Source organism: Telmatherina bonti, assembly GCF_933228915.1.
Source record: "Telmatherina bonti genome assembly, chromosome: 9".
Classification (NCBI taxonomy): domain Eukaryota; kingdom Metazoa; phylum Chordata; class Actinopteri; order Atheriniformes; family Telmatherinidae; genus Telmatherina; species Telmatherina bonti.
In genome coordinates, this window is record NC_136627.1 from 14,412,486 (window position 1) to 14,484,574 (window position 72,089).

General features: G+C 39.7%; 4 protein-coding genes across 4 annotated transcripts; 3 read left to right on the forward strand and 1 right to left on the reverse strand.

The window, feature by feature from the left end:
• Nucleotides 1-3,711: 3,711 nt before the first annotated feature.
• On the forward strand, nucleotides 3,712-9,838 carry mmp20b (matrix metallopeptidase 20b (enamelysin); the record flags this gene model as incomplete). The annotated part of the gene is made up of 10 exons (XM_079246539.1): nucleotides 3,712-3,846; nucleotides 4,424-4,662; nucleotides 5,253-5,401; nucleotides 5,678-5,803; nucleotides 5,897-6,055; nucleotides 8,022-8,181; nucleotides 8,340-8,473; nucleotides 8,564-8,720; nucleotides 8,989-9,092; nucleotides 9,738-9,838. 10 exons carry the CDS (start codon nucleotides 3,712-3,714, stop codon nucleotides 9,836-9,838), a joined length of 1,464 nt encoding a protein of 487 aa, XP_079102665.1.
• A 588-nt stretch (nucleotides 9,839-10,426) lies between these two features.
• mmp20a (matrix metallopeptidase 20a (enamelysin)) lies at nucleotides 10,427-16,178 on the forward strand (the record flags this gene model as incomplete). Its single annotated transcript, XM_079245860.1, has 10 exons — nucleotides 10,427-10,540; nucleotides 12,065-12,321; nucleotides 12,438-12,586; nucleotides 12,693-12,818; nucleotides 14,165-14,323; nucleotides 14,421-14,535; nucleotides 14,614-14,756; nucleotides 14,978-15,134; nucleotides 15,639-15,742; nucleotides 16,078-16,178. The coding sequence occupies 10 exons, from the start codon at nucleotides 10,427-10,429 to the stop codon at nucleotides 16,176-16,178; spliced, it is 1,425 nt and encodes a 474-aa protein (XP_079101986.1).
• A 4,231-nt stretch (nucleotides 16,179-20,409) lies between these two features.
• tbrg1 (transforming growth factor beta regulator 1) lies at nucleotides 20,410-25,326 on the forward strand. Its single transcript, XM_079246504.1, has 14 exons — nucleotides 20,410-20,531; nucleotides 20,652-20,709; nucleotides 20,823-20,905; nucleotides 21,035-21,071; nucleotides 21,391-21,453; nucleotides 21,973-22,209; nucleotides 22,318-22,388; nucleotides 22,550-22,788; nucleotides 22,861-22,997; nucleotides 23,110-23,256; nucleotides 23,519-23,616; nucleotides 24,004-24,114; nucleotides 24,552-24,697; nucleotides 25,090-25,326. Exons 1-14 carry the CDS (start codon nucleotides 20,413-20,415, stop codon nucleotides 25,176-25,178), a joined length of 1,635 nt encoding a protein of 544 aa, XP_079102630.1. The 5' UTR covers nucleotides 20,410-20,412; the 3' UTR covers nucleotides 25,179-25,326.
• Nucleotides 25,327-26,009: 683 nt separating this feature from the next.
• siae (sialic acid acetylesterase) lies at nucleotides 26,010-31,181 on the reverse strand (the record flags this gene model as incomplete). The annotated part of the gene is made up of 9 exons (XM_079245917.1): nucleotides 31,025-31,181; nucleotides 28,906-29,060; nucleotides 28,550-28,688; nucleotides 28,178-28,346; nucleotides 28,005-28,090; nucleotides 27,798-27,931; nucleotides 27,528-27,682; nucleotides 26,428-26,614; nucleotides 26,010-26,273 (listed from the first exon to the last, which is right to left on the reverse strand). The coding sequence occupies exons 1-9, from the start codon at nucleotides 31,146-31,148 to the stop codon at nucleotides 26,010-26,012; spliced, it is 1,413 nt and encodes a 470-aa protein (XP_079102043.1). The 5' UTR covers nucleotides 31,149-31,181.
• Nucleotides 31,182-72,089: the final 40,908 nt, after the last annotated feature.

Consider the following 72,089-nt stretch of genomic DNA (forward strand, 5'->3'; position numbering starts at 1 on the left):
TGACGAGCTAGATAAATATGCTTGTGTCACACACAGTGGATGAGGTGAGTAAGTGACAGAGGCTGTGAATGTAATCAAATTGAATTAATTATTTTTGCGTGACGCGAAAAACTTTGCAATTTACATCCCACTCTGTAATCCAGAGCAGGATCAGTGGCGGATTTGACTGTTCATTGTGACTGTTGGTGGAGTCGTGCAGGTGTCCTCTCTGCTCCTCTGACTGGCTGCAGCTGCAGCCGGAGTGACTGAGTGCTTTAGGACGGGGAGAGACTCTCGTTCTGACAATAACTTTACAATATGCGCTTTAAAGTCAATCGCCAAAACACCAGGAAAGTCTCCAATAACTCCAGTAAAAGTTGTTAGATTTGTTGCTAGTCGCTTTTCACAAAAAAATTCGCCATATTTAGCGAGAAAGTCGCCAAGTTGGCAACAGTGGCTACACGCTGCCTCTCATGACGTAGCACGTAGCTCACGTTATGTACGTAACTAGGTGCGCTTGCTTTAACTCTCTGTACAAAGCGGTGCAGAGTCGAGGAGGAGGGAGAAAACCACAGCTAAAAACAACAGGATACTCGAATATGACGAATATAGGCATTTTCTATATCGCACAGGGGACTAGCCACGATATCTCGAGTATATTCGATATATCACCGAGTCCTAGGATGCAGTATGACTCAGCCACATCCCACAGAAAAGGAGACAGAGCTTCGATTACACGGATACAGGCAAAATCAGAAACGACACACAGCCGAACAGATACTGAATTGTATTGTATGAACAATGTGGTTCTACAGTTAATATACTCCAAAATATCTTGACTGAACCTGTGGAGCAACAGCATTTACAGAAAAAATGCTGAACACCAAACCACAGTGACTGCTGAGGCATTTGGTGAGGCTCACTCAGCATCATTTTACTAATGATATATACTAACGGGTCAACACAGGAGGGCAGCAGAGACTCTGTTCAAGAGTTCTGGTGTTTGTTTGAAAGATTTAAAATGACTCATTGGGTTTAGCTGAATAGTCATTTTTACTCAGGAAGGATGCTAACTGAGTCAAATACCCCCAAAAATATCCAATAGTCACCAGGATAAGAGCTGCTTGGATTCTGCAGCTGCCAAATAAAGGAGTTTTTTTTTCAAGCTCTTTGAAACACTAAACCATCTTTTATCCCAACAGCTTGAACAGAAGGTAGCCAAATTTCTCTTCAGTTGTTGATGAGAAAGAGAGAAAAACAAGTCCAGGTGTCTTTAATTTAAGCTCCAAATGACCATGACCTGAATGATGAATGATGATGAACGCCAACAAGACACCCTTTATGAAATAAAGGAGATCATGCAGTCCCAGAATCCACTGTGACATCTAAATATACTTACCCAGGGGTGTGAACTGAGAGGTGTGTGGAAAAATACAAACGGTGGGTTAAATCTGAGCAGAATGTGATTTTTTTTATTTTTGTGCCTTTTTCTTGCCTGTTTAAATTACCAGCCTTGATAATGAAGTAATATTTCAGTATTATTATTTACCAGTATACCATTATGATGATACAGCCTCTATGTAAAAATGTTATATTACTTTTGTTGGCTGTTAATCAAATGTTTATAGACCCACGTCACAGCTTGATGTGTTGTCAGATTATTCCTTCGGTGCTGTAATCTTTTTCTCAGTAGTAATGAATCCTACAGCAAATCTTTTCTAAATCTCATGATGGTTTCAAAGTCCAGGAAAAAAAAAACAAAACAAAAAAAAACGAGTGTGTGTGGGAGTCATGGGTGGTTTTGCTCATGTGTTGTCATACTATCATGAAACAGACAGCATTTAAATGAATCATTACTCTAAAGTTTATACATTAGTACTGATGCCTCATCAAAAACAAAGAAGCTTTGGTTTCTTGACAAACACAACTTACCCTTTCTGTTTATTCTAGATGACTTTATGATGAGGATTTAGTCTGTCAACTAGAGACCTGGGAATCATTTTGATCAAGTAGGCTGTGCATCAGAGATCACTGGTGGTTTGAGTTTGGCTACACCAGACCAAATGCCAAAATGTTAAGGGCATTAAAAAAAAAAAAAGAAAACAACCAATTCCTAAAAGGTTGGGGTTACATGTAAACTGTCAACAAAAAGAAAAAGTGCAAATCTCAAAGATCTGTATTTCATTTTGGGATCTTAAACACTCACTTAGGTTGGTTTTTTTGTTTGATCACTTATCTAGGAAGTAAGATCAGATGAGAAAGTAAAGAATAATTTGTCCTGAGTAACAGGAAGTGATAGAGAGATGTGGACGCAACAGGAGTCTACATTTTAGTTACGGTACACATCTACTAAATCTAAACTAACTTGTCTAGCATTTCTAGTTGACACATTACCATTTGATGAATTGCAGTGAGTCCAAGCATTTCAGTCCATTTCAGACTTGTCAGAATGAAGCAGTTATACCTGGGAAGGGACTGAAGGTCTCATTAGACATAACTAGAGATAAGTGCTGCAAGGTCAGGCTTCACCATTATGTATTTACCACCATTATGATCTTAAAGCATTGAAACTCCCTTATATAGTGCATGTACAGACATTATGGTAATGGAAACTATCAAGTGTGAACTCCATTTTTATGTTTAGTGTTTGTTTGTGTTTTCTCTTGTTGCCTTCCACTGCTTTAATTACCTGGGTGGCTGGAAAGGTCTCTCCCTACTTGTATCCTGGCAGCTTTGCACTGCACTCTCGCTCACTACTCCTGCTTAAATTGAACTCATTACCTCGTCTGTACTCAGACCATAAAACCAAAGCAACACAAATTCTTAAAGTCTCGGAAAAGTCTGTTCAAACTTCCCTGCTGAGGAATGCTGTTGGTCCCATAAAGCTCCACAATGACCAATCAACTGTAATTGTAGTCTGATTTCACCGCAGCACCACCCTTGCCAGTCTTGGCGTCCTGGCTGGCAGCCATTTTATTTTGCGAAGGCCTTAAATCCAACCCCTGCAATTTCAGCTCCCGCTCTGTGAGCTCTCTCATTCAATGCTTTTAAGTGCATTTAAACTGGTGCAAGAATGGGTTTTTATAGGGTTATTTTGGGAGATGTTGCAGAATGCGTGGGACTGAGACGTGCCACTCAGGTCACTATGTTGCATCAGTCTGGAGGATGTTTTGTTGAGTTTCTTTCAAAGAAGAGGAAAACATCTACTAAGTATCAGAACTATGTGGGTTTCCCATAGTGTCCATTTAAAAAAAAGTTGATGCCAACCACGTTCAGAATGTCAGCAATAAATACATCTGAAGAGATTTATCTTGTTCTTCATGTGGTTTCACCAATTATCCAGGATTATGAATGAATCAGGATGATGAACCATCAAAGCTCCCATGATAAATATTGTCTTTGTCTGCACTCGTAACCCCCTAGTCAGATTTTTGTCATTTTATTGAAATAAAATGTAGAAGCTTAAACTTGCACTGAATAGTGTAACCATATAAACTGTTATTTTTGCAAGTATATCGCATGACAAGATGTTCGCATGACTTTTTTTTTTTATGCTGTCCTTCGCTCTCTGCAAACCCCTCCCTAATTCCATAGTACTGTATGAGGCTTTCCTTGGATTTGCAAGTGGTATGAGTCACAATGACCATTTAAAAGGCTTTCTCATTAACCAGATCTTCCATGTGCTTGAACTACAGTAGGTCACTGCAGTTCATGTTTTGCTGAGTCTGTGAAATGCATGTCATGCTGCTCCTTTGCTGGATCCTCGTCTTGTTTATGCCTGGCCCAGGTTTTACAGCACCTACATTTACGCCGGTGGAAGAGAGCACTACTTCACCAGAACCACAGGTTGACTTGAAGCTGGCCGCAGTAAGTGTAAAATTGAATGAACTGTGTTGCATTTGAGAGTGAACTGCATGTGACTGTTAATTTGTAAAACAAACTGTACCACCTCGAAAGTATTTCTCAAGAGGGATTCATCATGTATTAAGGATGCATTTTCATGTGCGTACACGTTAGGAATTACTTTTAACTGCATTAGTTTTTTGCATGGGTGGGATGCTGAGGCAAGTAACTGCTCTTCCCTCTGACTATTCGTTGCTGTAATATTGCATCCTTCAGCAGATTCTTACAGCAACCTTGCTTTTTTCTTTTGTCGTTTTGATTTCTTGTCACAAATCTGTAATTGTTGGGAACAGGCTGCATGCTAAGTGTTTATTTCAATTTATTACCATGAATAATCATGTGTTTTCAAAAGTGAAAGTATAGTTTAGGTTTAATGCTTGAAACATAAAAAAAAATTGCATTTATTTTTAAACAGATCTCACCATCACAGATTTATGATAAACTTTGTTTAATTGTTTTACATGAATTAAACAAGAAATAACTGACTTATGTGACTGGGTCCTATGTGAAAAATGTCATTGGATGTTTAATCTACTTGTAGGATTATCTTCAGCACTACTACAACCTGCAAAAAGATCCTTTGGGGCGCGTGAAACGAAGTGGGCCCTCATTTGTCTCCAAAGTGAAAGACATGCAGATTTTCTTTGGGCTCAATGCTACAGGTGTGCTAGACGCTGAGACCCTGGAGGTTATGAAAACCCCTCGATGTGGTGTTCCAGATGTGGAGGAGTACAGTCACATCCAGGGGACACGCTGGAATAAGAATGTCATCACATACAGGTCTTAAATCTGTCACTCTTTTTACTTTAAAAGCTGAGTCAAATCCCTGTTTCTCTGAATGCTATCACCATTAAAAAAAAACAAAAAAGAAACAGTCACCAGCAAATGCTGCCAATTCCTGAAACACATTTTGAGCCCACAAGCAATAAAAAAACTTTGGCAGGCACAGAAAGAAGCAGCTGTCACAATGAGTTTTGGCTTTGGATTCCTGCCTGGAAGACTTTTTGTGGGCTTGTTAGAGCGCCAAGTTGACCATACATGCTTGAAGTTATGTAACAATGTCCATTTCAATGCAAGCTGCTGTGTTTGAGGGATGGCAAGTGGATTAGACCCAGAACAAAAGCATAAATAAAGAAAACCAAAGACATCTACTGTCACTGTTTTAGAATTAACATCTAATTTAAATCTAAAGGGTTTATATAATCACATTATCTAAGATATGAACTCCATCAGATATGAGCTAAAGGTTGCTTCTACTTCTGAAAAAGTTTACAGGTTAGTATGATGTTGTGGTATCATTGACTTTCATTAGATTTCTGTCTGTGTTAACCCTGAATCAGCTAAATAACACATGCTTGTGGCTTCTGCAGCATCGGTAGATACACCAGAGATTTGCCTCGCAGCACCGTGGATTCTACGATTGACTCGGCTTTCAGTGTCTGGGCCAGAGCTAGTGGCCTGACGTTTGTCAGGTCAAACACCCACAATGCCGACATCATGGTGGAGTTTGTGACCTATGGTGAGTTTGACTTTTGTCTCACACTGAACGGCAATGTGAGATGACAGAAAAAAAGATTTCTGAGCAGCACTGTAATATGTAAACATAACAGCTCAGACTTGTGAAGCCTCAGTGGTAATTTAAGTGTTAACTCAGGCAGCGTCATCCTGCTCTGGCTGCTGAAGAGGACAGACTCATTCAGATGAGGCAAACCGAAACCTGTAATTTCTAATGGCATGAAAGAAAATGGTTTTCCCTGTGGTTTCTGTTTCATGTTCATCTCGGGTTACGTTGAAGCACATGGTGACATGTATCCATTTGACGGTCCCAGAGGCACGCTGGCTCATGCTTTTGGTCCGGGAATTGGCGTTGGAGGGGACACACACTTTGATGATGACGAGCACTGGACAGCAGGAGAAACAGGTGCTGGACAGAATCACACTGCTGAGGTTGCTGAAGTCAGTAACATCCTGGTTTTTTTTTTCTTTTCTTAATTTTATCTTTGTGGCATTTCAGGTTTTAATTTGCTTGTGGTAGCAGCTCATGAGTTTGGACATGCTTTGGGTCTCAAGCACTCCAACAACCCAGAGTCACTGATGTATCCGACCTACAAAACCTCCCGAACTGTCAAACTACTTTCCAGAGAAGATGTAGCCAATATTAATGCACTTTACAGTAAGATGTTTTATTTGTTAACATACTACTGTATATCTTCAGTCATGAGAAGTCTACCTTAATCTCATTCTGGATTTTTAATAATAAGCATATAATAAAATTACTTGTTCCACACCAAGTCATAGAAGTAAATAAATAAAATTAAGTTCTCTGCTTCTAAGAAATCAAGAGGGGGACTGCAGCCACCTTCTGATAAACAATGCATTTGATTAATGGGTCATCAGGAAGCATTACAACCCTTATAAATGTAGATGTTTGTTGCTGGTCTTGAGTGTAAATAACATAATGTCAAGGAGGCAAGATATTGGTAATGATATGAGAGAGTTGTTGTCAATCTGTTAAGTGTTAAAAATTCATTATACAAATACAGAGGTATAGATTTTCAGGAGGACAATACTTACGAGGTCATTGTCAATGTCTTCAAAAATGGGGTTTCAACAAGTTTACAAGACTGTGCAATAATGAAAGAAACTACAAACACGCCAAAAGCTCCAGCTCAGAATCTACAGACCTCTGTTAGTATGTTAAATGTTGAAAATGGTGAGAGTACAATTCTAATTTTAAAAAATGTATTGGCCTGTTTGGAGTGTATCCAATAGAAAATCTCTCACTAAGAGTGCATTCACATTGGGATAGCCCTCAGTATGATTGGGGATCCAGTTCATTTGGCGTGGAGTCCAGCTTTCATCCTGACTTTGTTTTTCAGTTCACACCACACTACTCGGACAAATCCAACCTTTCATATAATGTGTTTTGCTCTCAGCCAGAGGCAGGGCTAGATTAAGCCTTACTGAAAGAGAAGATGACAAAGATAAAAGTTTGTTGTTCTACTGGTTAATGCAGAACAACTTCTGATTCTCGTAGATAAAAGCATAATATGGAGACTTATCCGATTCTAATAGTCCTGGGTTGATCATATCGAGACCCATTTCTGCCGTCCAGAACCGCCTATTGCCCCATATGCATTTATGTTTTGTGTCTACCCACAATGAAGTGTGCTGAACCCAAAATTCACTTTGTCTTGAACCCCCCTTTCTGTTAATTCTCCAATCAAAGCTTACTTTCTGAACAAACAAACTAGCATTCAAATAAAAAAAGAGGCTGGTATGAATGCACCCTAGCAGGGACATGGCAGCACAAATTAGGTTTGTAAAGGTGCCCTTAAAAATATCAGAGGACTTCTAGGGCATAACCATGAGATGGGTGAGATGAAAATGCAAGTGTTTGGTTATAATGCACAGCAACATGTTTGGCAAACGGCAAACAAAGCAGGTAAACGCAAAAACCTTCCACCTCATTACTACTGGAAACCCTGGAGCGTTGACCATTAACTCCACTATTTACCAAAGTGTCAGACGTGAAACAATCTGTTTGACAGCTCAAACTAGGCTGAAACTGGATGATGCAACAGGTCAATAATCCCAAGCACAGAAATTACAACACAATGACTGATAAACAGAAGAATCAACAAATAAAAAGTTCAGACCTCAACCTGGCTGAAATGCTGTGGTAGGGCCTGGGCACAAACAAATTGCTCTAAACTTTGATGAAATGAAGCAACTCGGTAAAGAAAAGTGGGTCAAAGTGCTCCACAAGGCTGATAACATACAGATAAAGGATTATCTCAAGTTATTGCTGCTAAGTAGGGTTTGTAAGCCACTGAAGCATTACTTAGATCAGGGGTGCCCAAAGTCGGTCCTCAAGGGCCAATGTCCTGCAGGTTTAGATAGATAAATAGATCCAACAGCCAATGGAGTTCTGTACAGTGATTGATTAGTTTGATTCAGTTGAGTTGGAATAGGGATGCATGGAAAATCTACAGGATTAGGACCCTCGACCAGAGCTGGGTACTCCTGACTTAGATTTTCAGTTGTTGCATCATGTAATCATGTAATGATTCTGTTACACTGTAATATTTTCACATGCAGTGTTCTTTGGTTGATAAACTTCTCTTGATGTGTGTCAGGTCCTCTCAGGGTTCATCAAAATTATGCTTTGAGGAACTTACAGACCCCTTTGCTGTCGGGACGACTGTTCCCCAGACTCATGCACGACAGATGTGCGCCAGACCTAACCTTTGATGCAGTGTCAACTCTTGGGGATGCTACCTTCTTTTTCAGAGGAAGGCATGTTGATAATTGTTTTAAAAATGAATCAATAAATACAATAAAATAATATGGACCATATCTTCTTAGGAAGTACTTTGTCATAGCACTATTTAATTGGAAAGTTACTGTACAGTCATCATTGTGAAACTTTTTTTAATCTGTGCCCACCCCACAAGGTATCTTTGGATAAAGCATAATACACAGTCAGATATCAAAGAAGGTCCTATCACCAACTTTATGCCCAAGATTGAAACAAGTATTGATGCTGCTTTCTTGGTACCTCGCAGATCCACTGCTTACCTCATACATGGTAAGAATCTGAATACCAGGCTTTGATTGTAAGTTCATTTGTAACTGGCAACAAATAATCCATACTTTAATGGTACATTTCCATTGACAGAATCCATGTTCTGGACTGTGAAAGGTTCCCTTGTGAAAGGAAAGCCTAGACCACTCACCCACTTTGGATTTCCACCCTGGGTCCAAGATGTTGATGCAGCAGTGCACATCAACAAAATGGGACGCACCCTCTTCTTTATGCATGACATTTACTGGAGGTCAGACAACCATTAAACAAGTTGTATTCAGGAATAATCCTCAAGATATTTGCATAACTGCAGTCTTTGCTTTTCTCTACATGCAAATTTGAGAATTTGTGATTATTTAAGTCAACTGTTTTCCTCAGTGTTGCACCATACAATTATGATGTTTTTGCCTTAGGCTATCGCAAGGAAGTATGTGGAAGTGGAGCCAGTTCTCCTCGTAACACATATGTAGTTAATTAGAAATGTGACTTTTAAAGATGAGTGTGTCTGTCTTTTTCAGTTACAATGAAAACCGAAGGGTCATGGATTCCGGTTACCCAAAGTACATTAGCGAGGACTTTCCCGGGGTCAACACTACAATAGATGCTGCTTTCTATAAAGAGGGTGAGAATACATTACTTATTTGCACACAATATAAGTCAGGGATCCTTAACCCTGGTCCCTGAGGGCTGGGGTCCTGCTGGTTTTCCAAGTGTCCCTGCTGCAACACACTTGAATCAAACCAATGTGTGTTTAGCAGACATGCCGAGCTTGTCTGGGTCTGAGTCTGGGTCTTTGTGTTCCAGTAGGCAGTAGGCAGTTATCATGCAGGTTTTCCAGTTGGAAAACCTGCATGATATTAGTTTTTGGGGATCAGGATTACAGATACCTGGAATAAGATCTGTTATGTCATCAGTTTTGCCACCAAAAACCAGATAATGCACATATGAACAGATTTAGTTTGTAGTTTAGTTGTGTCTGTGGATTGAGGGACTTTTGCAAATGACTTTGTTCTTAGAAATGCAGGAATGCTAATTTAGAAATGCAGGAATGCACAGTTTTTACAGCCCATATGACTCAGTCCTTTATTTAAACAGTATAATTTACCACTTAGGGCCACACACTGTAATTTCAGCTGCAAAGGAAAGTAGATATTTGAGTTCAGACGACATTCATCATTGTAGTAATTTACAGTAGCGAGTAGTGAAATTCTTTGACGGCACATTAAAAGACAAAATACAGATCTTTTCTTTTTTTCTATTTTTTTAGATTTCATCCACTTCTTTGTGGGACCACAAGTCTACAAATTCGACTATATCCACAAGCATATCGTTGGAATCGAAACAGCAATTTCCTGGCTTGGCTGCTAAAATTACTGTATGAAATACACTTAGCAATAATATTTCCTGTAAACCTTGAGCAAAAACATGAAGAGAAACACACTGTAAGACTCAGTCTTGGTTGGAATTTATTAAATGAGACTCATGATTGATTCAAATAAAGGGTTACAACCTAAATTTGGTAATATATGTTTGTGGTTACTGGTTATGGAAAATAAAATGTTCTCAGCAGTTCTTGGCTGAGCAGCTGCTGTGGTTGGTGTCATATAAATCTTTGTTATCCATCAGTATGTGGTGCAGACTGTTATACAGACACAGCAGAGGGTAAACTAGATTTTCCTCATAAATAGCTGCAAGTTTGAACATGAATGAAGAAGAAAAGAAAAAAAAGTCGTCTTCCACACGACTAATTTCTATATCACAAAGTAGCTACACATGCTGTTTACCATGACAGACAGAAATCCTAGACATATGTGTTTAATGGAAGGTTTCAACCACAAAACCTTCAGGTGGAATCAGCTATAACTACCAGGACCGAGCCCCACGTGATTGCCCAACAACCTAAGGAATGCTCCAATATAAAGAATGTCATGCCTGGTGGAAATGAGCATTTCAAACATGGAGTTGTTGTGCATGTGGATACCCGTTTTGGGCTCTCTTATGTTTTTGGAAATATCCTGGACTCGACCCATTGAACAGCGCATAATGCCCGAGGACGTGAAGCTGGCTGAGGTTTGTGGAGGGATAACTGGTTAAAACGAAATATTTCATAACAGATTATTGCAAATAATGTCACATCTTTCTGATTTTAACTGTACAGCTTTTTACTGAAAAACCTTACTGTAACTGTTTCTTTGATAGTTTTAGTTTTGATTAAACTTGGAAGAGGTTTTCCTGATGTAATGCAGTTGTTTTTAACGTTTATAACACATATTTCAGCTAAGTCTTGGATAACTCGATTAACAAAAAAACTGAAGAACTATTTTGAATTAACTTGTTTTTGCTTGTATCGTCTTTGCATGAATACCTGTAGTAAACAAAATATTTGTTTTGGCATATAGTGCAACTTTTTAAATAAGACCACCAGCTTTAACCCCACATTTAACCCCCCCGCCCCCCACCACACACACACACACACACACACACACACACACACACAAAGAATTTCTCTTTGTAACAGTACAATAATGCCAGGAGATGGCAATTTTCTTATTTTACCTGAAGCGAAGTTCATTTTAACGATATGTTTCTATGTTCATACGAGAGAAATAAAATGTCTGCTCAAGGTGGATTTAGTAATTACTGCTGCCATTAATTTATTAAAAGACAATCTTATCAACAGAACAGCTTTCTGACCTGCAGATCCAAATGTTCTTACTAACGTTATGCAAGTAATTGGTGTTAACATAAGGTTCAGTAATAGTAATGAATTTGAAAAATATGGAACGCACAGCTCATTACTGAACAAAGCCGTTTTAGTGACTCATTAGTTTTACTCCAAAAGAATATCTCTGACTTTTTTTTCAAAATTCATACAATTTGATTTTATTACGTGTTTAAAAAACAAGTTCATATTTACTGAAAAACTGCTGTAAATACAGTATTGTCATACAGTCAGAAACTGAAAAATCCAAAGTGACTTAAGGAAATTGTTTTACAGAAAATATTACAGATTATGAAGGGGTTCACTTATTCAGTTCATGTCAATATAATATCTGTTTATTAAGCATTTTGCTTTAAATAATGCAAAATTTTAATGTATAGCTTCAATGCAATGACCCTCACTTATAATCATTCTGAAAATGTTTACTCGACTCAGACTTTATTTAATTAAGATGACAGTAAAAAGTTGTAAAAAGTTTGGACATATTTTCTCATTAAACCCAATAGAAAATGTCCCCAAACGTTTGAATGCTACTGGAAGCTTATAAACTAAACTTATAAATAAACTGAACTAAAATCAGCAAAAGTAGAGCACAAAACTGGACTGACAATAATATATTGGAATGGAACACTTTTGGTTAACACATTACTTATTGTTGGTTAACACATTACTTATTGTAGGAATAAGTGCTCTAATGGCAAAGTGAAAAGCCTTGATACACTTTATTAAACATATCCACATTATATATTTCTATTACTGCGATGAGTCCAACCCAATCAGGGCTTCACCAGTCTCATATGAGAGTAGATGCTTGAGAGAGACACCTAAGACATCCGAACTCTTCAGACCTAACTCCTCATAAATGTCAACAGGTTTATCTCCGAAGTTTCTACAGTCTGAAGCAAAATGACAGAAACAACCAAGGTGCGACGAGGAGAGTCAGGTCCGTGTCAGCCATGGAGGACAAGATCAGAGAAATGCAAAACTTCTTTGGTCTGGAAGAAACAGGAAACCTGGACTCTCACACACTGGATGTGATGAGGGAGCCGAGGTGTGGCGTCCCAGATGTGGACAATTTCAGTTTTTACCCCAACAGGCCGAAATGGAAGAACCACACAATCACATACATGTGAGACACTTTTATACAATAACATGCTAAAATAATGTTAATGTATAATTCTCTAGTAGTTTGTCAATTAAATAAATAAATTGTATTTTTCTTAAATTTTTGTCTCTGGGATGCAGGATAGCAAAATATACTCCAGACATGAGGAGAGAGGATGTGGAAAAGTCATTGTATTTGGCCCTGAAGATGTGGAGCAATGCAGCTCCACTGAGGTTTATCGAAGTCAACCATGGCAAAGCTGATATTGTTTTCACCTTTGCCCGGAGAAGTAAATATGAAAACAAACCTGAGGAGTTATTTGTGTTTTTTATTATCTTAAATCAAATATATAGAAATATTCTGATACAAATAAATATGTCTCTCTGCTGATGTAGTGCATGGAGATTTCTCTCCCTTTGACGGACCCCGGGGTGTGCTGGCTCATGCCTTCCAGCCAGGAGAGGGGTTGGGTGGAGACGTGCACTTTGATGAGGATGAGACATGGACAGCAGGGAAGCAAGGTATATCATCCAAAATCATTCATTCATTCATTTTCCGAACGGCTTATTCCAATTCAGGGTCGCGGGGAAGCTGGAGCCTATCCCAGCTGGCTTTGGGCGACAGGCAGGGTACACCCTGGACAGCTCGCCAGTCCATCGCAGATCATCCAAAATATGTTGGGAAATACAGATGACCACTCCAAGAAAGGAATTTCAAACCAATAAGGAAGCAATTATTTCCAGGTTTATCTGTTTCTTTTTTCATTTCTCAACTTTAATTCAAAACAAGATTGATCACTTCAGAATACCTGAGAACATCAATTCTGTTTAAATCCACATCAAACAAGTTTGCTATGGTACACCCTTCACCACGTGCTATAAAGTACACATTAAAGCTTTCCAACCCACAACAGCAGTTTGCAGTGTATTTTAGTTGTTAGCTCCACCAAAGTGGAGGTCATGACTAAGAATGTTATGGATGCATTTTCATGAAACTTTCAGGAAATTACAGAAATGGAATGAGGGATAAGTGAACTGCATTACTGCCTGGATCCTGGGATTTTTTGAAAGGATTATTTACTATGGGGTGATTGGGATAATTCTAACTAAAAAAAATAATGCCCACAATAATTAGCAAGACAAAAGAAAGAAAAATTACAATGGCTCGATGGAGGTCATTCTCTGAATGCTTTCAGTCTTAATAGTCTTTTGCCTTCTTATTTAACTGACCTGATCTTAAATAATAAGCCCTCGGAGACCCGACATCCTCTGGTACCAGCCTTTTAGTTGTGCCTAAAGTCATTACTGAAACATATGATGACACGTTTTTATCTGTGGAACAGCCTGTTTGAGAACCGCAGGGCTGCAGAGGCTGTCAAACGTGTCTTAGGACCATTTCTACCTTAGATTATAACCTGCCCTCATATAAGCCGTTCTTGTGGTGGCTCCTGGTGTAGACGGATCCCTGAGATAATGTTTCCTCACCTCATTGTCAAGCCAAATATTTTATTTTCAGAAGTTTTTCTTAATAAATGGTTTAATATTGAAGCTTCAGTAAAAGAGAGAAACTTGTCAGTTAGTGTTTCTGCAGATGGAGGTCGGAGTTGTAAAAGTCCATTGTTTAGGTGTGAGTCTGATGGTGTGTTACAAAGAGAGAATGATCAAGTGGGTTTACTCGAACTTAGATTTTTAACACAGCAGTTGAAAGTTTGTTTTGTTTTATGTTTTTATGTTAATTACTTACTGGGAGTACTGCTGTTGTGTTAAAATTGCTTTATGAATAAAGGTTGATTTGATTTGATTCAGTGTTCTTCCGAACACCTCTATAGTCTAATAAAGTTTTTTTGTGTCTATATTTTTTTTTTTAGGTTACAACTTGTTTGTTGTTGCAGCTCATGAGCTAGGCCACTCGCTGGGTCTGACTCACTCGAAAGACCCCTCTGCTATCATGTACCCCAGTTACAAGCATAGCAAAACACCACAGACTCTGTCAATAGATGACTTGCTTGGGATCCAAATGCTGTATGGTGAGTAAAAAATTAAACATTTACAAAAAAAGAAAAGATTGAGGTCTAACACTTTGTCATACAAAAGTTTGTTTGCTCTCTTTTTAATATTTCTCAGGCAAACCCAAAAGAAAGGTGGAAACTCAGCCAGTTGCTCCAAAAAAATGCGACCCCAGCTTTTCTTTTGATGCAGCGGCAGTGTTGGAAAATGAGATTATTTTCTTTAAAAGCTGGTACACCATGTTATTAATCATAACTGCATAACACTAAATATGCCTGAACTGCTGCTGACTCTTTTCATTTCTACCCAGGCACATGTGGATAAGAACAACAAGGCCGACTTATTGGAATCGCCTGAAAGAGGGCCACATCAGCACATATTTACCCGACATCACTTCTCCCATCGATGCTGCTTATGACATCCCTGCCAAAGGCGCTGCCTACATATTCACCGGTAAAGTAGCGGGCAGTCTAAAAAGTATCGCTTCGCTCTTGTCAGCATGACAAGACTGGATTTCCAGCAGGAAAACACAGGATTACTGCCAAATTACAGGCTTCTACAGTTTTAAGTGTTGCAATTCTTGTGACAAAACTTGTCAAGTGTGGCAGTGTTTGAAGTATGCTGCTGGTTTTCATTGTGTCCAAAAAAGCTGTTTCATAGCTGTGTATTTCCAGGTCATAAATACTGGGTGGTTCAACAGCTTAAGACGCGAAGTCGTGCTGGCTCCATCTACGAGTACGGCTTCCCCTCCAGAGTCAGGCAGATTGATGCTGCAGTTCATGTCAGCGAATATGGAAAAACTATGTTCTTCACAGGAGACTTTTATTACAGGTAACTTATTAAAGTTCCACGTTGCCTCACATTTGAAGGGATTCTTTGAAAGGAGACAAACTATGCTCAAAAAGCCTGCATTGTGCAATACAAAACCACTTTATTGGTAAAAACTTTCCATAATCTGTAAGTGTTGTCTTCATCTGTCTTCTTTAGTTTAATAACCAATCCCAAAGCCAGAAGCTGCTTTTCTGAACTTTAAGTTTATTGAAAAGTGATCAAATCTAAATTAAGATTGAAATAAAAAATATGAAATAACTGTCTGACATATAAGTCTCCAATAAAAGACATTAAATCATTTTATATAATCATTCAAATCTGAACAAGAGGGCATTAATGCCAAACGGTTGAACAGCATCAGCAGACAATGTTTATAGACGGATAAAAAAAACTTTATTTGTGGAAAAAAAAGCAGGATAAAAGTTCTATATACATGAAAAGCAAATACTACAATACCAACATTTTCATACTGAATGAAGGATTTATGGAATGATCTAACTTCAGGTATGATGAAAACAAGAAAAAGATGGATCCTGGATTCCCCAGACTAATCCAAACAGACTGGCAAGGACTGCAGAGAGGGGTTGATGCTGCATTCAAGCTGCACGGTAAAAACCACGTTGCTGTGTAATGTGGACCTGAGCAGAAAAATACAAACAGAACGCAACTGAAATAGAAGTTGTAATTTCTTGTTCCCCACATTTTGAGGTGGGATTTAGACACTGAAAGTACTATTTACCCCAGTTTCACAACAAACTCTTAGTTAAGGCAAAAATAGGACCACAGCTCAACTTTGCTGTCACAAAACCGTGCACTTTTTTTTCACTTTATATATAAAGACAACTGCAATACATAAATGTTTATGAAATACATTCTTATTGATGAATAATGACTTTTTAACCTGTGATAGTAACTGTGTTTTCTTATTGTTTGCATTTGACAGGAAGCTTATTTTTCCTCAGTGGGGCAAAATCCTACCAATATGACTACAAACAAAAACGGGTGGTGAAAATAATTGCAGGGAATTCTTGGCTGGGTTGCTGACTTCAGAAAACATCCCAGTTGAAAAGGTAACATCAGATATATATATGTAGGTGTTTAACTGAGATTAATATGTTGTATGACGTAAGTGGTAAAGTTTGGAGTTTATTATGCGTAACACTTCATTTTTAAAGTGAATTAAATGCAACCCTTTTGTTTTCCATCTGCAGAAACACTCATTTTTCTATGGAACTGGAATAACTTGGACAATGTTGTGAACTTGTTACTTTGTGTATGTATTTGTATTTGTATTTGAACCAGATGCATTTAGATAGATAATTGATAAATACTTTATTTATCCCCCGTAGGAGAAATTCAAGTGTCCAGCAGCTGTACATTCACACAAATTCACATTCAGTACAGGTTAAAAAGTTATACATTACTAGCAATAGTAATAAAAAGTGCACATGATCAGACTGAGCTGTTATACAGTCTTATAGCAGCAGGAACGAACGACTTCCTAGACCGTTCAGTTCTACACCGTAGGGAGAGAAGACGGTCACTGTGGTTGCTCTTCTGAGCAGACAGACATTGGTGTAGTGGGTGCCTGGTGTTACTCAGGATGCCCTGCATGAGAGACCTCATCCTTCTCTCCAGGATCTCTCCCACAGTGTCCACCCTCCTCCCCATCACAGAAACACATCTCCTGATGCAGTTTATCCAGCCTGTTCCTGTCCCTCAGGGTCATATTGCCCCCCCAACAGATGACCCCGAAAAACACTGCACTGGCTACAACAGACTGATAGAAAATAAATAGCATGTCTCTGCTGACATCAAAAGCCCTGAGCCTTCTCAGGAAATGGAGCCTGCTCTGTCCCTTCTTGTACAAAGTGTTTGCCTGCACAGACCAGTCCAGCTTGTTGTCGAGGTTGACTCCAAGGTACTTGTATGTTTTAACCACCTCGATTTTCTCTCCATCAATGGTGATTGGTTGATGTGAGGGCTTCCTGCTAAAGTCAATGATCATCCCCTTGGTCTTTGATGTGTTCAGGATGAGACCATCGCTCCTGCTCCGCTCTGTAAATGAAGAGATGACTCCTCTGTTAATTCAAACTAATTCAATAAAACATATTTGTATTCACTAATCTGATGGCTTTTGTATAGTATGGTGTTTAAACTTCTGCTTCAAAACAGAAGAAAGACTATCCACCCATTCATTTTGGATTCTCAACCAATGCTGAAGTGGCATTTCTGTGCATGTCAGAGCAGAGCAGATGGGAATCAGACCTTCCTCCTAACAATGCCAAGGAAGTCTGGAAAAACTTGCACATTTCTTGGAAAGCAACAGTTGGGAAAAACAGTAAATGTGAACAACATAGATTTGATGGTAAATTCTATGTATCTATATTCCTGCCAAGCTTAGCATGGAGCAATGAGTAGTGTTTGTTTTACAAGTTAATGATTATGACCTAAGTTAAGGACTTGGCTGTGTTGCCGAGAAGAAATTAATACTTCAAAAGACACTGTGAAATGTAAAACTATTTTTCTTAATTTACTTGTATAGTGCTTTCCCAGTCTTGTAGACCATTTACAATGCTTTACACTGCATGGCACATTCACCCATTCATACACACACACTTATGCCCTGATAAACACATTTGGAGGAAACATGGAGTTCAGTGTCTTGCTCAAGGACACTTAATACTCCTGACCTACAACTACTTGGAATAAAAGATTAAAATAAAAGAAAGAATAAGGTATATACATATACAGTATATAACCAAATAAAGTACCAAAATATATTAAAAAAAGAGGATTATAAAACCGGATTAAGAGTAATTGAGTTAAAGTTAAATTCGGCCTAGCTTATTTTTTATTTATATTTAGTATTTAGACTAAGGAGTGTTTGTAATTATGAAGCAGAGTGACCTGCACTGATCCTGGAACAAGTTGTTTGTCCAGCTGGCGTGTTAAGACAATCTAAACATTCCTACAGCCAGAAACAGTCGCTTTTGTGTGGCTAAAATGTACCTTCCGAAAGGGATGTGCACAATATGTCAAAAAGGGAAAATGCAAATATTGTGACACAGTGGATTACATCACAATAATTCTAATGCTGTTTACCTTGTTCTCGTATTTTTTTAATTAGATTCCAGTTAATCACAGAGACTTATGGTATCATATGCATAAACAAACTGCCAACAACTTGTGAATGTGACTGAAAGTGGTAACTTCACCATCCAAGCTATTTGCTTTTCTCAGCCTACCACTGCAAATATTTATAACACAAAAACAGCCAAAGCAATGACAACTTCTTTGCAACTAACAGTTTTAAAAACACACATCATAATGTCTTTCACATACAACATGCGTTCACTCTCCACCCTTTTGTCTCCAGCTTAATATTGTGGCAATAGACATCTAGCTTGAAAAAACAATATTTTAGGGATCAATTAATACCAGGAACCAGCCCACTCAAGATCACAGAACCATTAATGCCATTAATGGAAATAACCTACATTTCTGGTAGAGGTTCTGCATCATATCCAAAAGGCTGCACCGCAGGACCCCTGCTATCCAGACGAGGGTGATTCCCATGGCAGCAACTCTGCAGACTGAGCAGTCAAAGCCCCCAGCATACAGGAAAACGGCAGAGTTTAATAAATAAATGAATGACATTGGGCATACATGCATGGATGTATATGCATGTCAATGAAATTATACAATCAATACAGTTGTTTATATTGATACATCATTAATTTTATCAAGCAATTCATTCCATCTATTTTTTCAGTTTTTTGAGCAGTTTTCTTTGTTTTCGTCTATCATACGGGTCTTAAACAAAACTCTGCTTTTAGGCCGCAGGCCTTTCTTTGTTGCAAACACTTGATGTGGGTGACAGAGCAAAACAATAAAATAAAAACATTTAGAGTCATATGTTGTTCTCATAGATACCCTTCTTTAGCCTGGATGCTATTGATGCTTTTGCCTGTTGTATGGATGGACATATATTAATCTGTGAGTGAGACATCTGCTGCCCAACAAGTTGGAAGTGAATAGAATTTTAAGTTTTTCCTCAACTCCACATCAGTAGCATCACCTTTGTCCAATAAACCAGATAAACTCTAAAACGCTGTCAATGTTTCTAATTTGCAATATTACCCCAAAATAAAACTGTTAAAAGAAACATTTGTGAATTGTCCAGAGCTGCACCACAAAATAAATTCACTCTTGAAGAGACTGAAATCTAGGAAACATAGCAGATAAAACCACCATGTTTTTTTTCAGACACCACAAGCTATGAATGAGACATTTTTTGGTATTTGAGTTAACCAACCCTTCTTTCTGTTATTTGGCAGGAAATATTTGCTGCTTTAAAAAAAACAAAAACAAACAAAAGACCAGATTATTTTAACCAGAATTTTTAAAAAGCTAACAATTTAACTTCCTGCTGCCAAGTTGAAATGAAACTATTTCTTAGAAAAGAAATAAGGAAAATGAAAAGAAAGGAAAGGAAATAAAAGAAAAGACAAGGAAAAAAAATGGTGTGATGGTGAATTAAATAAATGTATTCTACCCAACGGTGAAATCAACAATTTAACATGTATAAATCATGTCAAGTTTGAACATATAGTCAGGTATGTATTTCAATAAACACTTATAATATGGTATTTCTCAGGTGCATACGTGTTCTAAATTATCCCCACCATTTATTTTAATTCATTTTATTTGATCACTTTTCCCATAGATATGTTTCTGGCTTTTTTTTTTTTTTTAATTTTTTTTTTTTTTAAATTCATTTATTTATTTTTAACAGCATTTTACTTTATTTGAAAACGCTTAACCGGATATCCGTTTGTCCTTCTGGTTTTAGTGTTCGGTACAAACATTACAATTTCTTTTCTGTGTTTGATTTCCAAGAAGACAAAACCTGGAAAGCAATTTTTAACTCAAACGTAAAATACCGGAGGAGGGAATATGTATATGGTTTATGGATGTATAATTTACTACTTTTCTGGTTATAAAAAATAAACAATGTTTCGAAGAAAACAAAGGTTCCGCTTGAGAATCAATTAGAAACACGGACTAAATTACTGGAGAACTGCGTGTATTTATTTTTCCTGCATCAAATTGAAGCGCTAATTCAACATTTTCTGCTGTTAGAGCAATACCTAGGTCCTACTTGTAAAACTTAACGTGTCCGTTTAAGCTGTATTTACAGTCTTTAGTCACGAGCTACGCGAGGGCCGACAGTCAGTGTCTCTTTTCAAGGTAGAGAGACTTCTTCCTGTCCTCCATGGAGTCCCTCAACGCGTTTGAGTCAGAGATGGAGCCTGATGGACAGGGGAACTACTCTCTTTTCCCTGCTTTGGACAGTATTGCAAGTCTTTCTGGGACTACAGAGACTCTGGAGAGGTTGTTCACAATTATGCGACCTCGTTACGGTGGTTGCAATCATTAAACATAATTGAGCATAGGAGGAAAATCTCAACATTTTTGGCTTTTTTTGTAAGTTCTTTTGTTTTCTTATTGCAGTGAACCTCCAAGTGAAATTGCAGAGAAACCGAACCTCACCTGGCTTGATGCTGCCCAGGTATCTGTTAAATATCCACAATACTAGGATGTATCAGTAGCACTGTGCACCACCTGCTACCTCAAAGATTTCTTGTTTAAAGCAATGTATTTGCTGTTGTTTTATTCGTATAGATTGTTTTGGAGGAAGCTGGACGCCCCATGCACATAAAGGAGATTAAACAGAGAATAATCGACAGAGGACTTGTTCAATCCAAGTACAGCTAAGAAAATAGGGTTTTTGTTCATATTTAACCAGTATAAAGTGATGACTCAGAATACTGTACCTATCATTTATTCCTTCATTATGAGTTATTGTTTCTTTTGTTTCTCTCTCTCTTCAACAGTGCAAAATCAAGCCTGGAGGCTGTTATGTACCGTGAGGTAAGGATGGTGTTTGAGGCTCAGGTCAGCCTCTGCTGTTCAGTAAAATTAGTGGTCATCTCATACATGTGACATCTGTATTTGTGTCTTTTTATTTCTCCAAGTTTTCCCATCTGGCTTCTTTGAGTTACTTTAGTTTTAAAAATGAGGCATACATCACTGAGCTGTGTTTGAATCAAAGCAAGCTCTGTGCTTAAAAGCCTTAAATTTCCTTTATTTAATATTGATTGATTTGATCTCATCTGACCCCCAGCTATAGACACAAAACTTAGTCTTTTCAGCGCTATGCATTTGGCCTCAGTATCACATTATGTTTCAGACACAAAAAGGCAGCAGGAGATTCAAGAGGATTGAAAACAGAAATGGAGTCTTTGCACTGCTGGTGAGTTACCTGGGATACTGATACACCTTTCATCTAAAACATACAGTAAATATTTTAATGGATTTAGAAAATTCTCTAGACAGATTATAAATGCTTAGATATAAACACACACTGTGTACTGTTGAGTATAGATGGATTTGCAATAATCCTCCAATAGCAGCATCTTTGCTGTGGAGATGAAATGCTCTGACTATTAGTCGTGTCCAGTAACTAAGTCAAGCGATGGACATCTTGCAAAGACTTTTTTGTTTTAATGGTTTTGTCTTGTGAAATCGGCATTAAAACACTCCTAAATTAATTCTGACTTAAATTCAAAGCATAAAAAGTTTTAATTCTCTGTTTTCAGTAACCTTTGTTGTTTGTCACATGACTCTGTCAGTGGAAACCTGCATCAGCGTTAGTGTTTCATTTGTTTTGTTTTTTTTTGTCTTCATCTCCACTTTCCCGAGGGTGACACAAGCGTCATCTTCAATTACTCTGAGCAAATTTGTCTTTGTCTCTCCTCCTGCTTCACCACAGACTGATGAGGAGCGGCAGCAGGCCCTGCAGGCCTTCACTGCACAAGCTTTCCTAAACTCACCGCCACAGAATACCATGTCCAGCTCTGGCTCTGGCACCTCTGCGCCTGTGTTCCCATCTCCCACCGCGGCCTCTGAGCACAAACCCAAGATGAAGAGGGGACCTCGAAAAAACCAGAATGAAAAGTACAGACTCAAATACGTCAGGCTGCGCAAAGCTGCTCGTGCCATGATATTTGTAAGTGTTCCATGCAGTCATTAAAAACCGGAAAAAAAAGTGATCACACATGGAATGACATTTAAGCATTTAGCATCAGCTTTGACCAGATTTCTGTTTTATGTTCAGGAGAACGCAGCTCTGTGTGATGAGGTTGCTCATTTAGAGGAGAAGTTTCTGAGGGCAAAAGAGGAGCGTAGGCAAGTTCTGGTGAAACTCTTTGTGTTCAAATTATACTAGTTTATTGCTGTGTTTTGCAGTGATACTAAGCTCCTGGAAATGTAATTTAAATGTTTTTCTTCTGTCAGTGTTTCACTTACATAAATTATATATTTAATGCATTTTATTATTTTATCTTCAGGTTCTTGCTTAAGTCGTTGCTGCAGTATCAATCTCTCTCAGAGGGGGAAGTACTACCTACACCCAGCTCAAGCACTTGTCCCCCTGTGCCATCCGTGGCATTAACATCAGGTCCTGCAGGGGCTTCAAGCCTGCCCACATCCCATAATCTGACAGCATCTGTATCAACAGAAGAGGGACTGCTTAAGAAGCCCAAGAAGGAAAGGAAAGAGCGAGGGAGGGAAAATGGGAAAGAAGAACGTAAGTAGAAATGTTGACACGAAGGTTTAGTGCGACTTGCTGTGGATAATTAATCTTTCATTGTGCTTTCAGTTCCAAAGAAGGTGTCTAAGAAGAAGAAGCTGCTTGACGGGTCCCGGAAGCTGGTGCAGCCCATCGCCCTGGACTCATCTGGTCGTCCCGTCTTTCCCATTGTGCTGGGAGGGTTAACCGTCTACAGCCTGGGGGAGGTCAGCAGCCATGCTTTGAATGAAAATAAGGCAAATTTATCTTTAAATACACTGAACTGGTGTCAAACATGAAATGCATCTTAGTCAGTTCAACTTTCTAATTACTCTCCAGATCATCACCGACAGAATGTTGTTCCACGATGAGTGTGCCATCTACCCTGTCGGCTTCTGCAGTACGCGTGTCTTTGCCAGTATGAAAAACCCCGAACAGCAGTGTCTCTACACCTGCCAGATCAAGGATAGGGGTGCAGGTCCACAGGTATACAAAAAGTACACACGGTTGCTGCTTTTAGCAGCCTTGAGAAATGTCTGTGCTCTTATTTTTGGACCACAGTACCATGGCAACTTCCACCTCAATCATGTATCAAGTTTTAGTTTTGTTTATTATGAATTTTGTATCAATGGAATAAAGTGGTTTTGAATTAATTTCATTGAGGTAGCTGGATTTAATGCAAAGGAATTTGGGTTTGCATGTTGCATTCATTTAAACTTTTTTTTTTTTTTTACTTGTCAATCCCCAGTTTGAGATTGTACCTGAAGAAGATCCTCAGAACGCCATCGTGGCCTCCTCTGCCCTGATGTGCCATTCAAATCTACTGAAAGCCATCGCATCCAACGGGTAACAGTGTTCATCTGCAACCTCCTGGACTGCTCAGTCTTATTTTGAAGTGCCATATGATGCACAAGCAGAAACAGGCGTCATTTATGAGTATCACGTCATTCAGACGCATGATTGAAATTTAAAGTCTTGATTATTATGAAATGTGTTGTTCTACCTATAGTCATCTAATGTAAAACGGAAAAAAGCAAGTGAAGGTCAGTTAATACTAAATATCTGTAAGCATTGGCTTGCTGTTTCCAATGACATAACATCGTAAAAACAGATATATTCTGTTACAACTGTTAATTAATCAGAATTGAATTTATTTGTAAGCTGTGATTAATCTGATTAGAATTGTTAATGATTTAACAGTCCTAATAATGGTATTTAAATGTTTTTTATTAGTTCCAAGTCTGCGGCACCAATCATGCCATCAGGAGCGGACTTCTTTGGGTTTTCTCATCCCACCATCCAGAATCTCATCCAGAGTTGTCCTGGAGCTCGCAAATGTAGCAAGTAGGTTCCTCCTGTATACTTAACTTCCATACGTGCACTGTGAATCATTTCATTTACAGATTGCTTCTCAAAATTTACAGAGTGGTATCATCTTGTACATATTTTACATAATAGTGTGACGTACGGAAGGAAAACTGTTTCCAATGTTTTAAAGAGTATGATTTACAGCTTGAAGTTGAAGATTTTTCTTTAAGTCAAAGACTGCAGGATGATTTAACAGATAATTAATTTTGTTTTATTCCCCAGAGGGCTGATGTGACTTACCTATTACCAGTTTTATGCAGTAGGCTCCGATCACAGCAGACTTGATATTTTCCATTCATGCTGCAAAATATTTAGTATAAAACTGTAAAAATACATCAGTAGTGTCCTGTGTTTGTAGGTCCAGCAATAGCATTCGCTAGACTTCATCATATCTTTTCTCCTTATTTATTCAGCTACAGATGGATTCGTTTTGAGGTGTGTCGTCACGGTGACGGCCAGGTCCCTCACAGCTTATCAGAGGACGACGCCTCCATCAACTTTGAAGCCTACCAGAGACACCAAAGCTTTGACGGGAACACCAAAACGGATCACATCACAGGTGCTCACAGCATTTTGTATTTCCAATTTACTACCAACAATTCTGTTTCTTCACTTCCATCAGTTACATTTAGTTCAGTGGTGCTTTTAATTATCATATTTGCAATTTTCTAAATGTATTTACTTATTTATAACCAATTGTTTTTCACTTCAGTGTAGAAGAAATTCATTGTTTGCTACTAGTTAGGAGGAATTTCCTGTCTATACTTTGGACAAGCTATAAGAAAGTCTTTGTATTTCATAGAAGAACTTATTTCCATTTAAGTAAAAGTCTTATAAAACTGTCTGTGATCATCAAACCTAAAGGGGGAGAATATAACTTTTAGGTCCAGCTCTGTTTACAGTTTAGCAGATGAGAACGTCAGCAAGACATTGACTTTTCTGTCTCCTCAGGTCTGACACCACAGTCTCCCAATTCCTCTCATCAGCACCACCTGACCTCGTCCACCATGAAGCCATCTACCTCTTATTTCAGCTCCTGAGATTCAGGTCTTGAGCTCTGAAATCAAGACCACATTGTAAATAATTATGCAACTATGTAAATAACTATAAATATTGGCAAAACAGGCAATTTTTTCTTCCCTTTTTGTCCCCAGCTGGACACCTAATAAAAGCAGAACATGTTTTCTAACACACATCTATTTAGCCTCTGTCAGTGAAGCAGACAGCTGTGGTGAGGATGGAGAGGTCACTTTCATTTCTGTGGATATTGTATATTCTTTATCACATTCAGACTTGTTCTCAAGATGTCAAATGAAAATAAACCCAACATGTTTTATGTTTAAAAATGTGTGCTTGATTGTAGAAATGAAACCCAGCCATTCATTCTGTCATTTAATGCTGAACTGTAGCAGGTTTTAGTGATGTAAATGCAGAATTTAATAGCTGTATTCACTGAGAAGCTTAATTTTTTTTATCCCTTTTATTGAAATTATGTTTATCTAAAAGGATTATCCGATAAACTAAAATATAACTAAATAACTAAACTAAAATAAAAACTAAACTATAACTAAAATAAAAAGGTTTTGTTACAGTTTGCCCTTCAAAAATACTGCAGTACAGATTGTATATAGAGTAAAAACAATTGTACTGCTGAATTTCCACAGCATTTCATTTGTCACATGAAAAAAAAACTTAATTTCTAAGGTTTATGCATCAGTTCACAGAAAAGAAAATGAAGAAGTTGGTCTTTGTTACAAGGCTCTATAAAACCAATGAGTTGTTAAAACCAGTCCAAACAATGCAAATTAAACAAATTAACCCTACAGAAACTCCAACACTTTTTTAACGTAAATTGTTTTTAGTTTTCAGGTTTAGTAGCTTCTCCAAGCGTTTCCTTCACCTGGATCTTTGTTGAAAAGAAAAGGAGGTGCTGGTAAAATCCTACTGGTGCTGTAGACAGGACAGGCTTTAAAGTCACAAGGCCAGTCTTTCCAGGCATATCTGAGAGCTGTGACTTCACCGGGAGGCTGACAAGTTGCAGATAACTGGACAGTTGTCAGATCCCAACTCACAATGGCAGCTGGAACCCAGTGGGACTCGACTTGGTTAGGACTTTTCGTTGTTGAGCAGCAGATCTTCATTTAAAAAAAAAAAAAAAAAGAAAAGAAACTAAGTTTATTTAATAGAAATTATGTTAACGAATATGGAGTCTCACAAACTATTTGTGCCAAAGTGTGAGGCTTCAGATACAAATATTTTCCAAGGTGACTTGTTTTTTGCAAGTCTTACCTCAAAGATGTTTTTGGATGGCGTGACGGACACAACCTGGTCGTAGGTAATTTTGATGAACATATCAGTAGACATGACTTGTTTGGGGAAAGGGCCAAGAAAAAGAACATCTTTTTCATCATAAGCCACTGCTCTGGCACCCAGTGTTAGTCTGTAAGCCACATCCTGCTTGTCTCGCGGATGGATCCTGAAAAAGGAGAAATAATCACATTCAAGAAACATATTCTCCAGGTGATTCATGACCAATCCAGTTTGGACAAAGAGCAGATTGATGCTTAATATCACTCAAACACACATGCATATGTGGAAAAGCAGGTCAAGTTTCCAACAACATAGTGCTGTTGCTTCATGCAGTTTTGCCAACAGAAAAGGAAAATGGCTCCATAAAATCGCTTTTTTTCCCCATTAATTCAAGATGAGAAACTACTTAATTTTTAAATGTTCATTCACTGCTTAGTTGAATTAAGGGTTATGGGAAAGCTGGAGCGTTTCCAAGCAATCATTGTGCGGGAAGTTCACCAGTACATCACAGACGTTGAACCAGTTATTTATTTAACTTAATTTTTTTTTTCAAATTCCAAAATATTTTGACTCATTTTTTGTCTGCACATTTTAATCCAATTTTAAGCAAAACTGGTAAAACTTTTGTTGCAACACTTGACTGTAATCAACAAACAATTATGACACTAGAACAATTGATTCGAGTAAAAGGCCATAATAATAATAATAAAAAAGCAGCCAAATTTAACAGGAAACATTTACATTTCAAAGCCATTTATAAGAAATCCAGCTCCACTTTCTAAATCAGGTGTAAGTAATAAAGAAAAAACATTTTATCTGATCTGCTTTCTTCACCAATATCTTTTCTTTTCATGAGTAATTTTTTATTAATTACTGTGCTTTGCCTTTCACTATTCACTTTTACCCTCACAATCATCTCATCAGTTGTAAGTAGCTATGGGAAGGACACTTTCTTGAATATTTGGTCATTTTTTAAGTGCCACCATGTGTCTATTTCATGCAGTGCATGTAAAAGAAAAAGGTTTATGTCTTTTCAGTAGATTCAACTTAGAATGAATGCCTGTAATCTGGATGCTTACGTGCCAAAGGGCGAAGTTTTATCAGGTAAATCGAACGTCACAGCCATAAACGTTCTCTTCATCATAGGATTTGGGACAAAGCCCACATCTGCTGTTTGGTGCCAACGGATGTCTGGAAAGCCGTCGTCAGTCGAGTTGATTCTGTAGGTGTCCAGCTGCACATACAATAACACTTTTTCTCAAATGTGTGCAATCACTCCAAATATGTAAAACAAAAATATTTCAGGAACTATATTGGAAAATTTTGTTCAACTTCTGTGCAGTACATACTTGGACAAATCCAAATGGGAAGTCGCGAGCTGTCTGCTGCTGTGAACCCTGGTGAAAAGCCATCCTCCAGTCATCAATCATAGCAGGGAAAGAACAGTTGTACTTGTCCCGATGATAGTCTGCATTTGCCTCTCCTGAAAGTGTAAAAAAAAAGTCCTAACAGATGTGCATTTCAGGAACATACACCATCTTTTCTCGCCAAGTTACCTTGATACCAGATGGCTCCATAGATGGTCATCTTGAGCAGGGGGTGGATCATTGCATTCCACAAAACTGAGTTTTTCTTTTCAGGGCTGAGAGATGGAAAGAAGCAGAAAACAGCAACAAGTCAAATGTAATTATCACTGCTGTCAAGTGAGATCTTATGTAAACGTCTTCACCTGTCCTTGCTTTGCTGTAGTCCACACTGCTGCAGGGCTCCTGAAGAAGACCAAGCTTCCACCGGTGTGCCTCCCCAACAGGACTCCACCAGTCCTATGGGGTACTTCAAGTGGTCATACATGTAACGTCCAAAGAGCCAGCATACTGCAGAAAACTCTGCAACCACACCTGGAAGGGCAAATATGGATCAAATTAACAGCACAATGGAAGCAAATACTGTTGCTGTTTAGGTAACTAATGATATTTGGTCTGAAAAATACAAAGTTTAACTTAGATTTATGAATGAAAAATTGATGATGTATCAGTTGCAGTGCAGTGTGTGACAGTGTTTCAAACAACTGTATGAATGGATAAAGAAAACATCGTCTTACTGGATGAGGGCACAGACCAGGGAAGCTCCACCTGGATTAGATCACTCAGCTCAGTTTCACTCGTTTTCAAAGCTGCCATAAAAGTCCTCACATGGCCATATTTTGTTGATATTGCCAGTTCTTCAGAAGCATTAAAAACCTATTTGAGAGTGCATAAACAAAAGGAAACCAAGAGTGCATGAAAACTCGCATTTCAAGTCGTAAGTTGTTTTTGTCTTAAATGCTTCTTGGCGATAAAGCCATGTGAAAAACCCGTCTGACAATCAGACGTAGCTTCACACTATTATGTCATTATTCCAGCTCAAGAGGAAAGACTGAAATGAATTCCTTTGTTTTGTTTCCTTGGCTCGCTGTACCTGAGATGTGATGAAGTACATGTTGCTCTGCCCTCCACACAGCCAAATGTCTCCAAACAGCACATCTGTCAGAATGACTGTGCTGTTCTGGGAGGCTGCAGTCACATTGTAGGGACCACCAGCAGCGACCGGGTCAAGGGTGACTTGCCAAATTCCTGCGCAAAGAATCGTTGATACGTGGAGTTTCACCAAAGTGACCAAATTCCATGTGTGTACTTTAGCGGTTTTGGATTAAATGTGGAAATTGGTCAAAGAGAAAATAAATCCTCACTTGTTTGTGTTTCTTTTAGAAGATGCAGAACTGAAATAAAGTGTCAACTTCTACTTGGATTGTAAAAAGTGCAAAGTCAAAATATTTCCAAGTGGCAGAAAAATCTATTTTCTTGTTTCTGACATAAAAAAAACTATTGAAAGACTTTACAAGATAAAATACATCAGGTGAGAAAAAATATTGCATTTATGTTATGTGTAAGGAACCAGTCGGTTCAGTGATGAATAACAGTGTTGCTGTCAACTTTGCTCTCCAGTACAGAAAGAACTAAATCACCAACAAAGATGGGTAGAAAGAGATGTGTTTCTTTCACATGTTAAAGAACTACCTGTATGTACTGGTTTCATGCCTAATGGTAAATAGTTTAAAAAGATGTAGCTCTTCTTTGAAAAATAAAAATATAATTTTTTCTAAATATGTTATTTCAAAGCTCTAAGCAAAGAAAAATGTTACATTGCTTGCTTGCATTGTACAGTGAAAATGTAAGTACATGCAGTTAAGCAATTTGCTGATGCAACAGACTAAGTCTTGCATAATAATTGCAAAAAGATAGATTAAACTATTAACAGGTAATTTGTAATTAAAGAAAATCTTCATCTTTGGGGTCCTGCAGGGGGCATGGAGGTTTGCCCAACCAGTCTATATGTGCTTTGTGGACCTGGAGAAGGCGTTCACGAGTGAGGGAAGGATGGAGCGCGAGATCGACAGACGGATCGGTGCGGCGTCTGCAGTAATGCGGACTCTGCGCCGGTCTGTCGTGGTGAAGAAGGAGCTGAGCCAGAAGGCGAAGCTCTCGATTTACCAGTCGATCTACGTTCCTACCCTCACCTATAGTCATGAGCTGTGGGTCGTGACCGAAAGAACGAGATCTCGTATACAGGCGGCTGAAATGGGTTCCCTCCGCAGAGTGGCTGGGCTCACCCTTAGAGATAGGGTAAGGAGCTCGGTCATCCGGGAGGGGCTCAGAGTAGAGCCGCTGCTCCTCCGCATTGAGAGGAAACAGTTGAGGTGGCTCGGGCATCTGGTTAGGATGCCTCCTGGACCTCCCTGGTGAGGTGTTCCAGGCACGTCCCTCTGGGAGGAGACCCCGGGGAAGACCCAGGACACGCTGGAGGGATTATATCTCTCGGCTGGCCTGGGAACGCCTCGGGATCCCCCCGCGGAGTTGGCAAATGTGGCTGGGTAGAGGGAAGTCTGGGCTTCCCTGCTTAGGCTGCTGCCCCCGCGACCCGACCCCGGATAAGTGGCACGAAGACGAGACGAGATGAGAAAATCTTCAGTAAAGATTTACACGTTTACTAATAAGTTGTTACTCCAATTACACTGCTTTTCCACTGTTTTTCCATGTAAAACCTGTTAAATATCAGATGCAAATAGTCTGTTTCAGCAATTTGACAGCATAATAAGTCATTAAAACAATCAAATCAAGCCTTAAACAAGAGATCACGATGAGTTACCACAAAATTATGAAAATAGAGTCCAGTTAAGAGTGGCATAATGATAACAGACAACACACATAGTAGTTCCTGCATAAAAATGACCTGCAGGACGTTTTGGCATCAAAGAATGTTGACTTTAGTGTTGACATTTACACTATGTTTAGGTTCAGACATTATATTTTTTATGGGTGCAATGTAATGATGGTATCACATACTGAAATGTGACCAAGATTATTCACCACCATTTGTATTTTTAATTTTTTTTTGGGGGGGGGCACATTTGTCTTTTTTCTCCAGGAGCTTTTTTTATTTAATGCTTTGTTGCATATCTATAGATCTTGTCATTTTATGTCTTACTAGATTACTAAAGATGACTGCATAATTTCTTTGAGCTGACAACTGTGTTCACCTTCGGTCACAGGGGCTGATGAGGTTTTCTGTGGCATTGGTCCTGACAAGGAAACGGTGACCTGGGCTCCATCAGTGCCATAACCCCACAGCACAGCTCTCTGTGGAGACTTCTGCAGCACCATGTGGTCTCCATAGTAGGAGGCAAAGCGCAGCTCCCCATCTGCTCATAAAAACAGTACTCAGTCATTAAATGTAAAATCCCTATTTGCAAGAATTAAAAAATACAAGTCTAAATAAAACATTAAAAAATAAAGCTCATATTTTGATACAGGCAGTGCATATGGGTTCTGTTATCTGTTTAACGAAGGTAGTTTTAAAGAAATAAAATGTTACATTAGCAGGTTCGAAATTGACAACGATTCAGAAAAACAACCTTTACTGAAACGGGACACACACTAAGTAAAACTGTACTCACCGCAGCCACGGAGAGTGACAAATATTATGGCAACGCAAATTACACTCATGGCGTGAAGACAACGCGCGAGGGAAAAGTCCTGTCAGCAAAAATCCCACACGCCACGTGACAAGCTGACGGACCTAATAGAGACGGAACAATAATTGACTTTGTCTGATTTGTTTTGAACCCTCAATTTTGACGTACCTGCACGTGACGTCACACAGCTGAAATAAAAAAAAGAAAAAAGAGTCGAACTTTCAAAACAAAAGTCTGGAATATCTATCTATCTATCTATGTTTGAAAATTTTTCACGTACATTAAGTTTATATTATAATTTACTGACTGCTGGCATTTGGTTTATTGTAGCCCTGATAAGTAGACTTCCCGTCTTGAGGCTGTTCGATTAAAACAGATTGAGAGTAAAAATTTACATCATTTAGAAAACAGATCTTACAATTAGGCTGAAGTTGCCCCGAGGGTGTAGTAGGCAAAGCTCTCCTTTAACTATTTCAGTTGAGCTATTTCTGTATTGTAACTTCGTTTTTGTGATGGTGATACGATGGCTGTGGTGTGGACTCTGCCCTGGCCCTATCTGAGTAGTTTCCACTGGTGGAAGCTTGTGGGTCATGAATGTGCTGGCTCCTAATATGCACAGATTCCCAAGGTACCGTTTCCACAGCAGAATCAAACCAGATATTAGCTCATCATTAATGTTAAGTTAAAGAGACAGAAGCTAGAGTTTGTGTGTGTGTGTGTGTGTGTGTGTGTGTGTGTGTGTGTGTGTGTGTGTGTGTGTGTGTGTGTGTATATATGCATGAGTGCATTTGAGAGAGAGAAATAAGATAGAGGGAGAAAAAGATTAATATTTAACACATGTTTAAATTGTAAGGCCACATATATGGGTGTGTGAAGACTTATTTGATGGTTCAAGATTGGTTTTACGGAAAGCACTTTGGGCCACTTTCTGTATTAAAAGTTCTTTACTCAAAAAAAAAAAAAAGATCCAGTGGTGACCTACCTCTCACACCAGCTGGGATAAGGCTCCAGCCACAGTGATCCTGCACTGGCATGAAGAACGTTACATACTCCACAAGAACAGCGAAATTTGTTGTTCTCCAAGTGAATACAAGAAAGTTTGGTTTGGGAGTTGTCAGAGCTACTTCTCCACATATTATCCAGGCAAATCTTTTTTTCTCATGTCTCCCAGAGTGATTGGTTGGAAATTTGAAATGAACATGGTTAATGTGGAAAACCATGAGAGAGGCTGTTTTACTTTCTGCTTTTCTTCTGATGCTTCTATATGCTAAGACATATAAAAACATGCCCTGCCAAAGACAAATTTTTTTGTGAAGTATGCACTAACCAGGCCAAATCAAACTTTGTCATTGTGCTCACCAACTCAACCAAACAAACACATTTTTCCTTTTTCAAATTATGTAACAGAAATCCAGGATATTGTATTCTTGTTCAATGACATGGTGGAGATCCTGCTAGGAGGCTCAGAAGATCTCAGTGCTCATCCGGTTTCAAATTTTAATTGATTGGCAAAATAGCATCTTAAACTGTCTTTATTCATACCTTAACCTGCTTTATCAATAGTCATAAAATCTGCTTCCATCTGACTTGTGAGGACATGAGAGAAAAGCCTTGAGTGGTATTTAGTGCTATACTACTTACTGACTGTGCTGATAATTCCTGGGCCTATTTCCAACTGATGGGAAAACAACACAAGGGTGCACACAGTAATTTACCCTGACAGAGTTGCATATGGGCAACAAGAATGGGCACAGCTAACTTTAATACTTATTAAGCAAATGTGAATTAATGCATACATGAAACCTTGAAATCAAGAGGGTATAATTATTCTGAGTCCTACTGTACCAGCAGTGCAACTGAAATCAATAAACTATTATAATTATTTCAGAAAGTGACAATTATCAAAAATGGTGGTGTGATACAGTCTATAGGGTATAAGCTTTGTTCATGATATTTAATGTCCACCTTGCATTACCTGTCTTTTAGTATCTGTCACAAAAAGGGTATCAGTCAGTTTAATCTTTGCAGGGAGTGAACCCCTGTAAAATGACAGATTTTCTTAATGTTCTGCAGTGGTTGAAACAGAGCACAAATATTATCTAGAACTAGGTTCATGTAAAATAAAAAAAAAAAGGGTTAGATGTTAGATCAACCTGTGCAGATAATGTAAAGCAAGGGTGAAAATGGTCCTGCAAACCATTTTAAAATTAGAATAAATAAAAAATAAAGTTCGGGCCTAATTACATAAAGCAAATGTACTCTCTTCAGGTAATCTATCTTCTCAAAGCATACGTTTTCCAATTTTCTGCCCAGTTTTAAGTGAATAAAACTTATTCTGCAAGAATTTCCAAATTATGGCTATGAGATCACCTCCCTCTCTAATGCTGGAAAGTGAACACCATCAATAAAAGAACCCAACAAACAAATTAAAGCAGTTCAATTTATTTTGTTTTTACAAACTTTCCTAGGAGGGTTTTTCCTCTATACATTATATTACTATTCAATTTATCTTTACACGCTCAGTTAATAAACAATTAGTGGGAAGCTATAGCTGCAGTAATTGCATAGTTTTTCAAATCTTCCCCTCAGATTCCCAAAGCAGCATGCTGCTGTGAGGTGAATCCTTATGAAGGCCAACGTAATTAACATCTAAAACAACAGCATGAAAAATGATGGCAGATGTAACATTAATTATCAAGCAGTTTACCAGCCAGGTGTTTATCTACCAAAGGATTTTAAATGTTGCCCGGCGGTGAAGAAAATTGAGTGTGGGTGTGCTTAAAACTTATAGATAATACTGTATGTGTGTGTGTGTGTGTGTGTGTGTGTGTGTGTGTGTGTGTGTGTGTGTGTGTGTGTGTATAAAAATACATTATAAATCTATCTATCTATCTATCTATCTATCTATCTATCTATCTATCTATCTATCTCTCTTTCTCTCTCTCTCTCTCTCTCTCTCTCTCTCTCAATATATATATATATATATATATATATGTATTCTATATCTATAGCTATAGATATATAGATATACAGATATAGATATAGATATCTATATGTTGGTTGTTGGTGTTGGTTGAAACAAAAAGCAATGACATAACTGTAAAATTTAGAGGTAAGGTGATTAGGAAGTATGGTTAGATTGGGGTTGCCTAATTTAATGCCAACATTCAAAGGCCATCAGTGTTCACCAGCCATGCTTGCTACAAATCTCCTAATAAGGAAGTTGTGCTACTTACAATTTAAACTGATCTTAATGTGAATCGTTTAGCCACCGCCTCACTGACTGTTGCTATCCTTAGCTAATGTGATGTATGTATGATGAAGGCTCACACTTAAAGGTTTAAATTTCATGGGTTTGCTGTTTGCTAATCCCCCATCTTCCAGACTGCTAATTGACACAATGGCCAAGTTCTACCGGATGCTTGTTTGAGCATCTATGAACCAACTTCTAATAGAGAAGCAGCTGGACATGTGGCAGTTCAGACATGACAAGGCAACAGGATTGTGTCTTTTTATTCACTAGCTGAGAAATATGTGTCTGAATGAGGCAATAGAAGAGATACAGCTTTAGTATTCACAAAAAAAACACGCAAACACCCTGTAAAAATGCTCTGTTTTCTCCACACACGAGTGCTGTGTTTATTTGTAGAGAAAAGCACCATATCATCCACCTTGTCAGTTTAAGCTTGCACATACTTGCCAGGTAAACAGTTAAGTCACAACAAACTTGCAACATGCACACTTCTTCACAAATACTAAATGGCATGTGAAGATAAAAAAAAAAAAAAAAAAAATTGAAATAAAATGAAAGTAGAAAGTCTTCCTGCACTGCTGATCTATAATTCACTCACCATGTTTCTGTACAATAAGACTACAGTATCAGACTAATGCAAGTGTGCATTCCTGTATGAGTAATGCTTCAATATTACCACTCCACTTCAGTCCAAGCCAGTGCTCAAATTAGATTACAGAAACTGGGTTGAAAATAGCTATCCCTCCTCCAGTGACCCATGGAATGGGCTGCGGTCTGTTCCGTCACATTTTACAGCTAATTTCGTGAGCTGAAATGAGAGATGCTAATATGTTTGTGGTTTCAAGCATGAACCAAGATTTATGACCGCTGTCCAAGACACTCATAGGTCTCTTAACACATCAGCTTCCATCCATCATGTGATAAATCCCTCAAATTATCACCTCCTCCCCTTTAAGTCACTCAGCAGCTATTAGGTGCATGAGTGGAGCCCAAGCATCATCTCAACAACCCACACTGCATTGTACCTTCACACTTTCCTAACCACTGACACCTAAATCTGTTTAAATACTGAACTGCCCTACATTATTTATGCCAAAACAACCTGCGGTAGAAAAGATTTTTTAGGCTTCTGGAAATGAATTTTTATTACCAACTCAAGAAATAGGCTACATCTTTCTTTGAAACCTTTTTCTCTCCAGTATGGGTCCCATCTCTCATATCTTTGGTATGCTTATATAAAAAGTAAACAAACAAGTAAAGAAACTAAAACTTGTTCTTTGTTTCTTTGATAATTTTGATACCCCTTCTGTCTATATGTGGACGCTGCCACCAGCTTAGTTTAGATAATGGAAACAAGGCTAGTTACCATTATTGCGAAGTTATACTTTTTATTCTAAAACATTTATTTTAAACCTAAATCTAAAACATCATGTTTTGGTTTCATGTTTTTGTTTGTGTTGTGAGAAATGGGCTATTAATGAAAACAAATAGAACAATCAAGAGAGTTTGGATTTTCCCAAATCTGGGTTGCAACATCGCAGCATGATTTCAAGCTAAAGCTGGGAAAAAGATTTAGTTGAAATGCCAGAAAAATTCTGCTCTGAACAATCAGAATGACACACTGAAGCAGAAATTTTTGTCCCATGTGACAGTGTGTCTGTCATAGTTGTGTTGAAAGAACATCGAATAAGAATTACACCACATCGTGTATTGCATTAAAATGAATAAAGCATTGAAGCACCTCATGGTTTTGAACACCTATTGCAACAACAGTAGCCACCATGTACCACTGATGAGTCCATCTCATCCAGCACTTTAGACGTGGTGTTACGGTCCCTGAACAAAACAAGGCTCAAAAAGGAAGGAACCATAACATATGAGAGAGCACAACCAAAGAGCAACATTTAAAAATAAGTTTATTAAATGAAACAAAGAAACAAAACAGAAGTGAGACCCAGCCAAAATAAACAAGAGGGGAGCAGTCCCAAACCAGCAATGAACCATAGGATGGGCCGCTTCCCAAAGCAAAAAGATCAAATCAAAGAGTCAAAATGGAAAACTGGACCAACTTAAATGATACAGAGAAGCAAAGTGCAGGCGTTGGGAGTGACCTCCCTCAGGCACTGGCCACTCTCAGCCTTTTATCTATTCCAGGGTTCCACTTCAGCATATCACTGCAGAGACAAAAAGACAAGAGAATGATACAGCTGATGGAGGTGAGATGAAACAGCTGACCAAAGTGAGCCTAACACCCGTTAAAGTTGGACTAAAAGCAGGTCGGAAGGCTTCATAAGCTGGCATTTACTGTGGAAAACAGCCAGCATTTACCTCAACTTTGAAAGCTGCTGAAACCATGTAAAAATGCATGTCTGTAACAAGCAACACTGATTACCAAAACTGAATGGAAAAAAAAAAGCTTTAGCCTAATTTAGTAACTTGAGCATCCCTTTTAAAATCTTTTCCTTTCTTTTCTCCTCCTTCCTCCCGGGGAGGACTAGCCCTATGTTGATCCTTGGTTTGGATGCCTTTTTTACTTTCATGGCAATGGTGAAAATGTCTCCTGCACACTCAAAAATAGAGGTACCATCTTGTACCTAAAAAGGTACGAATGCTTGTCGCTGGGGGTGTACTCTTTTGAGAGACATTTCTGTACCCTTCAGTTCTGGTCTATTTTTGTACCTTATCAAGTTCAACCTCACCTTATCAAGTTATGTTTTTTTTTTATGTTTTCACAGCATTAGGCCTGGTCCATGCAACTTAGCAATATTATCTTATCTTTAATCTAGAAATAATCTTCAAAAACCAAAATACTGACCAGCCATACACTTAGTTTGCAGCATCTGACCTTCATTGTCTGGTCTAGTAAATGACTGTTAAGTAGTACTACTGTCATCACTCAACTCTGCTCTAGTTTGTAACATTACAGCCATTAACATTACATTTTTCAATGCTGCAGGTACCCTTATGGTCGAAATGGTACAAATTTGTACTTTATGTCACTTTGAACCCTTTTTCATACTCTGAAGGTGTGCTTCTGGTCTCTTAAAGACCAGTATTGTACTTTTGAGAGAACATTTCTTTAAAATGTACCTATAGGTACAGAAATGTCCTTATCTTGTACCTCTATTTTTGAGAGTGTGTACTTCTGCTGCAAATGCACGATCTTGCATTTTTCCTCAGCCGGAATAGGGTGGATTGCCCTCTCCGGGTCGGGAGTGAGGTCCTGCCTCAAGTGGAGGAGTTTAAATATCTCGGGGTCTTGTTCATGAGTGAGGGAAGGATGGAGCGTGAGATCGACAGACGGATCGGTGCGGCGTCTGCAGTAATGCGGGCTCTGCGCCGGTCTGTCGGAGTGAAGAAGGAGCTGAGCCAGAAGGCGAAGCTCTCAATTTACCAGTCGATCTACGTTCCTACCCTCACCTATAGTCATGAGCTGTGGGTTGTGACCGAAAGAACGAGATCTCGTATACAGGCGGCTGAAATGGGTTTCCTCCGCAGGGTGGCTGGGCTCTCCCTTAGAGATAGAGTGAGGAGCTCTGTCATCCGGGAGGAGCTCAGAGTAGAGCCGCTGCTCCTCCGCATTGAGAGGAAACAGTTGAGGTGGCTTGGGCATCTGGTCAGGATGCCTCCTGGACGCCTCCCTGGTGAGGTTTTCCAGGCACGTCCCTCTGGGAGGAGACCCCGGGGAAGACCCAGGACACGCTGGAGGGATTATATCTCTCGGCTGGCCTCGGGATCCCCCCCGTAGAGTTGACAAATGTGGCTGGGGAGAGGGAAGTCTGGGCTTCCCTGCTTAGGCTGCTGCCCCCGGGAACCGACCCCAGATAAGCGGCAGAAGATGAGTGAGTGAGTGAGCATTTTTGTAAATGACAATTGAACCGATTTCCCAACTTGCTGGGGTAGAAAACCTCTCTTGCTGAGCTTCCCCTCTGGTGTCGCAATCTCTGTAGGCCGGCTTGCAAAAAAAAAAACAACCTAATTCTTATTTTGCGTTGGTGCCATTTGTCCCTTACTGCCTGCTGTAGCTTCAAGATAACAGACTGCCATAGTTCTTCTCCGCTGACTTACCCATTATATGTATAACCAAATTTAAAAATTCTTTGCTTACAAAAATGGTTCACATTATTAGCGAAGATAATATTATACACCAATAATAACACAATTATAAATGCAGACATCAATTTTGGCCAGTGAACAGCAGAAAATCTCTCACAATGTCCCTTTAAATATCAGAGTTTTTGAGCTAAAAGTTAAACCAAACACCAATAATAACAGCTCCCCAACATGGACATAAGAAATGTCAAATAAATGGCAAAGAAACTTTAAATACAGTCACTGGTACTGTTGTCAGCATACAACAATCTTCAAGCACCAAAATAACCTCCTTGTAGTATCACAGACAACATGAAGAACAAAATGAATATGACAGCGAAGTAAGTTGCAAACAGCACCATATTATTAATGACCTTGTCTTTTCCACTGACAAGCCATTAGATCATAAAGCAAAACCTGTAGTGATCCAAGCCCTGGAGGAACAATCTAGACAGAGCTTCAGTTTAATGAACAAGGGCAGCGGGTTCATCAGCTTTTGTGATTCTCTTGCTTTTCGACAATCACTTAAGTCAATACATCAGGTAAATATTAACAGTTTGATACCGCAGTGTCATGAATTACATATCGCAGCTTTGCATGCTGCCATGAAATGTACTATTCTTATACCTGTTCAGTTAATGATAATAAATGAACTCACAGGTAATGAGACAATATTCATAACTCACAATCATAATCTCTGCAATTCCTTCGTAAAAATATCAAGAACTTAAGTTTCAAGTTGTGATGTATATATATATATATATATATATATATATATATATATATATATATATATATATATATATATATATATATATATATATATGAAGTATACATATACTTTATATATATAAAGTTATTGATTCTCTCTTTGTTGTTACAGTACATGTTTATTACATCATCAAAAGTATCATCTCACATCACAACTTGAAACTTAAGTTCTTGATATTTTTATGAAGGAATTGCAGAGATTATGATATATATATATATATATATATATATATATATATATATATATATATATATATATATATATATATATATAAGTATACATATACTTTATATATAAACATATATATATATATATATATATATATACATGGTTACACTTTACATATATACATATATGTAATATATATATATATATATATATATATATATATATATATATATATATATATATATATATATATATATATATATGTATATGTATACTTACTTTGATGGTCTTTTTTTCGCTTTATATCCTGTGTTGCCAAGGAACTGGCCCTCCTCTCTTCATGAAAACAAGACTGCCAGATGATGAACAAACACTACACACAACTACAATCATTTAATGATGCATTTAGCTTTATGTAAGTTATTATTTTCTCTTACAGACCTGTTGTTTCATTATCTGACAACACAAAATTATAACATTGTACAAAAAAAATGTGCTCTGTGTTTTTCATTTTGTTTTCTGGAATTTGTTTTATACAAGTGTCAAGATGATCATCCTGAGTTGTTCTTTTTTACTTCCACTTCCTTTTACATCCAGCTACATCTGTCTTCATGATCCTTTGCCTGTTATTGAAACTTAGTATCACAAATGTAGTGACAAAAAAGAAAGTCATTTTCAGTCCTCGTGTCCTTGGCTGTGTATAAATGTTGCTCCTGGTCCAGCAAGCATGGATCAGTTTTTCCTATAAAAATGGAATAATTCCACATGCTCATTTATCATTAACAGTCTGTATCGAAGACACTGGCAATTACACACTTAGTGCATTCAGCTGTGCCGATTCCTTTTAATATCACAATTTCCCCTCTTAGGATGATTAATAATAAACAGCCACCACATTTGGGGCATTATCATAATAAATTGTTGTAAAACCAGCTGAAGCTGCTGTTTACCTATAATGGTTTCTCTGCGCTTTCAATTTTGACATATTAGGCCATTATAGACATCAGATGGATGCGGAGCACGGCTCAGATCAGCAGGTGGCACTGTCATAACAGTTAAACAAACCTCCCGATTTTGACAAGACCTGATGATTATTTAGGTGGAGGAAGTGTGGCGCTCCAAGGCAGCTGATGTGTTTACCTTTCAGCTCATCTTGAGCCTTTTGGAGGATAAATCCAGTCACTGGGATTATAAGAATTGCTTTCCAAAAAGGAAGTCTTCTGACCATCATTGAGGGGATTTTTCCTTTTTCTTTTTTGCAGACAAATATCATGTAAAGTTTGATTTAGAGTCATGTGTTTAAGATTTGGGGTTGTAAATGTTGAATTTGGTTTATAATAGCTTGGGTCATGTACAACTGAAAGAAATCTTTCTACCACCGCTGATGCATGAAACAGGAAAAGCAGAGAAAAGTTTATTAAAATTTTCCTTTATTCCTTTAAACAATATTTTGATGAAAACATTCAACTGATTGCGTCACAGAACATCTCTTATTTTGCATTAAAACAATGTTTCCAAGGTAGCAACTATCAGATTTACCAGGATTTGAACCTTTTATTTCTAATTAAACAAAAGAATAATGTCTTTGCACATCCTTCTTATTGAAACTGCTTAGCCATTAAATGGATATTTATAGCCAAACTCATAGCTGCAGTCATTGCTGTTCCTTTTCTCTGTCACAATAAATATGAAGTGTGACTAAATTTATTGCTTTCAGCATCACCTGCATGCCTGAAAAGATTTACAAATTTGCATCTCTGTGTTGCACAGGTGAAGGAGGGAAGCTGGAGAAGCGTATCTTCTCCTTCATGGCTTATTGGCCTTTCAGGTGAGAAAGGTTTACAGAGAACTAAAGTGATGTAATTCTGAACATGCTTTTGTAGGCCTGCAAAGAACTGAGATCAGCAGAAGTAATTACCTTCCAGTCAAACCGTCGATGAATTAAAGGCAATAAAGCTGCAGAATGGCAAAGGTCATGTACCAAATTAAATCAAGAGTATTTCCAAGTTAACCTTAGACTTAAACCCTCTCTGTTAAGACTTAGGGTCATTTTTACTCCTGACCCCATTGCAGTTTCCTCATGTTTGAGTGCACCAAGCAGACCAATTTCTCTCATTTTCAATCAAAAAAGCAAAAAGCATCAACAAAGTTACAGGAAGAGCAAACAGTCTTCTGCTACCTTTGACATCTTACAAACAAATTACGCTTTTTTCAAAATGGAAAACTGTTTGCAAAGGGACTAAACTTTCATTTTGTTTAGTTACTTTCATGCGGAGTGGCATAGTTGCATGTAAAAATATCAGAAATCAGAAATTTTGAAAGTGATTTAAATTTCAAATAAATGAGCAGAGAGAGAGAGAGGTGCAAATTTGTGAGGCAGTCAACTGAAACTACCTCTCCTTTAATTACAAAGTGAAAGACAGATTCTTAGCATGCAGATATTTTTTACCACGGAACCATTGCAAGTGAGATGAAACAGGAGTGAGAGTCAGCAGGGGTACTTGCAGTTTCATCCAAGAGGCTTCTCACTTTAACAGGCCCATCTTATAAGAAAAAAAGAAGAAACTCTGACCAACTGGACTGCTTTTACTTACATTTTCAAATTTCATTTCAATAAGCTCTTGGCACACTTTGATTTCAAGCAGAACTGTCAGCGAGGAGGAAACAAATTCAGAAATGAGACTGAAGATAACTGGATGGAGAATCACCATGGCTGCTTGCTTGTGAGGTAATTATCTAGGCTATTGGGCTGATGGAATTTACCACTTGTCATAATTAGCAGATTAGTTTTTCATTTAGACCTGAATATAATTTTTCCCTCCCCCCAGTCTCAAAACTGGGCAGTGAGGCAAGAAAATAACATGATTTAGCTAAACATTTGGCATAACAATGGATATACCAGGAATACCAGGAATGAGTTTGACACTTCAATAAACAGTTGGGTTTAGTGAAAACATTAAAAAACTGAACACATTAAAAAAACAAAAACATAAAGAAACCAAAAAATAAATAATAAATAAATAAACTAAAATAAAATAAACTAAGAAAACATTATCACAGCATTTGTTGACGTAGTATAATAAAAACAGGATATAGATAGATAGATAGATAGATAGATAGATAGATAGATAGATAGATAGATAGATAGATAGATAGATAGATAGATAGATAGATAGATAGATAGATAGATAGATAGATAGATAGATAGATGCTGCTGAGGCTGCCACTTGCATCAGCGCTGACTTGATTGAGTTCGGAGGAGCAAAATCTCACTGTGATCAGCAACCAGAACTGGTGTTTGAAATTTAAATAACCTCTTCTACTTTCTATTTAAGATATCATCTTTTTCAGTGTCCTAAAATACTATTTTACAGGGAAAGGTTTATACATGCATGGAGACTGTCCTGGTTTCGGTGGTGCTGAGTTGAGTTTGTTCTCTCAGTCAAAGCATTCTGCAGATTGAAGGCAGTTTGATAAGAGAACTGCCATTTCCTAAGAAAATCTGAACTAATGATTATGTATTTATGTGCTGAACTATATTTAGTTTTAAAGTCACTGAACTTTCTGGAAAATCCATAAAAAAAGGTACTTGCTTGTTTGTGTGTTATTTGATCGGTGCATTTAGCATACTGAGTGCAAGATGTGTTACACCACAGTCACACTGTTTCAACAGATGTATATCAAACCTGAAGTGTCACTGGGACCTATACTTGGCTACACAGTGCTGGACGTTATTTTATTTATTTATTTTTTTTACTCCTCTTAGAGATGCTTCTGAGATGCAAAACAATGTAACCTTTAAAAAGAGAACAAGATAAATCTGTGCATTATTTCATAGAAACCACAAAAACAGAAAATATGAGCTCATATGATATAAGAACACATGGATGCATAAGGATTTTTGGCCCGTTTTGTTTCCTGCTTTGTAAATGTGTTCTTGGGAAATGTTTTCTTTATGCACAGTTGTCATTCTTTTCTTTCTGAATGATCTTTGTGTTGATAAGTTTTGCACTCCAGTGCAAGCATTAAACTTTATGTATTTTTAATTTTTTTTCTTTTTACCTTATTATTTATTTATTTTCTTGGGGGGGGGGGGTTCATTATTTTGGTTTACTTGTGCTCTTGTATAATTCTTTAGTTTTAGCGAGTTTAGTTTTTCTCTTTTTTATTTCATGCTCTACTTTTACTCATGATTTATTTCAGGTGTGAAACCTGGGGTGAATAAACGTCCACTTCGCTCATACTGACTGACAGTAGAGCATTACCTCACGTAATGCTAGAATCATTATAGCAAAATGGCCTGGAAGTCATGGACAAATCTTAAGATATGGGCTTTTTTATAGATTCCAGGTATAAGAAAAACACCAGAAAAAGCTGTGGGCAGTGAGAAAAAACATTCTGGAAAAGTACAAAAGAATATGGCAAAATTCTTTCTGCTACTCAGGACTACACAGGTTATTAAATACATAAAGAAAAGCCCGGTTTCTATAAGCAAGTTATTAACAGGCAGAGTTTGCATGTTTACACCGCCAGGTTTGGCTCATACCGTGCTCCACTCTGCCTTGTGATATCTGCAGGATTTCTGATTCGGATTGCTGCCTCTGCAGCATAATTTTGGTTGGTTTTATTTAAATGTATTTCTTTGCGTTACTTGGCTGCTTGTGGACCCTTACTCTGTGTTCAGGTCATTTTCTCTGCCATTTACACAACCTCAATATTAAATTTACAGCTCACTTAATTCTGCATAAGAGTTGAGAAGTTCTGTTCACATGTTCACAAACAGGACAGAAATTGTTTTAACGATTCGTAATTTATATACATACTGACCAGTCATGCAGTAGATTCCTTTTATCTGGGATGCCTGCAGGATGTAATATGATGAGGATAAAATGCATTGTAAATTGAAATTGTGGAGATCAGGGTTGTTGAGTGGAATTGAAAATTTTATTTTCTGATACACTGGGCCGTTTCTCAACCAGAGATTAATTTAGTTTCCAGTCCAAAGTTTGTTGTTTATCATTTAACCATGAAAACATCGAGGGCGTAACAGTTTATGTGTGAGCCTTTTGAGTGTTTAAAGTGTTTTCAGTTTATAGTTGTTTTTTTCTGATTTTTTAAAACACATATTCTACCATTGCTCTATTTTCAATAAACAATTATTTGGGTTAATATTATTCTGACTAATAATATTTTAAACACATTTTAGGTGCTTTTACAAGAAATAAAAAACAATAAACGGCACTGCAACTTATAACAAAAGCTGCAAAATTTGTCACGTTAGCTTGCAACAATCACAGAAAACAAAACTAACATAACCCCTGTAACCAAGATTATTTGGATAATGCTTATAGTCCACTTCAAACACTAGTCCCTTTTTCTGGGACTCAAATGATAGGAATGCTATTGACAACATAATATGATGACATGAAGGGAAAGTCACAGCAGATCAAGTCATCGTAGGAATGATTAAATGATTTATTTATTTCGGCCTTTCTTGTACCTCTCATTAGTTTGTTTTTCAGTCCAAACAGTTTTATGCATCATGAGAGGAGATTTTGAGGGATGAAATCAAAGGCAGGCTGCAAGACTAAATGAGATCTGGCCTTAATTTCAATAAGATTCCCTGCAGATGTGCTCAACACCATGTCTTGGTTATGTCTGACAGCATTATCATGTTGGCAAATTTAGCAAACTTTGATAAGCCATCATAAATCAAAGGAGAAATGAGCTGGTTGATCCTCAGCTAATGAGTCCTGTGACTCAGGACTCAGCTGTAATACCTGAATTTAAACTATACATAAAGGAAGAGTATGCATTTCCATTTAGTTCTTGGAATGCATCAAGCTAAATACTTCCACTTTGCAGAGGAAAGCATTTCTTTTTTAGCAAATAAATTGTTAAATTCTTATTGCTTAAATTCTGAGAAATCAAATTGAGAAGAATGCGAGGTGACGTGTTTTATGAGCTAGACATCAACTGGACAAAAAAGCCTAAAAGACTGAGAACAATGTCGCTAGACCATTAATCTTTTATTATACAGAAGCCAAAAGTGGTCAACATGTTTCTACATTATCTCAGGATAAATCAACTATTCATTGTTATTTTGTCTCCAAATAACTGTTTTTCTTTCCTAAAATGACTATTTAATTACTTTTTAACCATATAACCTTTTAGCTCACCTTATTATTACCTTGATAATCTCATGACTTTAAAACCCTGCTGCTTGCCAGCATTGATAATAACCAGTTACATTAGCAGATATCTCTGAAAGCTAAAAAGCAGATGAGATAAAAATGTTAAGTAATACATTATTACTTTGACAAACACATTTTTCCCACTGTTTGTACCGTTGGCCGAAAACAAACTTTTCGGAAAGTGAGTAAAAGGGAGGGTGTTCAGACAGCCTGGCTGTACTGTCTTGTTGACAGAATCTCAGTTGTCTCACTGTGTCTGATTGCTTGCCAACATATTTGTGGCTTGCTTCACAACATGCTTTTCTAACTTTCTTCATTTTGATGGTAAAACCAGACATAGCCAAGATTGTACTGGCGGTCATCTTCATAACTCTGTAGCATCAACCCTGCAGGAACACTCAAAGTGTCCAGCTGAGCCACTGAGTTATTTACCGATTATACTCAAGAAAAAAGGTGTCATAAAAAATTATAGAGGAATATGGGACTTTGGTGCACAGCGAATGATTTCAAAAACAATCTTGGACAAGCCTTCCATGATATGTAGTTTTGTATCTGTTGAGCAGCTTGCTAATTGTTCTGCTTTCATTATGGAAATGTTTGTTCCCTGGTTTTCAGAGCTTAACCAGCCTATTTTCACCAATCAGCCAAGAAATGTTGACAAGTTGTGCACGACACATCAGAGGCTCTAATTAACATCCAGGAGAAAAAAAAAACCACCATGGAAAAGACTGGATCATTTTCTTGCACAAAGCAAACCACCATCAGTGCAATCATCCTTCTTCCTAAACAAAAAGCTGGAAAAAAGAGAAATCAAATATGAGTAGAGTTTCATAAAAACTGCACATCTGTTGGCCTCTGCATGATATGCGAGCTCTCAGTCTGAGGGGATCATCAGTCAGGAGAAACCTTCTGCAATGGGACCAATGAAACTTAGGTGCATCCTTTCATGTTGAGGAAAACTAAGTCCTATTCAAACAATCTTGACATCTTGACCTTGGGAAGCATCTGATAAAGAGATGTAAACAAGCTGCTTTCTAGTGGAGCTTATAACAAAGAAGAAGAAATTTCACACAAAAAACAGAAATATTCGATCTTCCTACTGTACTTTTGTTAACTTATGGTGCAGCGCTCATGATAAGCCTTTATTTACCAGTAATAAAAGACACCATTAGCATGTTAGACAACACAAACCATCATCTGAGACAGGATCTGAAGATGAGCTGCAAATTTTTTCGGACTTTAGGAGCTGCAGAGCGACTGCATAGCTGTTGTCTTTAGGAGAGCACTTTTACAGGTGAATCATCAGGACTGCAAACAAAAAAATAAACCAACAAAACAACAAGAAACAAGAGTTGAGTTATTTTGATTTGAAGATTTCATCCAGATTTTTACACTTGAGCTGCATTTTAAGACATAGCACCAAGAACTTACTCCCAGATTCTACCAAGACAGACTTGCAGACTTACTTGACACCTTTTTATCTCCAGTAGATAAATATAATATTCTTCCATTTAGAAGTCTATTTGGTATAACTAAGTCTAAGTATGAAGAAATTCAGTAAATGTCAAGTCATGGGTGATGTTGGTGCATATCTGCTTCTAAATTCACCACAATATTCAATCTTTCTAAAGCTTTGATTTACTCTTTTCTTGAAAATGCACACCCCCCCTCTTTCTTTTGAGGTCAGAAACTTGCTATCCTTTCACATGACTTTCACATCTGTGCTGAATTATGCTGATGCTGTTTACATCTTTGTAACGCTTACATGCAGTTTAGCATGTACCACGGAGGTTTGTGACGGAGCTTGAATGCTTTGCAAATCACTGTGCAATTTGTGATCGGGCGGGATTATGTTTGTCCTTAAACATCGGTATGTTTCTCATTTGCAAAGCTATTTGGATTTGCTCCCAGCAGCTAAACCTTTCAAAAAGGTATGGGATGTCAAAGCATTTAGATATGCTGCTTGGAAACAGCTGGAAAAATACAAGAATGGCTGATTTTATTAATTCATTTAAGCTAATTTTAAACATGATTGAAAGTACTTATTCTTTTAAATGCTTAGTTATTCTGCCCCTTTGTGATGACTGACTCACTGTATTATTTAGTGTGTCGTATGTGTGGTCCAGACTATTCTTGAAAAAGAGATTTTAAATCCAAGAAGTTTATATTCAATGGTTGAGAAAAAGCCAAATAGAACAAAACAAAACAAACAGTAAGATAATTGGCTCTTTGTCCAGTGCTCTTCTTCTTTTCCTGGTATCACTCTGAGCTTTTTGCCTCCCACTGATCAAACTGATGAATCCCTCATCTGTAAGAATCCACAAGGCACATCTGTGCACCGCACATGCTCCATTCACAGCGACATTGTTGAGTGTGACTGCTCAGAAAAGACCATTATTTGAGTAGTTGCCATTAGCGGAGCCAATTCAAGCTCCTGCTATCAGCGACTGATAAGAAGATTAGCGGAGGTGTGCGGGAGACTGAAAGAGCGTCCGCTTGCTTAGATAATGTGCCAGCGCCTCTTAGCTGTGCGAACTGCTAAGGCTGATAATGAAAAGCAGCTACAAACCAAAAAGGTTCTGAATCAATTTACAGATTTGGGGAAATTTAGAAGAGGGCAGTAAAAGCCAAATGGCTCCATTACTGTGGCTGTCTGTGTAAATGAGAATGGGCAATGGCTAAGCCCGACTCCACAATTTTCTGACACTTCTCTTTCACCAAGAAGACCAATATTTCTTTCCTTTTCTAGTATCACATGGAATAAATGTGAAAGCTTGGAGTAAGTATTTTTAAAGGTAAAGCCATAAATCATCCAGGTTCGGTGTATGTGCATCAAGACATTACTTTATGCATTACATTGATCTCAGTCAGATCCATTTGGTATTCATCTGGTTTTGTTATCTTTTAGACTATTCTTTGCAAAACATTCTGTGAGATTCATGTCATTTTCAGCTCTGTTTGCAAATTCAAACTCCACAGTCAGAATAAAAACATACATCGCATTGAAAACAGAAGTATAATAAAAAAAAAATACTGCTCTCCTTCCCTTACAGATCCTTGTCCTAATTGGTCGCAAACAAAACAGATACAGCATGAAAGTAAACAGTTTTTCTCTTCAGTCTGATTTTCTTTCCAATTGTTGCCCTTAATTTCTTTTACTTCCTAAAACTTGTGAAGTCGCAATGAGCTGTCACAAGTACAGAGCTGTTTACACTTCCTGCAAAATAAGAAAGTGACCTGACAGAAAAATAAGAAGCATGGAAAATTAAATGAATTCTTTTTTTTTTTTCTTTTAAAAAAAAAAAAAGTTTGATTTAGAGAGATGTTTTAAGTGCATTTACAGTTCCTCTTCTTATTTGTTCGTTAAAACTAACTAACTAACTAACTAACTAAATAAATAAATAATTGAATAAATAAATAAATGAAGAGTGTCAAGTTAGAATGTTTTCTAAACACCCAGCTTTCGGATAAAGAGGAAGAACAAAGCGTTCTCAGATAAAGGGTTCTGTCATCTTTATGTCACTGTCTTCCATCTGCAAAAGCAGGGGAATAAATCTTTAAAGAAACCATTCAAAATGACTTCACTGGCACACAGAGTTTCACACGGCTCACACAACCATTCTGTTGTGCTGCTTTGTACCACATGGTGTATTTAATGAAAATCCGTGTGGAGATAAAACACAAAATAACACTTTTTATGACTTGTTCACGGTAAAAACCTAAAGGTTTCCCTTGGAGATTAAATTCCTCTTATCTGTTTGTGTGAAGCTCTTTGGTGCTGCAGGCAAAAGGTCATCTGAAGCTGTTTAACCTTAGATTTCTTTTTTTTTTATTTCTTTTTTTTTTTTTTTGTGAATCTACAGTCCATAATTGCTGATAAATTAAAGGAATTAGTTCCAGTTCTTCTACTTTTTTTCTTATTTCATTGTCATTGTTATGTTTTAAAACCCACCACACATTTAAACTATAAATAGCCGAGCATGACACATTCGAGTCATCTTTAATCTCAGGCACCAATTTTAAATTCATAGAGTTCATCAGAAGGTAATATTTGACATATGACAGCTTGACATATGCCGCTGTCTCAGATGTTGCAAATTGAAATTGCACCATGCTGCGGGAAGCATGGCTCATTTAATCCCTTTGGAAATAACAGGCAAAATAGTCATTTGCTTTTCATTCATTCATTCATTCATTTTCCGAACGGCTTATTCCAATTCAGGGTCGCGGGGAAGCTGGAGCCTATCCCAGCTGGCTTTGGGCGACAGGCAGGGTACACCCTGGACAGCTCACCAGTCCATCGCAGGTCATTTGCTTTTCTAACCAAAAATTGTGCAAAACGTAGTTTTGTTTTCTTCACAAACTGTGTTTATAAGAAAATGAATCACCGATATCTAGCAGGTCTGCTTTCAACACAGTTGTAATGTCAATATAAAATTATGATTTTTTGTGAAAGTAACAGTTATATTATAGAGTCATATTAAAATATAATTATGTTGTGTTTATAAGCTGTGGTTCTGTTGGTTGGTCTGGCCTTTTCGATCAGTGATGTTTAAAAAAGTTATTATTATTATTATTATGTTATTACTCTTGCAGCACAGGGGAGCTCAAGACAACAAGGAAATTGTGCCAAAAAAAAGTTTGTTCTGAAAATAATTTTAATATTTTTATCAGGATGAGAAGCTCAGTCTTCCGGGGGGGGCTCAGAGTAGAGCCACCACTCCTCCACATTGAGAGGAGCCAGTTGAGGTGGCTCGGGCATCTGGTCAGGATGCCTCCTGGACACCTCCCTGCTGAGGTGTTCTGAGGATGTCCCTATGGGATGGAGAAGACCCAGAACACACTGGTCGGGGGTTTTGAGAGCCAGAGCCTCCAACTGTTTGTCAATGCTGACCTTCTTCTTTTTGCTACCAAACAGAATAATCAAATATTTGTCTTCATAAATTACAAAAAATACTCTCTCATCCAATTATTATTTGCTCCAAACACTGTCAGTAAATTTATTGGACAGCAGACATAAAAAGTTGTTTTTCATCTGCATAACTGTAATGACTGATGTTAAAATTTTGAAATATTTGACCCAAAAAGAGCATATACAATTTGAACAGAAGAGGCCCAAGAACTGCGCGAGATACTCCACAAGTCATGGCTACTTGCTCAGATACATAGCTCCAACCTTCTAAAGAAGACCTGAACCTCTCCAGAAAGTCTAACCCAGTTTTCCAGCTTGTACAAAAGGATTTAGGGATCTCCAGTATCAAAGGCAGAACTGACATCCAGAAGAACTGGGACTGATATTTGACCAGAATCAGTATTCAGCCTAATGCCATTTAAGATACCAGAGCTGTTTCAGTGCTGTGATAAGATCGAAAGCCTGACTGAAATTTTTCAAGATTCCCACTTTCATTTAAGACATCATTAAACTAGTTAAATACAAATTTCTCAATAATCTTAGATATAAAAGAGAGGTTAGAGACATGTCTATACTTGTTTATTACAGAGGCATTTAGACTTCTTTTCTTTTGGAGTGGCAGATAGCAGCTCTTCATTGACTCAGGAAAAATATGCTATGAGCTGTTAATCATAAGAAAGATCACTTTTGACTGCGATAAAGGCAGTTTGTAAAAGTCGGATGGTCCAGATGTCCAAAGTGCATGATGTTGAGTTTAAATTCCAAACCATTTCTAGTAAAATTTTTAAATCAATCCTAATAAATTGTGATGTAACATGAGAGTTATTTCTAGGTTTTGGACATAGACTAGATTTTTTGTGTGACTGTGTAGCATTAGTATGTTATACAATTATTGCATTTCCCAGTGGAAAGCAGCTCTTGGCTGACCTGTTTAGGAAGATTTGTAGGTTTTTTTAACTATAGCAAACAAAATTGTTGACTCTTGTTAATCACCTGAGAAAGACGTCGTTTTCTAGCTTTGTACAGATCATTGTTAAAAAATTTGCAGACTTTGTACCAGTCATAAATAATTTCAAGATTTGTTTTCTTCTCCCTATGTCAGACTTCTTATGTTCAGCATTCCCTTTTTAGGTTTGTGACCATCTTAGTATTTGGGCATAGTGTCTTCTTTTTTGTTTAACCCTTTAAGGTCCTGGTCTACCATTTGGTAGAGGTAAATTTGCAGTAACTTTGATGATTTTCTTTAAAAACGGGGAAATAAACCTGTCATCTCTACCAACTGGTTTAGGTGTATAAAACCCACATAAAATGTAAAATTTCATTCATTTTACTGTTGTTAAATTATTATTAGCTTCTTTTTTTTTTAACATCTCAGCCATTTGCTAAAAGTAAAGTTCTCCTGTTTATTATTTTACAAAACAGATGGGAAAAACCCAGAAAAAGCATCTTTCTCTGGCATTTTTGTTAGTGTATAAATTAAAGGATTAAGAGGCTCATGATTCTTATCAGTGCAACAGCATCCATTACATTACAGATTTTCAGATTGAAATAATCTGTGTGTCCATCAACTGATTTTGCAGTCCTTGTAGCAGTGCTACAGCCTTGATAAACTCTGCACTTGTTCTTTCATTAATGAACTTCTTTCTAACTGAGCGGCAGGTTATTTGGACAGTCTGAGTGATCAGTAAATCAAACAAGATACAGAAATGGTCAGACAAGGCCAAGTCAGAGACTGCAACAGAAGAAATATAAACACCTTTAGAAATAATCAGGTCCAGAATGTGACCTCGTGGAATGTGGGTCGCTTCTTTTATATGTTGCCACAAATCAAAAATGTCCAATACAGAAGAAAAATCCTTGACATTATGATTATCTATTTGAATGTTAAAATCCCCATTTAAGCTAGAATGGTTTAAATCAGTAGAGGTAACCAAAGAATTCAGAAAATTTAACAATAAAACTCATACAGTGTCCTGGAGTTCAGTAGATGAAAGTACCAAAAGTTGCTTAAATGTTGCAGTGGGAGATTTTTTTGTGACAAACTTTTTGTTCTGTAGATTTTTCAGTAAATTAATTTATTCTGAAAAATTTATTTCACATGCCCACATTTGACACAACAAAAAGAAAAAAAGAAAGAAGTATGTTAATGCTGTGAAGCACACAACACACTCATATCCTCATCATACTGTTTTTACTCTATAGGGTAGTCCTGCCAGTGACAAATTTGATCTAAAATTAACCTAAAAAATGTTTTATATGTATATAAAACTAAAAAATACATTTTAGCAGCAAAGTCAAACCATTTATCCAGTCAGACCATTTATGCTTGAGCTGGAGTGTGCTGAGTGGATACACTCCTTTTATTGTAGTAACCAGATGCTGCTGATTGACAAATGCCTGTAGGACTGAACAGGCAGCTGCTGTGGTGACACGGAGACTGACAAATACCATCTGCCAGCATCTGTATCAGTACAGATGTATGCACAAAGATATTTTTATACACATGTTCCTCTCAGCAGGACAGTAATTATTCCTAAGATCATATGGATGTGGACAACTGTCACAAAAGCTCATAACTGCTCATAGGACTGGACTCTTAAACATGACTTGGATGCGGGAAGTGGAGAGTAAATTGCAGTGTATTATGTTTTTCAGTGTTAAAATTAGCTAAGTTACTTAATATTCTCCATATGTGTTACCAGATTTACCTATCCATGCAAACGTTTATTCTAACGCACTTACACTCAGACACAAGGACAACTTGGTATCTTGGCTGAATAATCTTTGTTAGGACCTTGGATGAAGACAGTGACTAAACTACCTGCATTTCAATCAATGTATGACCTTTTTCTAAACCAAAACAGTAAGTCTCGTCAACCACCGGGTAAAGTTAGAAGCCCATATGAAGGTTAACACTCAGAAGCTTTGATCATAGGAGAATTCCTCAGGTCAGACAATGAGCAGATGAGTCTTAGAGCCTCACAGCAGGGAGAATACGAACAGAACTGCATGGCTTATATCAACAGCGTTGTTTTAGAGCAAGAACAAATTTGGGTTTGCTACAGTAAGAGATGAATAGCACTTAAAATTCTCTTTGATATTGTGGTAATCCTTTCAGACTGTAAGATCAAAGATCAGTATACTGAGGCAGCATTGTAATTGCTGCCACAAACTTGCACTGAACGAGTGGGTAGGTTCAATGAAATAGACATTATACTGCCTTGCAACAGTGATGTAATAGCGTAACTTTTTAGGGCATGTGGTTTTAATCCACTGGGTTGTGTCCTTAAGGCCTCATTTAGTAACTGCTTCTTAGAGCTGCTGATGGTCAAAACAAAAGTTACTTAAAACTTCTCAGTGGGGGGATTTTTCTAGAGGGATTTTTAAAATGTGGTCGGAGAGACCACATAGTTCTTTTTTATTGCTTGTTTAAGCTCCGTTCAACTTTCCTTAACTCTTTGTTTTCCACTAAAGATTTTATTTCATTTTGTAAGATTAATTATATTAACTGTGCACTCCATTTAAGGGAACTGAAAAAAGGACTGTAGAATGTGTTTATGTCTTTTACAACAGCTTGTGCTATTATTATTATTATTATTATTATTATTATTATTATTAATAATAATAATAATAATAATAATAATAATAATAATAATTATTATTATTATTATTATTATTATTGTTGCTATAATAATAATAATAATAATAATAATAATAATAATAATAACAAAACATTTATTTTGCTTTCCAAATGTGAAACAGAGAATCAAAAGTTACATGACTTGAAGAGTTCATTTTAGATCATTAAACAAAAAAAAAAAACAAAAAAAACAACAACAACAACAAAAAAAACCCCCAAATCTTTCCGCTAAATCTTCTAATAAAAGACAAAACAATGCTCTATGTATGGGACCAACTAAAGTTGTAAGGTGCTATTTGCATGAAGAAATGCTAAATCATTGATTTCTAAATATGTGTAAACAGCCCTAAAGTGCCTACAAATGTTTGTAACTGAATATTTTATGTATTCCAATCTCTGATGAATAATTTATCAATAGAATCATTAGAGAAACACCTTTGCAGAATTCTGCAGCTTCAGTCATTTTTTTTCTGACTGTGAAAATGTTTTGCAGCTTATTTTCAGAGGTATGCACAACTAAAGATGATATCTAGCAGCAAGTATTTTAAACATATTGTATATTGTTGGCATCTGTACTTCAGTGTATTGCTAGCATTGAATTTTATTTAGAGTTCCTAAGAACAAGGCTATTGCTCAATAAATGGATGGATGGATGGATGGATGGAGATGTGAGAATATGAGCAGACTGCATTTTCAGCCTGAGCACATGGGTTTCAGTTGCTGGAAGGTGTCATGAAACAGAGCTAGAAAGTCTGGCTCAGAGCAGAAAGTTTATACATTTGGTTAGCCTCCATCAGCTTAGTCTAACGAAGTTGCCACCTCATGGACCCATCACATGCCTCTTCTGCACAACGTTGCTATTTTTAATTCTCTTCCCTGACTTTAAGAGGAAACATATACTGTTCAGCAAAAAGCAACCAAAGCTGTGTCAGCAGGCTGGTAAGTAAATGTGGGAACAGGAGAGGAGTGATTCAGGGAGTGACAGAGTAGTCTAAGAATAGGAGATGGCACAACAAGGTGATGAAGGACAGGACGATGGAACGAGGGGAAGCAGAGGAGAGGAAAGGACATGAAAATGAAGGGCTGAGACAGGATTGGACAGGACTGAGTGGGAGAAAATAGGACTGAGTCATCATTATGGTAATAGAGAAAGGTAGTGAACACAGAGTAGCTGAACCACGCTGACTCACTCAAATGTACTTTCAGGTTGACATGGAATGCTGTAGTACACTCCGGGGAGAGCACTAAGAGTCCAAGGTTAAAAAATAACCCACTGAATCTCACTTGCCTGTATTTCAGCTTTTCAGCCTGGCCATTCTGCCTCAACCCAGACAAACATCCTGCGAACTGTAAAACAGTATGATTAAAGTTCACTAATATGTAATAATTCCTGATGCTGCTCCACTCAGGCAACTTATTTTCAAATAAAAGTAGTAAAATCAGAATATCTGAAACTTTAACATAATATAAGATAGAATTTGTTTTTCACATGCGTTACATGAATATATAGTTTTCTCCTTAATGTTCATCTTCATGCCACTTATCCGGGGTCGGGTCGCGGGGGCAGCAGCCTAAGCAGGGAAGTCCAGACTTCCTTCTCCCCAGCCACATTTGCCAACTCTGCGGATCCCGAGGCGTTCCCAGGCCAGCCGAGAGATATAATCCCTCCAGCGTGTCCTGGGTCTTCCCTGGGGTCTCCTCCGAGAGGGACGTGCCTGGAACACCTCACCAGGGAGGCGTCCAGGAGGCATCCTGACCAGATGCCCGAGCCACCTCAACTGGTTCCTCTCGATGCGGAGGAGCAGCGGCTCTACTCTGAGCCCCTCCCAGATGACCGAGCTCCTCACCCTATCTCTAAGGGAGAGCCCGGCCACCCTGCGGAGGAAACTCATTTCAGCCGCCTGTATACGAGATCTTGTTCTTTCGGTCACGACCCACAGCTCATGACCATAGGTGAGGGTAGGAACATTGATCGACTGGTAAATTCGCCTTCTGGCTCAGCTCCTTCTTCAACACGACAGACTGGCGCAGAGTCCTCATTACTGCAGACGCCGCACCGATCCATCTGTCAATCTCGCGCTCCATCCTTCCCTCACTCGTGAACAAGACCCCGAGATATTTAAACTCCTCCACTTGAGGCAGGACCTCACTCTCGACCCGGAGAGGGCAATCCACCCTATTCCGGCTGAGGACCATGGTCTCAGATTTGGAGGTGCTGATTCTCAGCATTTTTTTTTTAAACTCCTTAATGTTTTAAAACCCAAATTACTTGAAGTTTAGACACTGTGTGAAGTGTAAAAATGAACAGAATGGTAAAATCTGAAAATCTCGTAAGATCATTCTTCATTCGGATACACAGATAACATGTCAAAAGTAATTTTTTTTTTTTAAATTTAGGAGGAAATCTTGGTTCTGATTGCAGCTGCACATCTCAAAAAGAATTTCACCCATGTAACATGCCAACAAGGCCTCAGGTTCAATAAAGCCCTGGACAGCAATTGTGCATTTCACAATAAAATACAAAGTTTATTTAACAAAAAAAGAAAATCTGAGTCCTTTACTAAAAGCAAACACCTATAAAAGCCTACTATTGCACAGCCTGGAGATGGGCAAGGGGGCTGGCCTGGAGATTAAGTGAGAGCAACCTGCCGACTTGTTGCAAATTGAGGAATCAGGTTACAAAATTAAATAAAACAAAAAAGAGAAGGTATTATCAAGATAAAATTACTCTTTCTAAGTAGATAATAAAACACTTTGAACCACACTTAATGAATTAATGTGCAGAAAAGGGAGGTCAACACCAGCATTCTTAGAAGTGGATGGGAAGATGCTGAGTAAATCTAGGGAAATTGTGAATTATCTCAGTGGCTATTTCAGTGACTAAATTAAATGTATGCGAGAGGGATTGCACCATGATGCTGTAGTATAAGTGATCAGAGATACAATGGGTAATAGGTCATGTAGATTTACTTTTGAAAATATTGACACTGAACCAGTCCTGAAATTATTCAGAGCAAGCAAAGTAAAACCTTCAGGTGTTGACAACATTGACATGACGTTATTGAAACCCGTAGCTGATTTGATTGCTTTCCCTCTTGCTCATATTATTAAACTAAGTTTAAAAACATGTGTTTGCCCCTTTGAATGGAAAATTTGCTAAAAATTATTCCTTTGCTTCAGAATAATAAAGAAATCTAAGAATAGCAGACCTATAATTTTATTACCCACATTAGGTAAAACAATGGAACAAATAATATATGAGCAAATAAAGATTACTTTCGAACAAATGGGCTAAACTCAATACATCAACACGCTTATAAAAAAAAAGGGCACTCCACAGCTACAGCACTTGCTCAGATGACTGATGATTGGATGATGGAAATAGATGACAAAAAAATTGTTGGTGCTGTTTTGTTGGATCTAAGTGCAGCTTTTGATGTTCTTGATCATGAGGGGAAAAAAAAAAGTTGAGCTGCTGTGGTTTTGAACCGGCTGCCATTGCATGGATAAAGAGTTATCTGACAGACAGGAATAGCACAGTTTACTTTAATGGCAGCTATTCTTAGCTGAGAGCTATTAGCTGTGGCGTGCCACAAGGCAGTTCTTTGGGTCTTCTCTTTTTCTCAATATTTATTAATGATTTACCTTGAATTTGATATCATGCCACTGTTGAAATGTATGCTGATGACTCAACAATTTATGCATCAATACGTACACTAGATTAATTAACGTGGATTTTAAATACAGATTTAGAGTAAATAGAGAATTGGTTGAGAAGAAACAAATGAGTTTTGAATAAAGAAAATACTAAATGTATTGTTTAGGGCTCAAAAAATGGGTTGAGGAAAGATCCTAAGTTATGCTTAACTCTGAGTGAGATAGTATTGAACAAGTATCAGTGGTGAATCTATTGGGGATTATTGTGGATAGTCAAATGTCGTTGAATAGTCAAATTGATGAAATAGTGCGGAAGAGGTATAGCTGTGATTCAATGTTGCAGGAAATTTATATCTACTTATCTAATTAAATTAGTTGTTCATGCACTAGTCTTGTCATACTTAAACTATTGTTTGATAATTTGGTTTAGTACAACAAAACACAACCTTTAAAGGGGTTTTGGGTGGGCGGCGGCAGGAGGGAAGCTGCAGAAAAGTGTTTAGGACTACAATTCTGCCTCCTGGTCTCCCTGAGTTGTCCATTAAGCTGACTAATAAAAGAGTCCATATTGCTAGATTTAAGAGTGGCTCCATCCAACATGGGATGGGTACCATCTCTCCTAATAAGACCTGGTTTCCCCAAAAAGCACTCCAATTTTAAATAAGCTTTTGCTCATAACAGATAGGTGTATTTCAGGATCAAATTTAAATATGGGTTCTTCTTTGCAAAACAGAGCTTCACTGTGTTTGTGGATGATATATTAAAAACAGACAATGATTCCTAGAAATTTCTCTGAGTCTGTTCAGAGATTTCAATGACAGAATCGTGTCTCTTTATAATAGTTTTTTGCATCCAGTATTGCTTTTTGTGTGTTCCATGCAGACAGAGACATCTTCACATTCTCAAAATCTTTTTTATAAAATCATGCACTGCAGATGATGGAATAATCACAGTTTTTGCAGATTTTGAAATATCTCCACTCTTTTCAGAGAATACTGTGCCATCTTTAAATCTGACAGACTGCCTCTCTGAGGTTTTCTTTTAATGCTCCATTTTATAGTTTCCATTTAAAATTTTTGAGAAACGTTGCAGCTGTTAAGATTCATATTATTTACTTTAATTTATTTAAATATAGCATTTCAAATCTTTTAGAAACTGCAGATTGTACAAGATAAAGAAACCCAACAGTTTGTTATTTCCATCTGATTACACACCTCAGTAGTGGGGGCTCAGCAAAAATACTATAGCTATCACACTCTGAATTGTTGTTATTACTGCAGTCACACTCACATCACTCCACAACACGGATAAATCCGAACCTTTACAGACCTATTGGACAAATGTGTTTAGATTGGACATTTGTTGTTCAGGTTAACTCAACACTTGGGCACTTTTTTCTTAAATAAAGGTTGTTTGACAAAAGAAATATGTGTCATGAATTCCCTTTAGAAAATAAGTAAATTACAATAAGATGAACTGTAGGATGATATGATTCAAATTCATCATCTGTGCAATACTTTTGTAATATTTCTGGTAACTCAAATTAAGTATTACTACTATCTTAATAAACTGCTAATAAGTGTGAAACAGAGTGTGCAATGCCAGATGCTCTGCACCTTTAACCTAATAACTCCTCATTATGGAGCATTACTGAGTCGCATAAACCAATGAGAAGTATTAATAAGAAGACTCGAGGACTTTCCAATCCTACTTTGTTTTTAACCATACCTGATTTCACAACTCTGCAACGATGTCAAGCCAAATCCCCCCAGTGGGAGTCATTCATGACAAATATTAAGGTGAACCAAAAGTCCATTGCATATTATACTAAAATGTCATAAAGCATGAATATTTGCATAGTTAATTTTGTTTTTTTTAGTGCTGACACCTATTTAAATTACATTTCATAAATAGAAAAACTATATAGCAGCTGTGGCAATACTTGCTCAAAGAAATATAAAGTTTCACCATAAAACCGTCAGCATGTTTGTTTTTATGTAATAATTGACCTTGTGCAAGTCACAGAAGAAAATGTATAAAAGTATCAATATACTGTGGTATCATGTGTATTGTAAAAACTGATTTATCGTCAAACCTGAGGGTTTGTCATGGATTTCCAACCTGGAGGTAGCTCTCTGTGGTGTCTGGCGGAGGCGTGGCCTGTGGTTAAGCCTGCACAGCTGAGCAGAATCAGGATCATGCTCTTCACCTGTTTATAAGACCCAAGCTGTTCACCAGTCGATGCTGGATCGTTGCCTCTTCTAGGTGTAAACCTCACCTGAGACAATCCACAGCCCTGGCCTGCCTTGCCTGCCTTGCCTGCCTCGCCTGCCTTGCCTGCCTTGCCCGCCTTGCCCGCCTTGCCCGCTCGGACCATCCTCCCAGCCAGTCCTGTCTGCCTGCCTGGATCATTCCCTGCCTCCCCAGAGTCTACCTGTCACGGTGGCTGGAGGGAGGTGGACCCAAATGCAGGAGTCGGGAAGCCAGTATGCAAAAATCAGATATCCTTTTAATCCAAGACAAGGAGAAGGCCAAAAACCAACGAATGAACCAGCAACACAAGACAAGAAGTGAGGGGTATAAATACACGGAACACAATGACAGGTGAAGTAATTAACAAAATGAAACCAGGTGAATTCAATAACAGGAAATCAATGAAGCTAAACGAGAACCGAGGGAACTAAACAGGAAACTACAAAATAAAACAGGAACCCTGAAAACAAAGCAAAGGGAGAAACCCAAATCCTGACAGTACCCTCCCCACAAGGGCCGGCCACCGGACGGCCCAAAAAGTCCAGAATCTAGAGACGGGCGGGAGGAGGGGGCCCGGAGGAGGGACCAAGGGAAAAAACAAAGTCTAGGGGCACAAGTCCAGGGGAAGAGTCCAAACGGCCCCGCTCAGGAAACAGTCTGAGGCAGCCTCAGCTCTGGAGGACGGCCGGGAGGCCCAGACGACGGGGGCAGCCTCGGCTCTGGAGGACGGCCGGGAGGCCCAGACGACGGGGGCAGCCTCGGCTCTGGAGGACGGCCGGGAGGCCCAGACGACGGGGGCAGCCTCGGCTCTGGAGGACGGCCGGGAGGCCCAGACGACGGGGGCAGCCTCGGCTCTGGAGGACGGCCGGGAGGCCCAGACGACGGGGGCAGCCTCGGCTCTGGATCCCTCACGTTGGACACCGGAGGCGGAGGAGAAGGAGCGACCTCCTCGCCGGACACTGGAGACGGGGGAGAAGGAGCGACCTCCTCGCCGGACACTGGAGACGGGGGAGAAGGAGCGACCTCCTCGCCGGACACTGGAGACGGAGGAGAAGGAGCGACCTCCTCGCCGGACACTGGAGACGGAGGAGAAGGAGCGACCTCCTCGCCGGACACTGGAGACGGGGGAGAAGGAGCGACCTCCTCGCCGGACACTGGAGACGGAGGAGAAGGAGCGACCTCCTCGCCGGACACTGGAGACGGGGGAGAAGGAGCGACCTCCTCGCCGGACACTGGAGACGGGGGAGAAGGAGCGACCTCCTCGCCGGACACTGGAGACAGAGGAGAAGGAGCGACCTCCTCCTCGGACACCGGGGCTGGCGCTGGGGCCGGTGGAGGAGAATCCCAACCTGGGACCCCCTCGGGAACTCGGGACAAAAGAGGAGCGTCCCAACCTGGGACCCCCTCGGGAACTCGGGACAAAAGAGGAGCGTCCCAACCTGGGACCCCCTCGGGAACTCGGGACAAAAGAGGAGCGTCCCAACCTGGGACCCCCTCGGGAACTCGGGACAAAAGAGGAGCGTCCCAACCTGGGACCCCCTCGGGAACTCGGGACAAAAGAGGAGCGTCCCAACCTGGGACCCCCTCGGGAACTCGGGACAAAAGAGGAGCGTCCCAACCTGGGACCCCCTCGGGAACTCGGGACAAAAGAGGAGCGTCCCAACCTGGGACCCCCTCGGGAACTCGGGACAGAGGAGGAGCGTCCCAACCTGGGACCCCCTCGGGAACTCGGGACAGAGGAGGAGCGTCCCAACCTGGGACCCCCTCGGGAACTCGGGACAGAGGAGGAGCGTCCCAACCTGGGACCCCCTCGGGAACTCGGGACAGAGGAGGAGCGCCCCAACCTGGGACCCCCTCGGGAACTCGGGACAGAGGAGGAGCGCCCCAACCTGGGACCCCCTCGGGAACTCGGGACAGAGGAGGAGCGCCCCAACCTGGGACCCCCTCGGGAACTCGGGACAGAGGAGGAGCGTCCCAACCTGGGACCCCCTCGGGAACTCGGGACAGAGGAGGAGCGTCCCAACCTGGGACCCCCTCGGGAACTCGGGACAGAGGAGGAGCGTCCCAACCTGGGACCCCCTCGGGAACTCGGGACAGAGGAGGAGCGTCCCAACCTGGGACCCCCTCGGGAACTCGGGACAGAGGAGGAGCGTCCCAACCTGGGACCCCCTCGGGAACTCGGGACAGAGGAGGAGCGCCCCAACCTGGGACCCCCTCGGGAACTCGGGACAAAAGAGGAGCGTCCCCACCTGGGACCCCCTCGGGAACTCGGGACAGAGGAGGAGCGTCCCGTCCTGGGACCCCCTCGGGAACATGGAGCAAGGGGGGAGCGTCCCGTCCTGGGACCCCCTCGGGAACATGGAGCAAGGGAGGAGCGTCCCGTCCTGGGACCCCCTCGGGAACATGGAGCAAGGGAGGAGCGTCCCGTCCTGGGACCCCCTCGGGAACATGGAGCAAGGGAGGAGCGTCCCGTCCTGGGACCCCCTCGGGAACATGGAGCAAGGGAGGAGCGTCCCGTCTTGGGACCCCTTCGGGAACATGGAGCAAGGGAGGTGGACGAGCTCTGGGCGCTGGCGTGGGAGCCTGCAGCGCCGGAGACGTGGACCTGGGCGCTGGCGTGGGAGCCTGCAGCGCCGGAGACGTGGACCCAGACGCTGGCGTGGGATCCTGCAGCGCCGGACGGGTTCTGGGCGCTGGCGTGGGAGCCTGCAGTGCCGGACGGGTTCTGGGCGCTGGCGTGGGAGCCTGCAGCGCCGGAGACGTGGACCCTGGCGCTGGCGTGGGAGCCTGCAGCGCCGGAGACGTGGACCCGGGCACTGGCGTGGGAGCCTGCAGCGCCGGAGACGTGGACCCGGACGCTGGCGTGGGAGCCTGCAGCGCCGGACGGGTTCTGGGCGCTGGCGTGGGAGCCTGCAGCGCCGGACGGGTTCTGGGCGCTGGCGTGGGAGCCTGCAGCGCCGGTGACGTGGACCGTAGAGCTGGTGGCTTGATAGCCAGTCTGGTTCCCCAGAACCGCGACCGGACCTCCCTCTCCACCAGCTCAGGAGCTGGTCCAAGCCCAAGCAAAATACCCACCAGTTCGTCACAGGTCATGGTCTCTGGTGGTCTCTGCTTATGGCGCCTGGAGTGTCCTTTTCTCCTCTCCTGCTGGGTCCTGGGTGGCTGGTTCATTATGTCACGGTGGCTGGAGGGAGGTGGACCCAAATGCAGGAGTCGGGAAGCCAGTATGCAGAAATCAGATATCCTTTTAATCCAAGACAAGGAGAAGGCCAAAAACCAACGAATGAACCAGCAACACAAGACAAGAAGTGAGGGGTATAAATACACGGAACACAATGACAGGTGAAGTAATTAACAAAATGAAACCAGGTGAATTTAATAACAGGAAATCAATGAAGCTAAACGAGAACCGAGGGAACTAAACAGGAAACTACAAAATAAAACAGGAACCCTGAAAACAAAGCAAAGGGAGAAACCCAAATCCTGACACTACCAAGAACCTTGGACATCAGCCATCTGGTCTATTTGGTGATTGCTCCATTAAACAGTTAAAAAGCTGCTAACCTGTTCTGTGGGTTCATTATCTCTTGTGACAGAACGATCCAGCCACAAAAATGGACCCAGTGGATCAAACTGCCATGGATGCCCAGAGACCAGAAGCTGGTAATGAACTGTTTTTTGCTGTCTCCTCTCAGGGGAATCTTCTGGGCCAACATGCTCGAATACTCGGATCTCTGGGTGATATGCAGCAAGCCATGCAATCCCAGCTGAATGACATAACAGCTAAAATGACAACCATGCTTAACCAGTTATCTCAGACTTCTGTTTCTACAGCGACTACTTCAGCATCTGTATCTGGACAACCACAGCTCACTCCCAACCGAGAGATTCACATCCCGGACCCCAAACCATTCTCTGGGGATTTAGGTAAATGTAGGGGATTCCTCTTACAGTGTTCACTTGTGTTTGACCAAAAACCACACTTACACTTACACTTACTCGTCTGACAGATCCAAGATTTCATATATCATAGGATTACTGGATTCCCGGGCTTTAACCTGGGCTGAGGCATATCTTGGAACTTCACCTCTCAGTAGTTTAACCTATAGGGAATTCTCGGAGGAGATGAGAAAGGTTTTTGATAACCCCGTACGGGGTCGAGAGGCAGCCAAGAAACTCATGTCCTTACGTCAGGGAGCATTGAGTGCGGCTGAGTTCTCGGTTGAGTTCCGAACTCTGGCAGCTGACTCCAAATGGAATTCCGAGGCTTTAGTTGACCATTTTTTGAGCTGTTTGTCTGAGACCCTGAAGGATGAGTTGGCAACTCGAGACCTCCCTGGAACCCTGGACGAGTTAATCTCTCTGACTATCAAAATCGATAATCGTCTCCGTGAGAGGCGGAAGGAGCGAAGAGGAGCCCACTTGTCCTCATCTCCGGGACAATTACAAACTCCCAGTCCTTTACCCTCCTAGAACTGCCCATCTACTGTTGCCAACGCTGAGGAGCCCATGCAGTTGGGAAGAGCCCGTCTCACTCAGGCTGAACGGCAGAAGCGGCTACAGTCGGGTGAGTGCTTTTACTGTGGTCAATTGGGCCATTTTCGTGATGCCTGTCCCATTCGCCCAAAAGACGGGGCTCGTCAGTAAATGTTGGGGTACTGACGAGCAGCATAAAGAGAGCCCCGGAGATCCCAACCAAGACACAAATTGAAGCAACCCTTACTTGCCACGATCACACTCTCACAGTCCCAGCCTTGATTGATTCTGGTGCCGAAGCCAATTTCCTGGATGCACAATTGGCTGAGAGGGCAGGGATACCCTTGGTACCTCTACCTCATCCCATGACCGCTAAAGCTTTGGATGGTCGACTATTAGCGCAGGTAACTCACACCACCATCCCTGTTAAGTTGAAGTTGTCGGGCAACCACTCTGAGTTTATTGAGTTTAAGTTAATCTCTGCATCTGACTCCCCCCTGGTACTAGGACATCCCTGGTTGTCACTCCACAACCCGCACATTAACTGGGAGACCGGTTCCATTTCCAGCTGGAGTTCTAAATGTCACCAGTCTTGCTTGAGGGCGGCTATGCCATCTACCTCGACTCCATGCAGTAAGAGTGAGATTCCTGACTTGTCTACTGTCCCTTCTGAGTACCATGATTTGGCTGAGGGTTTCAGCAAGACCAAGGCTCTGTCTTTGCCTCCTCATAGACCTTATGACTGTGCCATTGACATCTTGCCTGGGGCTCCTTTACCCAGTTGCCGTTTGTATAATATTTCCAGACCTGAGAGACAGGCCATGGAAAAATACATCAATGACTCACTTACTACTGGCATAATAAGACCTTCTTCTTCACCACTGGGAGCAGGTTTCTTCTTTGTGTCAAAGAAGGACAAGACGCTTAGACCTTGTATTGATTATCGGGGTTTGAATAAGATCACTGTCCGAAATAAATACCCTCTGCCTCTGATTGATTACGCCTTCGATGCCCTAGCAGGTTCTACCGTCTTCACCAAGCTTGATCTTCGGAATGCCTACCACCTGGTTCGAATCAAGGAAGGGGATGAGTGGAAAACGGCTTTTAACACTCCCCTGGGTCACTTTGAATATCTTGTGATGCCCTTTGGTCTCACCAATGCCCCGGCAGTTTTCCAAGCCCTGGTGAATGACGTTCTCCGAGATTTTCTTAACCGGTTTGTCTTCGTGTACCTGGATGATATCCTCATTTTTTCAAGGAATCTGTCAGAACACATTTCCCATGTCCAGATGGTACTTCAGAGACTCCTCGACAATAAACTCTATGTAAAGGCAGAGAAGTGCGAATTCCACTCGAGCTCTATTTGCTTTTTGGGATACATTTTCCAGAGTGGGCAGATGAAGACTGACCCAGAGAAGGTACGTGCAGTTTTGGATTGGCCAAGGCCTGAGTCTGTGAAGCAGTTGCAACGCTTCATTGGGTTTGCCAACTTCTATCGCAGATTTATTCTGAACTTCAGTCAAGTTGTGTCACCCCTAACCAAGCTCACTTCACCCAAGTCTCCTTTTCAGTGGTCTGTGGATGCTGAAAGGGCCTTCCAGGAACTTAAGGTCCGGTTCGCCTCAGCCCCTGTGCTCCAACAACCAGATCCATCACGTCAATTTGTGGTGGAGGTAGATGCTTCAGACAATGGTGTTGGAGCCATCCTGTCTCAGAGATCGCCGGGGTCAGGCCAGCTTCATCCATGTGCCTTCTTCTCTCGTCGTCTCTCTCCAGCAGAGAGGAATTATGATGTGGGAGACCGTGAATTGTTGGCAGTCAAGTTGGCTCTTGAGGAATGGAGACATTGGTTGGAGGGGACAGAATTACCTTTCATTGTTTGGACAGATCATAGGAATCTGGAATATATTCAGTCAGCCAAGAGATTGAACCCCCGACAGGCGAGATGGTCTCTGTTTTTTGGCCGTTTTAACTTCTGTATCACCTTCAGGCCAGGTACCAAGAATATCAAACCAGATGCCCTGTCCCGGCAGTTTAGCCCTGATGACACTTCAGAGGACCCTGACTCTATACTGCCTGCTTCATGTGTGGTGGCTGCTGTGACCTGGGAGGTGGAGGAAGTTGTTAGAGATGCCCTTCAAAACAACCCGGATCCAGGTACGGGCCCACCAAATCTATTGTATGTACCCAATAATGTTCGCTCCCAGGTAATCCAGTGGGGGCACGCCTCTCGAATTGCTTGCCACCCTGGTGCAGCACGGACCGTGTCTCTCATTCGAAGACACTTTTGGTGGCCCACTATGGACAAGGATGTAAGAGAATATGTGGCTGCCTGTCCGACCTGTGCACGAAGTAAAACATCCAATCGGGCCCCAGCCGGACTTCTTCGTCCCCTCCCAGTGCCTGGAAGGCCTTGGTCCCACATTGCATTGGATTTTGTCACCGGCCTGCCCCCTTCCCGAGGTAACTCAACAATCCTAACCATTGTCGACCGGTTCTCTAAGGCAGCTCATTTTGTTGCTATTCCCAAGTTACCCACTGCCTTAGAGACGGCTGAGCTTATCTCGCAGCACGTCTTCCGTCTCCATGGCATTCCCACAGATATTGTCTCGGACCGTGGTCCTCAATTCGTCTCTCGTGTATGGAAGGCTTTCTGCAAAGCTTTGGGTGCGTCTGTCAGTCTCAGTTCTGGTTACCACCCACAGACCAACGGCCAGGCTGAGCGGATGAATCAGGAACTGGAGTCAGCCTTGCGATGCGTTGCAGCTGAGAATCCTTCTACCTGGAGCAACCATCTATGCTGGATTGAATATGCCCATAACTCTCATGTTTCTTCAGCCACAGGTCTCTCTCCATTCGAGGCTTCTCTAGGATATTCACCACCGCTCTTCCCCATTCATGAAAATGAGATTGCTGTCCCTTCCGTGCTTCATCATCTGAGGCGATGCCGCAGAGTCTGGAGATCCGCTAAGGCAGCCCTAGTCCGAACGACTGAAAGGAAACAGCACATGGCAGACCGGCGCAGGACCCCGGCTCCTGCATACGTTCCAGGTCAGAAGGTCTGGTTATCATCTAAGAACATTCCATTACAGACTGAGTCTCGAAAACTGTCTCCCAGGTTTCTCGGACCCTTTGAGGTTTTGGAGGTCATCAATCCCATGGTGGTGAAGCTGCGGTTGCCCTCTTCTATGAAGATCCATCCATCATTCCATGTCTCCCAGCTGAAGCCTGTTTCCCTCAGTCCCTTGGTCCCTCCTTCCAGGCCCCCTCCGCCCCCCCGGGTTGTTGATGGTCATCCTGCCTACTCTGTTCGCCGTTTGTTGGCTGTCCGTCGGCGTGGTCGGGGTCTGCAGTACCTGGTGGACTGGGCGGGGTATGGCCCTGAGGAGCGCTCCTGGGTTCCCCGTTCCTTCATTCTGGATGGTCAGCTCATCCGGGACTTTCACCGGTCCCGCTCTGGTGGGTTGCCGGGGGGCTCCCCTTGAGGGGGGGGTACTGTCATGGATTTCCAACCTGGAGGTAGCTCTCTGTGGTGTCTGGCGGAGGCGTGGCCTGTGGTTAAGCCTGCACAGCTGAGCAGAATCAGGATCATGCTCTTCACCTGTTTATAAGACCCAAGCTGTTCACCAGTCAATGCTGGATCGTTGCCTCTTTTAGGTGTAAACCTCACCTGAGACAATCCACAGCCCTGGCCTGCCTTGCCTTGCCTGCCTTGCCTGCCTTGCCCGCTCGGACCATCCTCCCAGCCAGTCCTGTCTGCCTGCCTGGATCATTCCCTGCCTCCCCAGAGTCTACCAAGAACCTTGGACATCAGCCATCTGGTCTATTTGGTGATTGCTCCATTAAACAGTTAAAAAGCTGCTAACCTGTTCTGTGGGTTCATTATCTCTTGTGACAGGGTTGGTATTTTCAGTTTTCGCTGCAGCTCTGATGTGTAAAAATTGTAACAAATAGATGGATTAACCATTTACATGACTATCTAATTCCAATTCAACACCCATGGTTTAGTGTTTGTTTAATAAAAATGCAACGACCTGGTGTAGGTGTAATGTTATAATGAATACAAATATGAACTCAAAAAGAAAAATAATCAGTCAATAATTAGTCTATTTGGATAATCAACAAGTCTGGTTTTAACAGTTGTCACATGTCACATTATGTATAATATTCAAAGTAACTTAAAAAACATTTTATGGCAACACATTTTATTGAGAAGTTATACCAGTTATTTATTCATCCAATAATAGAAACCATACATCTTGAACATTCATTGCAGATGTAATTGGTTTTGCTTTTTGCTTTCACTATACTTCAGCATTTGCAGACTGACCAAATGAGAAAACATGTCAAAAGTTTTTGTTTTTTTTTGCCAGTCAAAAATTTGGACATATTTTCTCATTTGGTCAAAAGCAAAATGTGTGTCCAAACTTTTGACAGGTAGTGTATGTGTATATTTATGTTTAGTGTAATGTTTTTATGACATGGTCGGTAGCACTTTTAAATCATGAGAAAAATCTTTCTGGGACATTTCTATGTGGAGATGTCAGGTCACATCATATCCAAAACTATCATGGAAATCCACCAGACTCAATGTCTTGGTTTAGATTAATGGATTCAAAGGTCCATTTCACTTCAGAGACTTAGTTTAAGCTAGCAGAAAGACTAGACAGCGTCTTCAGTGTCATTTTGAAGTTGAAATTGTTGTTCAGTTTGCCTACTTTTCAATGAGCCAAATAAAATTATTTAGTATGTGCCACCTTATCTTTACTCTGTGTTCTGATCTCAACTATTGTAAAAGTCCTTGTAAAGTATTTTTTTAAACATTGATACAGCAGCAAATAAGGCTTTTTCTGGGTGAAACTATAGTCAGATCCCAGATACCAAAGTCCACACTGGTCTTTATCATCGGGTTTTAGGGTGTTTTTTTTTTTTAGAGATTTACTGCAGCTTTTGGTTTTGGCTCAGTTTGTTTTGGTGTGAGCTAATGTATTTTTAGTTATTTCATATCAAATTTGGTGTTCACTGACACATTTAATAAACAGCCAAATGTCATGGTCCAAATATGACTGTCTTTTGCATTTGTTGAAAATAATGGATGATTTGGACTGTTCACATAAGTATAATCATTATTTGAGTGCAGTACACTTCAAACGGTACTGCATGATTGTATGCATTTGGTTCCCTGCTCTAGTGGCAAACCGATAGCAGATATCCTCTCCAACTGATTTCATACATTATTACCTTTTGATGGGAAACTGATGTGGCCAACTAAGTTAAAATGGACAAAATCCTGCACATTTTTTTATGCATGGCAATGTATGTCTGTCCAGCACTGAACTAGCTTTTTAACTTTTTTGATGGATTACCATGAGGTTTGGTTCAGACGTTCCATAAAATTAATTGATGCCGAGTTGCAGTGAACAGACAGATAAGATAGATGTGCGTTTTTTATGATTCTGATATGCAAAGATTGGGTTAAGCGACTCATTTAAAACCTTTCCTTGCACCCTCAAACTGGTACCACAATCAGTACATTTTTAATGTCATCCTAAACGAATGAATATCTCAATGACGACTTGACCAACAAATTGGAAAAATCCAGTGTTCCTATCTAACGTTTTGTCATCTCTTTATAATAGTATATAACTTATTCTACGACTGGCACCATGTATGGGCTTTTATTCAGCATGTTAAAATGCCAGACATTTGATCTCTCCAGTAATAGCAGGATTAATCAAATGCAGGAGATTACTTGCAGGTCTGATGTGACCCAGGTCTTGTTGACGTTCTTTACAGCTGTCGGGTATGATGGCTGTTGACCTTTTCACATATAAAAACTATTAAACCCTTCTGAGCAGGTCATTTCAGGACATTTAGCGGGATTTAACTGTGCTAGTGCTATCATGTGTAAACTGAACCCTCTACAGCAGCACTGGTAAGCTGTTATGAGGGTAGAAGCTACAATGGCACAGCTACATGGTGATGCTTATATGTGTTGTTAGAATCTAACAGGAGTCATGTCCTCACCTTATTGTTTCTGATTGGGGGTTATCTGGAGTCAGTGACAAGTCAGGGTCACCATGGTGACACTATCTCAATGCTACAGCAAGTCGAACAGACACCTCTTTATTTCTGTTTTCTTTTAGGCTTTAAAGGAAACGTTTGTCTTTAGAATTATCTCCCATTATCCTGAGAGAGAGCCAGCAACTGTTAAACATTCAAGCAGAGATTGACAACACAACAAAAACACTGATCTTGGTGGGAACAGCTCTGGATAAGTCACTGCAAACCCCTGATAATCATTTGATGGCTTTTGCATTGGTGTGCCTATACAGTTTCACTGGTGATCCCATATGAAACTTTTCAGATGACCTTTATATCGGCTGTTTGTTTATCCTCTTTCAGACACGCTCTCAGCCATTCAGACATAATTTCAGGCATTTTGTTTTCCTGTGGTTATGACAGTTTAAGCTACAAATAGCATTTGGAACTAATAATGCAATCTCTCAACGCAGGCTATGTGTGAACAGCAAACTAATAATGCATGTTTTGCAACATCATTTTGGTCTATTTTTCATTCACATGGAACAATTGTCATGATGCAGACTTGACACATCGTAGTGCAACAGTACATCTATTATAATATCCAGTTGTTAGGGTATAAAAAGAGCACAATGTTGCACTTTTTGCCATCTTATGGGTAACATGGTGACTGAGGTTAAAACAATGTGAAGCTGGGGGAAAAAAGCAACATAAAAAAACAAACAAGTATCAAAACAGATCTGTGCATTATGGTAAAGGGACAACAAAACAGAAAGCATGAGCTCATATATTACAGGAATACAACAGAGCATAGATAGATATCAATAGATATATTGTTTTTCTGAGCTGCAATATATGATCAGAATGATGTATTACACTTTTAGGTTTTACCATAAAAGCCACATCAGTGCTGCCATGCTATGTTATCTTGTTCAAACATGTTATTGATTTAAGCTTCATTCATTTTTTAATCAATGCAATATAAACACCCAGCTGAGGTATTTTTATATCAGATGGAAAAACAAAGCTCTAGACTTTCATATAAAAATATATATATATATATTTACATATATATATATATATATATATATATATATATATATATATGTATATATATATGTATATATATATATATATATATATATATATATATATATATATATATATATAT

Bases quoted from the DNA above. Each gene is read 5' to 3' on its own strand.
- tbrg1 (XM_079246504.1), top strand. From the start codon at position 20,413: ATGGAGTCCCTCAACGCGTTTGAGTCAGAGATGGAGCCTGATGGACAG. The intron at 20,906-21,034 runs GTACAGCTAAGA...TCTCTTCAACAG, and splicing joins AGAGGACTTGTTCAATCCAA to TGCAAAATCAAGCCTGGAGG. The intron at 23,257-23,518 runs GTATACAAAAAG...GTCAATCCCCAG, and splicing joins ATAGGGGTGCAGGTCCACAG to TTTGAGATTGTACCTGAAGA.